The sequence below is a fragment of the Patiria miniata genome, unplaced genomic scaffold (genome assembly GCF_015706575.1).
Source record: "Patiria miniata isolate m_02_andy unplaced genomic scaffold, ASM1570657v1 HiC_scaffold_8, whole genome shotgun sequence".
NCBI classification, from domain to species: Eukaryota; Metazoa; Echinodermata; class Asteroidea; order Valvatida; family Asterinidae; genus Patiria; species Patiria miniata.
Genome location: NW_024037075.1, coordinates 7,132,244 through 7,203,267, shown reverse-complemented (window position 1 = coordinate 7,203,267; position 71,024 = coordinate 7,132,244). Strand labels below are relative to the sequence as shown.

At 41.0% G+C, this 71,024-nt stretch overlaps 7 protein-coding genes across 8 annotated transcripts; 5 read left to right on the top strand and 2 right to left on the bottom strand.

The window, feature by feature from the left end:
- Positions 1-5,186: 5,186 nt before the first annotated feature.
- Positions 5,187-7,124, top strand: LOC119719624 (melatonin receptor type 1B-A-like). The gene has a single exon (XM_038189125.1). It carries the CDS (start codon positions 5,675-5,677, stop codon positions 6,758-6,760), a length of 1,086 nt encoding a protein of 361 aa, XP_038045053.1. The 5' UTR covers positions 5,187-5,674; the 3' UTR covers positions 6,761-7,124.
- Positions 7,125-9,502: 2,378 nt separating this feature from the next.
- On the top strand, positions 9,503-11,473 carry LOC119719405 (rhodopsin, GQ-coupled-like). The gene has a single exon (XM_038188849.1). The coding sequence runs from the start codon at positions 10,198-10,200 to the stop codon at positions 11,263-11,265; it is 1,068 nt and encodes a 355-aa protein (XP_038044777.1). The 5' UTR covers positions 9,503-10,197; the 3' UTR covers positions 11,266-11,473.
- Positions 11,474-16,240: 4,767 nt separating this feature from the next.
- On the bottom strand, positions 16,241-22,968 carry LOC119719404. The gene is made up of 5 exons (XM_038188848.1): positions 22,731-22,968; positions 20,915-21,020; positions 19,914-20,020; positions 18,648-18,820; positions 16,241-17,072 (listed from the first exon to the last, which is right to left on the bottom strand). Exons 1-5 carry the CDS (start codon positions 22,864-22,866, stop codon positions 16,797-16,799), a joined length of 798 nt encoding a protein of 265 aa, XP_038044776.1. The 5' UTR covers positions 22,867-22,968; the 3' UTR covers positions 16,241-16,796.
- Positions 22,969-25,901: 2,933 nt separating this feature from the next.
- Positions 25,902-29,056, top strand: LOC119719500 (enkurin-like). Its single transcript, XM_038188985.1, has 3 exons — positions 25,902-26,118; positions 26,892-27,267; positions 27,732-29,056. The coding sequence occupies exons 1-3, from the start codon at positions 26,042-26,044 to the stop codon at positions 28,050-28,052; spliced, it is 774 nt and encodes a 257-aa protein (XP_038044913.1). The 5' UTR covers positions 25,902-26,041; the 3' UTR covers positions 28,053-29,056.
- Positions 29,057-30,471: 1,415 nt separating this feature from the next.
- Positions 30,472-47,050, top strand: LOC119719406 (hypoxanthine-guanine phosphoribosyltransferase-like). 2 transcript variants are annotated; one of them, XR_005269923.1, is made up of 8 exons: positions 30,472-30,802; positions 34,235-34,341; positions 35,220-35,403; positions 37,337-37,420; positions 39,093-39,222; positions 40,114-40,190; positions 43,640-43,757; positions 46,986-47,050. XR_005269923.1 is itself a non-coding variant. In XM_038188850.1 (7 exons), exons 1-7 carry the CDS (start codon positions 30,785-30,787, stop codon positions 43,685-43,687), a joined length of 648 nt encoding a protein of 215 aa, XP_038044778.1. In that variant the 5' UTR covers positions 30,472-30,784; the 3' UTR covers positions 43,688-43,961. The 2 variants fall into 2 exon arrangements, 1 of the variants encoding a protein (XP_038044778.1); XM_038188850.1 differs by lacking the exon at positions 46,986-47,050 and having other exon boundaries at positions 43,640-43,961.
- A 1,020-nt stretch (positions 47,051-48,070) lies between these two features.
- On the bottom strand, positions 48,071-51,803 carry LOC119719407 (partner of bursicon-like). The gene is made up of 3 exons (XM_038188851.1): positions 51,239-51,803; positions 50,152-50,426; positions 48,071-48,874 (listed from the first exon to the last, which is right to left on the bottom strand). The coding sequence occupies exons 2-3, from the start codon at positions 50,383-50,385 to the stop codon at positions 48,722-48,724; spliced, it is 387 nt and encodes a 128-aa protein (XP_038044779.1). The 5' UTR covers positions 50,386-50,426; positions 51,239-51,803; the 3' UTR covers positions 48,071-48,721.
- Positions 51,804-55,640: 3,837 nt separating this feature from the next.
- Positions 55,641-59,908, top strand: LOC119719182 (partner of bursicon-like). The gene is made up of 2 exons (XM_038188541.1): positions 55,641-56,519; positions 59,606-59,908. The coding sequence occupies exons 1-2, from the start codon at positions 56,181-56,183 to the stop codon at positions 59,756-59,758; spliced, it is 492 nt and encodes a 163-aa protein (XP_038044469.1). The 5' UTR covers positions 55,641-56,180; the 3' UTR covers positions 59,759-59,908.
- Positions 59,909-71,024: the final 11,116 nt, after the last annotated feature.

Genomic DNA, 71,024 nt, shown 5'->3' with positions numbered 1-71,024 from the left:
ATGACCTTTGACATCTAATTTCGGAAGAGTTGTCATGAACCCCCACCCGAGGATCACTCCATGCAAGTAACAATAAAATCCATCAAATTCTGTAGACAAAGAAATATTTGAAGCATATTTGAACAATGACCTCTAATGACCCCTACATGATCTTAGACCTCGGTGATCCGATCTGTCTTCCAACCCAAGGGCCACTGCATCCAAGTTTCATCAAAATCCATGAAAGCATGTAGAAGTCATACATTCTTTTTCCTCAAAAACTTGTCCTAAGCCTTTAAGATGCATACGGGGCTACGGTCATACAGAATTTAGGACTAGTAAGACGTTTTAGTGTCCCCAAAAATTTCATTTAAGTGACACAATACAAAGCTTATAACGGTCGGGATCAGAAGACAATATTTGTTAGAAAACATGAGCTAAATTAATGAATTATTTTTAACAAGGTTTTGCCCCGCTTGCTTCGTGGGGGAGGGGGCGCCCCCGCCCGTCGCTCGCTTGGCGGCAGCGTTCGCTTTCGAACCCCTCAGGGTGCAGACCAGTAAATCGGTCCGAGAATGCCTACGCCGGCTAAATCACGATTTGCATGCACTCAAATTATTCGGTATTTTAGCATATTGTGGGCCATGAACTTGAGGGTTTGTACAAAATATGGGTGGAAGTCGTGCAAAGGACTGCGAGCTAATATTTCTGTGAAATGTGGATGATGATTAGGCTCCAAATTGGGTCTATTAATACACTGGAGCGTTGGCGTCCATTTTCAAAATGGCGATGGGCTTCAGGACTGCTTTTAGGGGTGATCATCTTTGGATTGAATTTTCTCCCAAAAGTCATTGGTTACCCCCTCAGAAAATTGAACAGAAAATGAAAGATGAAATAAATGAGATAAGCTTTAATTTGATGTACGTCTTCAACACCTCAGAGAGTTGTGAGTATTTATTCCTAAATTTCTGAAGTGGGAGCATTTATCATTGGGGCCTATGGAAACTTATTTAGTGGTCTGCAACCTGTAGTGTCAAGATTTGCTCGTACCCCCGCCCTGCAAACAGGACGCTGGGATACTCTGATGAGCTTCACCGAATCTTGCGAAGGAAATGACCTATGATCTATGTATAAAGCATCTGGCTGCAGCTGTTTAAGACTGCAGTTAGACAATGTGCGCAAATGCTATCCGAAAACTTCCCATAGAATTGCACACATTCCATACCGGATATGATTTCTGTTTCAGCGCGGACCATGTGGACAAAATTTTGAGCGTCGGATAATGCAATCCGACCGTTCGTGATTCGAAACGGAGCCTGAGCGAGTGACGGGAATTGTAAATTTACAACACAGATAAGTCTTACAGAATTTCCTACATTATTACGCTTTTCAACGAGAAAAAAACCATCTCTAAACTGGAATAAAAGAGTAATGCATCAGTCTTAACGGCCGTTTCAAACCTTGCAGAGTCATGATCTTGATGACGCACAGGTCACTGGTCACGCAAATTCCAACCAATCAGAGCGTGAATTCATCAGACTATCCCAGCGTCCTGTTTGCAGGGCGGGGGGTACGAGAGAAGTGTCAAGATGGCGTCCTCCATCGTTAGCGGTGCGTATGCATTTCACGGCAATGTTTTTTTCAGGGGGCGTGACCTGGGGGGGGGGGGCAGCGATTCAAAAGGGGGTCTCCAATGGCGGTTTTGCAACAAATGCTCCCAAATCTGAAGGGGGCCGATAGACCGTCATCCAATCACAGCTATTTCGAGCAAAGGGGGGGGGGGGGTGATTTGGGGTTGGATGGAGCTGGAAGTCAATTAACTCCCGTTGGGGGCGCCCTACAGCAACGCAGCCGCAAACAGAGTGCTTGTTTTAAGGCCAGATACGAAGTCAGAGATTTCTTTTCTCCCAATTTTTTGATCAAATATGGATTATCCATCCTTCCTAATGCCGTACAAGTGGTTTGGGGAATTTTTCAAAACCTCACTTCTTTTATAGGGTGCAAACCAGTAAATCGGTCCGAGATTGCCTTCGCCGGCCAAATCACGATTTGCATGCCCTCAAATTCTTCGGTATTTTAGCATATTGTGGGCCATGAACTTAAGGGTTTGTACAAAATATGGGTGGAAGCCGCGCAGAGGACTGCAAGCTAATATTTCTGCAATCGTGGATGATGATTAGGCCCTAAAATAGCTCTATTTTGCACTGGAGCGTAGGCGTCCATTTTCAAAATGGCGATGGGCTTCAGGACTGCTTTTAGGAGTGATCATCTTTGGAGGGAATTTTCCCCCAAATGTCATCGGTTACCCCTCAGAAAATTGAACAGAAAATGAAAGATGATGAAATAAGCTTTAATTTGATGTACGTCTTGAACACCTCAGAGAGTTGTGAGAATTTTTCCTGAATGTCTGAAGTGGGGGCATTTATCATTGGGGCCTATGGGAACTTATTTACGGGTCTGCAACCCTCAGTGCTCAATAAAGAGCAATTTTTTTTGGTTCTTAATGGCACATCAATGTGCGCAGAGGGCGCTCTTACCAGTGGCTTTACTTCGGTAAATAAACCGCTAATAGTAAATGTAAATCAGCGAGGGGAAAATCATCCGTGAAAGTCGTGTATATAAAGCATTTTCGCAGTTGCAAATTAGGAACCTACAATAGTGATAAAAGATTGTTTATGTTAACATATTTCACAGGAAATAATTATGATGGATGTCATAAATGATTGTGCTTCCGCAGCGTTTTCAAACTACAAAATCATCACATGAGAAAATCTGTGAATTTCCCTCATTTTTTTTCAAAGTAAAATATTTTTGTTGTTGTGGACTGAGCATTTCTTTAATGTTCAATCTCTAAAAGGCGACAAGCAAAACCGTGATTTATTCCAGTGGAAAGAAAGGAACTATTGTTTCTGACGGTTTATTGTTGACATCATTAAAACTAAAATTGTTATTAGTGGCTTTACTTCGCAGAACAAAACGCTGATATGGTCACTACAAGTCAAATTACAACTTCGTATTGGAACACCATAGAAGGACGCCTCGGAAAAACTGCTACCACACAAAAAAGAGACATGTTGCAAGAACAGCGCCCTCTGCTGACAGACGGCGATACACAACACATTTGCTTTTGCTGTATTATTTTCAGAAATGGATGGATTTAGAGGTTAGTATTTTATGGCAAATATTGTTAAACTGACTTGTTTGACGTTTGGGGTTCGTAGATGCTGGAAAAACAGAGAAAAACATTCATGTTCCTGTAGCCTGGTTCCCTTACCCCACTTAAGATGAAATGGGGTGCAATTTATTGGTGCACTACAGTATAAAAATTCCCATAGACACCAGTGAAAACTCGCCGTTTTCAAAAAAATACTAAGAACACTCACAGGTGTTCAGGCTGCACAGAAATATGATAATCAACATGTCATCTTTAATTTTCTTTTTCAATTTTTGGTGGGTTGACCATTGACTTTTCCATCGAAAAATTCTCACCCAAAGAAGACCACCCCTAAAACGAGTGATGTTTCCCAAAAGTATAACCATCTTGAAAAGGGATCCCTCCACAACATGACTATTCAAAAATAGCGCCACTTTCAGGCCCAATTGCATCCAAAATGCTCTGAATTGGAAGCCCCACTGCTATATCTCTTCAATTTCCTAATTCCATGGCTCTCAGAACTCTATAATAATATAGAATAATTTGAGTGTATAACTTTTATTCATGAGCTCGGTGGACGGATTTTCGGCCTATTTACCGGGGTGTACCCTTATGGACGTCGGGGAATTGTAAGCTCAGAGAATCAGTCTAGCAGGTTGGTGCCCGTTCACAGGTGTGTAATCGATTGCAAAGAAAATGCGGACAAACTACATAATGACAAATTAGGAGCAGTATTTGAAACAAAGCCAGTTTTTTTCCAACGCTGGTCGGCCGACCAGCGTTGGAAATCGATACAAATTTACCCCTTTTCTTGAAAATGTCAGCACACCAGGTGCCCTGATTTAACAGGATGCCTTAAACTGTCATTCACTAACAGTCCAGTATACTGAAGGTATTTCGTGATAATTAGATTTTTTTTTAAATTCTAACAAATTTTGCATATAAGTTCCTGTAGGGTGCTGCATTTTACAAGTATAACATATACAGTGTTCTGTACAAGAAGAATATTCCTGCTACATGTTGCCATGCGAGGATCATTGACAAATTGTTTACTTATTTGAGAGGCATTCTGATGGCCGAAATGCGACGAAACTGGATACAAGCTGTAGTGGAGAGGAATGGGGGGACGAACTTCGTCAACGGAATGATCGATTGAAGTGCAACAAATAGTACTGTACGGAGAATTTTGATCATGGCTCCCTGTTGTGCGTTATGATGTGCGTAGCTAGGGTTAGCTAACCAGTGATGCAAAGTACGCCGTGGGCTCCGGTTCCAAATAGTCAAATCAGGCGCAGATCCAGGGGGAGGGGGGGGGGATAACCCCCCCCCATCAAAATTTTTTTTCATAGACTTGAATTCCTTAAAAAATAATCCGACCCCCCCCCCCTACTGTGACACCCAACAAAATTATACTCGTAATATTAATGGCCGCCTGTGCACACAATACGGACAGAGCCAGCTTGGTTAGGGGGTATTCAGCGCCCCCATTGAAAATATATGGTTCGAGCCCCCCCCCCCCCTTCCAAAACCCCACCTTTTCGGAGGCCAAGTGTCCGGAGTAAAAATCCTGTCTACATTTCAAAAAATTCTGATGACCCCCCCCCCTGCGAAAATTCCTGGATCCGCCCCTGCAGCTAGGGTAGTAAAGTCTGTTAACCACAGGGTGAGTCAATAAAAGCGGAACCCAAACCCCACAAATTATATTTCATATATTAAAAAATATGTAGCACCAAACATAATAATGGCTGGAAAGCCAATTTCATAAGCTACTTTTAGATGAACAAATTACTGAAATTGCTAAGTCCGTTTAAAGAATATCACTCCACCATTTAAACGCAATGACCATAAAAGTCTAAAACCTCTTTCGTCCAAAAATGCGATTTCAAGAATCGTCGTCGCAATTGTCTTCAAACATCACCAACGATTAAAACCTCCGTTTAAAGGTACAAATATTCGACAAAGTCCTTTTGAAGGCCCGTCTTTAGAAAAAAAAGTGAATTTTATAAATCATATTGTTTGCCTAACCAGGGTAATAAAGATATTGTGCACTACAGTTGTTGACAGTTGTGAAACAAGTATTCTGTGTCATTTTCTTTGTTGTTCCAAACAATGACACATACCAGTATAAAGTGTATCAGACAATGACAGCGGATGTGATATTGCTGGAAATTGCTACATGAATTACACTGTCTGATGCCAATGACCCAAACTACCAGGGCCAGGGCAGGAAAGGCTGGTGCACAGCCGTCATTCAAAAGGTGCGCCAGGAAACGATCATGATGCCAAACAAGGTACTGCAAGAGGGTAACAAGGACCGAAACTAAACAAGGTGGGGACTTGTTTACGAGTCGACTTGGATATAAAGAGGCGGCCGACACAACGACCGATACCACATTCAGCCTTGGTCAACGGTTACAAACTTTGAGAACTTTAACAACAAAGGCGTCTTCAAAAGTCACAGTTTGAATTCGGAATCCATGTACTTTTTCAGATAGAAAAATATTGAAGCAACCAAACATTGAGACAAAACCACTGCACTGTATGATCATTATGGATCCACTACAAAACGACACGGCAACAAATGAGACACTCGTCGATGGTGCTGAGGTCGAGTTTCGGTTTTCAGACTACAACCAGCGTGTCGTCCTTGCCTCCATCTACTTCATTATCTCTATCTTGGGTTGTGTTGGCAACGCGATGGTTATCGTCGCTGTCTGCCTCGCACGCCGCCTCCGGACCATCACTAACGTCTTCGTGGTAAGCCTGAGCATCGCCGACCTGCTCACCTGCCTGGCTCTGCCGTTCAACGCCGTCAACCTCCTTGACGCCGATCTGGGCTCCTCCATGCTCCCCGAGTGGATCTGCAAGGCCGTGGCTCTGGTGCTGTACGTCTGCGGGGGCTGCAGCTTGTACACCCTGGCAGCGATTGCCATCAACCGGTACATCCTCATTACCCGACCGGTCCGGACTTACCGGAGTCTGTACTCGAGGTGCAAAACTGCCGGCATGGTCACCGCCACGTGGTTGGTGCCGTTCCTGGTCGCATTCTTCCCGCCTCTGTTTGGACTTGGCGAGCTGGGGTACGCTGAGAAGTATGGAAGCTGTACCCATAAGACAAGCAACCCTCTGTCTCACGTCTACAGCATTGTCCAGGCTGTCATCTTCTACCCCGGACCAATGACGATCATCATCGTCTGCTACGTGAAGATTTTCAAATATGTCAAGCAGCATTGTAAGCGACTGATGTGTTCCCAAACAGAAGGCTCAGTCTCATCGCTTCGTAAAAGCAACGCAGACACAGAATCCAACCCCAAAGATTCCTATAAGCTGAAGCGTCCTTCCACAAGCCGCAAGCAGATCGACATCACCAAGAATCTCTTTTGTGTTGTACTAGCCTTCGTCATTTGCGTGTCGCCGTTCGGCATTGCCTTGATGATACCTCCGAGCGATCCCTTTATTCCCTGGGCTGCCGCCATCTTAGTTCTCAATAGCTGCATCAATCCGATCATCTACGCTACCAAGCACCCTCACTTCAGGGAAGTGTTTCGTCTTATGCTTCGCTGTCAGTGCTCCAAGATACGCCCAAAGAACAGTCTCGTCCGGCAGAACGTTATAAGACGCAGATAGCCGGTGTTGAATCTTGAAGAAGACTTCAAATGTGACTGATCAGAGAGAGACTCTGACCCTTATGCAATATCTCATCAATGTACCTCCGAAAATATTTTGGATTGTTTACTAACTCAAATAAGCTTTCAAATATGAACTTGAAAAGGCCTCATAAAGCTGTATATAATTATGCCTTTCAAGACAAGCGTTCTTCGTCTAAATATAATACATGTAGTGCTCGTACCTCTGAACAAATCTTATTTTCTTAGCCTAAAATATAATTATCAAATATAAACGCTACACTTTCCAAAGCTGAAGCCGACTCTTCTACAATCTACGACAGCAGCACAGATTTGATAAATGAGGGCGGTAACCTCTCCTGAATAATAAATTCAACTACATGTAAACTATGTACATGAACACAAATGCAAACGGCACAGAGCAGGGTAGTTTCGTTGTACATTATTTCGATCAACAGTTCTCAAATAAAACAAGTAAAAAAGCAAGCCTTTATAAAGTTGGTCCAAGAGTGCACTCAATTCTTTTCAGTTTGTACATAGCTGTACATATTTATTTATGGTAATGAAACCAAGGATTCCTCAAAAGCGCCCAAGGCACTGAAGCTCGCGAGCCTGAAGAAACATGTAAAGAGGAGACAATGAGGAGAAATGACAGTTTTAATGATGGAAGGAAACCCCAGAAGAATATTCCGGGGGAACCCAGGGAATCAGGCGGGGACTGAAAACCCAATCCACATGTAGCCCCAGGTAGGATTCGAACCCGGGTCACAGCGGTGGAAGACGAGGAAAGTACCGCTACGGCAACCTGACTCCCCTAACCCTAACCCTATAACCCTAACTTGACTTATTACCTACACATGTACCATGACAGTACCTGAACCAAGGGCGCGGACGGCCAGACTAGAGAATATGATTTGTAGATGCAACACGACACACATGAACAGGCAAGTCTCGTCAAGCTGGTCAGAGACTAGAGCATGTCACAAGTGTCAGTAGGTAGTCTCACTTTAAGTTACTGAGTCAGTGAGTGAAGCAGTTAGATTAGGTACAAAAAGGCTGGCCCTCTCTGGAACTAGCAACAACATGTGTCTACGTCTGAAAGGTACTAGGCCCATTAGAAATAGTATGCTTACGTATGGTACGCGTACGGATACGTATGCGCGCTCGAAAACAAATTGCTTGTTAAATCCCTCATTTGCGTAGTTATTTCATCTGGCACACCATGGCCAATGTGTATTCAAATCAACATGTTCATATAACATGGATTATGTCGGTTGGGTGAAATAACCACACAAAAATATGGTAAAATAAACAACTCGTTTTCCAAGCCGAACACGTATCCCGCCCGCACCCGCACCATTTCCGACTCAGTATACCAATAGAAATGGTGCGTCTACAGGAGACGTACGCGGCTAGGAAAAAGTCACCTATTTATTAGATCACCATTTTGCGTTGTTAATTCCTCGGGCACACTCCCGGCAATGTGCATGTTGTTGCATCAAATTATCGACATGTATTACATAAGTCTGGTGAAATAATGACCCAAAACGGTTATTCAACATCAGGTCATTTTCCCCCCGAGCCTTACACGTATCCCGTATGCGTACAATTTAATGGTCCCTATAGTAATGAGTATAGACGTTGACGCACGGCAATCATTACGTCATATTATTGTTGCGCGCATCACAACCTTACTCGTGGAACATTCTTATGATACAATACTCATGTTTATGATTAGGTTCATCATCAAAATCGCTTATGGTCTTTTGTGGGTACAAAGTAATCTGATCTTTTTAAACAACAGGATTTGAATATATCACATTGGAAGTTCAGCATGTTCTAGCATTAATTATAAACGCGCTTCTAACAGCGATAAGTGTGATCAATCTGACTGATCGCCTGGTGAATGATAAATACTAAGTAAAGTCGATACAGCGTCCAAAGTTCAGTATTCAAGACGTCTAATTAGAATGAAGCTGCGCGGATATGGTGTTGTATTTATAGGCACTGATTTGTTTCCGACCAAATTGATTTACTGGCAAATTGCAAAAAAAAGTAATGAAACGATACTAGACTATAGTCTCATTTTGTTTTGTTTTTAAGACAAGCCACTTAAAACAAATAATAATATCTAAATCTTGGTTCGTCAAGGGCGTTGTCTGATCATGGGTCTTACTACATCTCGACAAGAGTTATCACCAATATATTTTCCGGAACCTTCCAAAGTAATCAATCCCTAATTCCCTATAAGGGACCAATTAATCACATGAAGCAAACAACCTGGAGCATGCACGACAGCACTCGTGTCAGATCTCCCGTTTCTATTGCACAGTCCACAATGTTGGCTAGTTCCTCCTTGAAGCTGTTTCCGGATATAAGACAGTGCAAATCCAATTCAGAATACACGGACTCGGGTTATAGTTTAACTTTATCGCTAGTCCTGTTACATTGACGATCGTGTTTTGCGTATCGTGGTAACCTTTCATGGTATACACACACTCAAGTAATGTAGCGGAAATTACACTTTGTTATTGTAAAATATGCATAAATGAAATCCCACGGTATTACAGGGGATGTTATGTTAAGTCATTGATGAGAGTTGTGTTTCACATGCACAGTAAGCATTCTTTTCGTTTCCCTTTCGTCCACTAAAGCAAGAAAACGGAAACATGTGACCCTGGTGGACGCGACTGACTGATTGCACGCCTACTGAAGTACTCTGAGAACAGAAAGTAATTCTCAGTGTACATAGGACGGATGCCAACATCAACTGGTTTAGATTATGGCGTACGATGCGATCACGAGCAAGCATTTGGCCTAGGCTACGCGTTATCGTATAAACCTGAAGTATAGATAGAAGCACGACTGAACTGCAAGTTCCACACACTCCAAGTTGAATGCGGCATGTATCTGCAGATGTTTTAATGCTACGCGAGTAGATGGTCACAAAGGAGGGGACCATTGACGTCACGTGACTTGAAGCTCCGAACACAGCCGTGACACAGGCATCGTGCAAACCGTGAAACACAACATGTTGTGCTGTAACTTTATAAGTCGTGATACTTTCGTATGAAGATTTCTGAGTCCAAGAGGAAGGTGATATTGCTAACACTGACCGGCACACAACCTTGATAAATGACGATGGCATCATTACATACATACGTTGGCTTTGGCTTACATTTTGCATATTCAATAACAAAAAACGAGCCACCGACACCTTTTTTAAGGAATTACCTTTTGATCTTTTAATTTGAAGAGAGGAAGTATTTTTCATCCTTGAGTGGCCGCTATCAGTTCCGGACACCGTTTGTAGTCCTTCACAACGTAGTTGAGTGACCGGTCGGTTTCCATGTTTGACTTATAGAAGTAGTGGTATCTTGTGCACCACTGGACGAAATTTAGTTGTTTCCTTTTCATATATATACCTCTCGTAACAAAATGGATACCTGTGCTGATCTTTTTAAGAATGCTTCATTTGGCGAGGATTCTGAGTTCGTGTTTTGTGATTTCACGCAGCGGGTGATAGTGGCGGCCATCTTGGCCGCATGGTCGCTGATTGCCATTATCGATAACAGCTTGGTCATCATTGCAGTGATGCTGACAAAGAGGTTGAGAACAGCTACTAACGTTTTCATTGTGAATCTAAGTGTGGCAGACTTACTTACCGGGTTCTCCTTCGCCTGGCAGGTCCTGGCGGTGGTCAGTCAGGACGGCTGGCCCTTACCGAACTGGTTGTGCTCCGTGGTATCGGTGCTTGGCACCACTGGCATCGGTTGTAGTATCCACACGCTGGGCTTCATCGCTCTGAACCGTTTACTCCTCGTCACCAAACCTTTGTCATTCTATCAGACCGTGTACACCTGCAAGAAAATGGCGGCTATGATTACCCTGACCTGGTTGGTGCCTCTCCTGACGGCAACACTACCGGGCATTTTTGGACTCGTGCAGCTTGGCTACGACTACAAGTACAAGTTTTGCACCTTCAATGACCGCCTGAAGATGGCCGTTTGGTACGATTACATCATTGTCTTGGTGAACTATCCCGTGCCCCTGCTGGTCGTGATCGTCAGCTACGTCAAAATATACAAACATATTAAGCATCATTCTACCAAACGCGCTCAGTTTATAAACGCGGCGTGGAAATTACCGACAGGAACCAGACAACAGAACCAGCTTCAGATAGACATCACCAAGAATACGTTCTACGTCGTATGCGCGTTCGTTGTGTGCCTGACGCCGTATGCCATCTGCGTCTTGGTGGATGCTCTGAACCCGGCAGTGCCGTATACAGCAACCATCCTCATACTCAACAGTTGGATCAATCCTATCATCTATGCCACGAAGCATCCCCACTTCAAGGAGATATTCAAGTCCATATGCTTTTGCCGTTGCTCGGAGATACCGGAACCCACTATCAATTTCTTGCGCGTAATCAGAGCAAAATCGTCGGCTGATTTTAGCCATGATGGTTACGAGATGGGAAAGGTGTCAACGGCACCCGTCTAACAAGAAGCCACCAGTGGCCTTGACAAGATTAACGCATGAAAATTGACATCCCTAGCATACATGAGGACATTATTGGTTGGAGCGTTGACTCTAGCCTAGTCTTATTAGGAGCGTTAGTTAAGTAAGCTAAACACGAAGAGTAATGTCACCACGCAGTTTCGTTTACCCACTTTAAAGCTCAGTCCATCATTTGCAGCTATCCAAAAAGTAACTGACGTAATTATTGTTGACAAACATAGTTGGTTGAAAGAGAGTAAGGGGACTAAACTCCATGTGACATTATTCTTTCTGGCAAGCTGTCATTTTGAAGTAATCAACGAAAGAAGGCCTTTCCAACGATACGTCTAAAGACGCATCATTGGAAATTCCGTTTTATAGTTCGTTTTTTTATTCAGCGAAGCGCACGCAAGCGTTGACACGACGCACACGCGCGCGCGGTTGGCGCGACATCGCGTAGCTGCAATCGGCTCAGTGAGAACGTGTCTCGGACGCTGAATTCAGGCCCAGTTCAAAACATGATTCAGCAACTTTTGATTTGAATTCGAGATCCTAGAATGTTGTTTTTCTCGAAATATACAGCATTCACTGAGCTAAAACTTCATCAGGTTAGTTGTTCAGCACCCTTCTTTAGATTTTGAGCACGTTTGTTGCTTCAAACGAACAAAATGCACAAATTACAAATGTACTGTACATGTACTTTTAATCCATTGGCTGGTCAGAACACGGGCCTGCCATTTTCCAAAAAAAATAAAATAAAAAATAAGACACAAACACACAATTTCTGTTGCGAAATTGTGAAAGCCGTGTGCTTGACAAGCAAATCATCTGTGCACCACGTAATTAACAGTAATTAATAAGCTCTTTTGGTGTGAGTATTAACTAAAGTGACATAACCCCATCGGCTCATAAAAGAAAGAGGAATTGTGTGCAGGAATTGTGTGCTTTCACTTCCCGTGCAATGGGATCATAAGAATATGAAACAATGTTTATTATGTCAACAAAATACTTGCGTTTTGATATATTAACAAAAGCAGTGAGAAATAAGTTCGTCGCCTTTCATTAGAAAGAAAACAAACATTGTGTGCTGAACCTCACTCCCAATTACGACGAGAGATGTGAACAGTTTACAACGATATGTCACTGATATAATCTGACATCCTCCAAACTGCTGAATGGGCCTTATTCACGAGTCGGCCATATTGAATTGAAAGTGAGGTGAACTCTTAATTTTTGGAACTTGCTAAGAGAAATGAAACCAATTAATTTCTAATTAATTCCAGTCTGCTTCAATGAATAATTTAAAATTGGTATAAACATTCCTTAATGTTTAAAGTCAGATTAAAAAAAAATGGCAGTAAAATAAGGCTGCATTGTGCCTGCATAAAATAGTCTGGCGCCATCCCATTCAACAATTAACAATTAACAAAATACATTCAGGGAACACGACAACAATGGCCAACTCGTGAATAAGGCCCATGGGTGCACGCCTGTATATAGGCTAAAACACCGTCCGCCGAGCTCATGAATAAAAGTTATACTTCATCAAATATTCGATATTAGAGAGTTTTGCGGGCCACAAAATTGAGGAATTGAAGAGATACGGTAATGAACCTCTGGCCCGGACTTGGGGCTTCCAATTCTGAGCATTTCGGATACTATTGGGCTCGAAAGTGGCGCTACTTTGCCATGTTGTGGAGGGATCGTTTTTCAAGATGGCTACTTTTTCGCTTTGGGGAAAATAGGCGTCGTCTTCTTTGGGTGAGAATATCTCGAAAAGTCAATGGTCAACCCACCAAAAATGAAAAGAAAATGAAAGATGACATGTTGATCATCATTTTTCTGTGCAGCTTGAATATCTGTGAGAGTTCTGAGTATTTTTAAAAGAATTTTGAAGTATGCGCATTTAGCACTAGTGTCTTTGGGGATTTTATTGCAGGGTCCATGGGCGTATGTATTAATACCTTCCGCGGCATAGATCGATATCGGTTATGAGTTTAGAAAGGCTTTAAATTAGAAAAGAATATATCTTTCCAAAATAATGTTATTTAAAAAAAAAAAAAAATATGTAAATAATAGGTCAATGATTAAAGTTAGCATTTTACAAATGTAAAACGGAAAAAAATCGTCATTTTTTTTATGGTGTAAACACCATAAAAAATTGACGATTTTTTTCCGTGCACTGGAATATTTCTATTTCTCTTCATAATGCTATTGCTCGAGTTGGGTGGTATGCATGTAATAACTATGAAAGAGAAACTTTAGAGTATAAATTGACCACTTCAATTCAAAACTATGCGAGCATTATGCTATGTAGTATCACAGCGATATATGACATTCTATGCGTTGTAATAGTGGCCACTGTAAAATCTGAAGTGTAAAAAAAAAAAACCTCGAGTGTTTTTTTTTTTCATTGGGTGAATTCCCTATTTTCCCCATCATTAACACCAACGAACATTCTCAACGAACGGTCACCTTTATCAAAGCAAGGTCTAGTGGTCTCTATACATGTAGTTTCTGAAAACGGTGACAATACTCTGTTCTCTGATAAGTTTTGATTTGTGTGTGGTGACAAATCGTGAAAAATAAACAAATGTATTTTCAATATGCACACCTTTAGCACTTTTTATTTTAGCACTGACCGAGCCACATGTGATGGGCAATTATTTGGGTTCGGGAAATAAAAACAGTCCGCATAATACTATTCGTTTTGCAAGAATTGATATCTGGAGTTAATGACGCAGTTTAAAAAGAAAGTAAATTGCACATCAAGGAACTCCTGAAATTTTAACACAATATTTCAATAGTATTTTGCACTTTTGTTTTTTATTCTGTGAAGTCGCGTGCCGCATATACAGGAATATAACTAAAAAATGTTTCATCATTTAAGTACATTATCTTCTCTATATCAAAAAAAGAAAGAAAACAACGAAACTCAATTAAGTTTCAGTTCCAAAGTGATCTCCAGGAAGATTAAAACTGAAAACAAAACAGACTCCCTTTAAATGTGATGGGTAAAAACATTGGCTGAAACCGTGCGAACACACATTGAAAAAAAAATGAAACCTTGTAATGCATTGGAAATGCATGGGAAATGTATGGAAAAAGCATGGAAAATGTATGGAAAAAGCATGGAAAATGTATGGAAAAAGCAGAGAAAAAAAAAATGCATGCGAAATGCATGGCAAATGCATGCGAAATGCATGCGAAATGCATGCGAAATGCATGGAAAATTCATATATGAAAAATGCATAGACAATACATGGAACGACAAATGTAATTATGCAAGCTTTAATGTGAGATGCACTGTCATCATGATTCATTAGTGTAAACAGTTAATACATGGATAAATATTGTCACGTTTTGTTTCCTTGTTTACTTTAAATTTGATCGAAAGAATCGATAAGGCTCATTAATTGAGCACATCATTTAATTAAAAAAAAATAAAGTCGAAAAGGGTTAACTTTTTATTTTGCACTATGTTTTGCACTACAATACATTGAGAAGCAGCGTTATGGAGTCCGTTGTACTTTCCACATAAATTCGCTTTCCATATCATTTGCATCATTGAAATTATGCGTGTATAAAATTCATCATAATCATATTCATCAAGAATACCTTCTATAAAAACTGGTTTGAAGTTAAATTAAACAAACTGCAACAAAGGTACTCAAATGAAATAAGTAATTAAGGTAAGCAATGTCAAGGGAAACAATCAATCCAATAAAAAAGAGAAATTAAACTTGAAACTGTTACGAAACAATGGTGTTAGTCAGCTATTTAATAAAAGGAAAGTATGTTGATTTCAAATGATGCTTGAGAAAGTACAGAAAAATCTTACACTTTCTTGCAAGTAAAACTTTAAACAAAAGTTTACGAATTGTATTGTTTTAACAGGATGGTTACATAACAGATATCAAGACGTTAATATTCTATCAAGTATCAAATCAGAGAATAGTAAAATTGAAAATACTAAACAAATTGAAATGAAAACGTTTGATAAAACAGGCTTGTTAGCATGTAAGGTCGCAAGACGTGTAAGGGCCATCATTCCATAAATTTGGGGTCCAAAAATGTGACATTTTTTGAGTCCCTGCTACGCTTGACCTGTGTAATTTTCCATGCAAGAATCATTAAAATTGACTTCAAACTATTTTTCATTTGGTGTTTGCTTTAAATGATCACTCTTAAAGATAGAAGGCAATGTGGCCTGAAGTTACAAAAACTTATATCGAAGTAACAGGGACACACAAAAAATTGGATCCCAAATTTATGGAATGACCTGTAAACCAAAACATATGAGCAGTCATTTCTTTAAGCACCCGTTGGCCAGAATTTTGAATTTAACGTTTAACTTCAAGATAAAGAACTTCCAAACTATTAACTCCCCCCCCCCCCTGAAAACCCCAAACAAACAAACTGAATGACAAAATGCTTGCAATTGGTTAGTGCAGTGTTGGATTTTAGCAGATGCACAATGGCTCCAAAAATGCCATGGAAGGTTAGGTTGATATTCTTATTGACTCCATGCATGAACTGTAGATGGCGCTTTGTGACCATTTTTGAGATCCCCAGTGGGAGGAACATGTACACACACACGCACGCACACCCATACTTGTTTCACATACCTTGTGTGGACTTTCCTTTCTTTTCGTGTAGTTAAGGAACACCAGTGGAAAAACTCATTTTTCTCAAACTGTGAAAACTCTTACAACCCAATTTTTTTTCAATGATTCCCTTTAGTGTTTCTCTTCATTCTGCTACAGATAAACCTAACCCAAAAATGCCTCTAAACCTGTTTTCCAGAAATGGGGAAACACTGTGTGGACGTGGGCAAGTCCACACAACGTCGGTGCTACCTACATTATGTGGACGTGTTTTGTTCGGAAGTCCACACTGCGTATGTAAGACAAGCTCAGTCGTGTTTTACTATACGCCTGAGGACAACCTATTGTGTTTCCCTTTGTCCCTGTACTTTAACACTTTCCCATAGACTAAGCATGTAAACGTACGATACGAGGACTGAAAGGATCATCTGTTCTCCCTTTGTGTGTCTGTCCTCGAGCGTAATACAAGACACGAACACACGCACAGCCTTAGGCCGCATCTGAATTACTTGGCTGCAGCCACTTCCCATAGACCCTTGTGTTATTTCAAGCCGTAGCCAAGTAATTCAGACGCGGCTTTACACACACATACTTGTTTCCCTTCTTTTGTTCTCCTTTGTTTGTAATGAAATATCAAACTCCATTTCGTTTTCCTCATGGGGTACATAGATTTCTACAGACTGACTTGTGGAGTCTATTGTCCCTATTGTTACTCTGTGTGCTTCCTGCCCCACCAGTTACCATGTGTGTGTGTGTCATACCGAATGGCACAAAGTACGCACTCTCAATCTGCACAAAGGGGACGTCTTTGAGAGCGTCAGAGGTCCCTCCTTCTAAAATCCCTCCCAGTGCTCTTCCCAGCTCTCCATTTTTATTCATTGAGGGGGTGCTTGTGCACGGAGTCAATAGGCTCAAGTACCTCTACAATTACCACAGTTTGGGCCAGAGTACTGGTGTCTTATTGACATAGTCCCGGTACAAGTTGTTGTTACCCCATTTCTTCATTCCATACTTCTCAAGTATTGGGATGCCACTGACCCGGGTCAACAGAAAGTAGACAAACATTGGGGAGATGACGCTCAGGTACTGCTTACCAGTCATGACGGAGGAGGCTGATATGTAAAGCCCCGCCCAAAGGATAATCTCCCCGAGGTAGTTGGGGTGTCGGCTTATGCTCCACAGACCGGTGTTGATGAACTTGCCCTGTTTTTGATAAAAAATATTGAAAAACAATGTAAGGGTGGACAAGGCTCAGGGGCATTGCTAGAGGGGGTATATTGCTAGAGGAGGTGTCCCCTCCCCCCATATTATTCATTTTTGTCTGCAAAAATCATCCTTTAAGCAAATATGTACATTTGCTGGCATATACTTCAAATTGAGAAGTGCTGCCTATTTTCCAATAGTATCACAGTCTTGTGCACTTTGAACGACACCCTCGTTAGTCAGATGGTGTCCATGCAGGTCCCCCCAATCAAAACTCTTAAGATTTTGCAGCGAGATACACTCAAAACTGTTGCGTCTGCATACGCGGGATAACAAAAATGGCACCAACCTGATGTGGCAATTGCACTCATGTGTTTAAATACATTGTTCTGAGTTTTGACTGTTGGGGCCATAACACTTTCGTTCATGTACAGCTTGCATTAAAGGGAAAATACAACATTTGCAAACATCAAAAAATAAAACAACCAAATCATTTTGAAATACCTTGCTGGACTGTTGGTGAATGACAGTGTAAAGCATCCTGTAAAATCATGGCACCTGGTATACTGTCATTTTCAAGAAAAGTGGTATTTTTGTATCAATTTCCAACGCTGATCGGCCGATCAGCGTTGGAAACAACTGGCTTTTTTTCCAAATACTGGCCCCAATTGACCACCGCACTTGTTTGCAATCGATTACAAACCTATGAACGGGTACGAGCCAGCTAGACTGGTTCCCTGACCTTCCAATTCCCCAATGTATGTAAACTGCTCTGTTTCTTCTTATATGGAGTCAGGGAACCAGACTACAGGAAAATGATCGTTTTTCTTGGTTTTTACAGCATTTTCGAACCCAAAACCTCAAAAAAGTCAGTGTAACTATATTTGCTATATATTTCCAACCCCCCATTCCATCCATTTCTGAATATCACAGCAAAAGCAAATGATGTATATTCCCTTTAATGAACACGTTCTACATAACCCCAAGAACCAACACACAACAGGAGAACAAGAGATCCTTTCAGTCCTCGAGTGTTGGGTCTTTTGTTGGAAACGGTCCTCTGTAGTAGGTTTGTGTGCTTAGTCTATGGCAGAGGGTTATATTACAGGGAAAAAGGAAAACACAAAGCATTGTCCTCTAGAGTATAGTAAAACAAGAGTGTATGTGCATGTTCATGGGTCATTTGTTAAAATTGGGGGTACAATTTAATTTTGTGTCCATGTTACATATTGATTTAAGATTTTGTAAATTCAGGACAGATTCTTTAATACCTTCTATTTCTATGATACTTGTATTGTAAATTACACAGGTTAAGTATAACAGAGACACAAAATTGTCACACTTCTGGATCAAAAAAAATATGGAATGACCCACATTTAAGTCATATTACAAGCATGCAACGTGGAAGTAACAAAAGAAGAGGACATTTCAAGCTTTTACAAGTCTTTATACAGTTTTAATGGCATAATAAGTGTGAAGCGAAAAAACGAGGAAATGAGCTGATCCGAGAAAAAATTGCATGCTTGATATTATGATCAAATGCACAACGGACAACACACAAATATGCACACGTACCACATTGTCAGGGTTAGCCCTGAATGCTGCTTTCTGGTAGTCTGCTACAATCTCTAGGAGGAACCCCACAACAAACAGTCCCCACCCCACGTAGTCCCTCTTGGTCAGGGGTCTGTCATTCTTCTCGGCATTGAGGATCTGGGTGGGGAGTAGTGTCACCCACACCCATACAGCTTTACCAAAAGAGAAACTGAGGTTTAAATAAGCACTCAAATTCATCACACACCGTTATCCCTTGAATTGTATTTTTTGGTAAACTTTTTTATCCAGGCCTGCCTAGTGTCCTTGTTCGTAACTGTCTCACTGACTGACTCACCGTCACTTGTGAATTTGACTTGCTTAATTTAGCCTCACCTTGGCCTGAAAACATTGACTCCGATGACATCTAGACCCCTTAAAGCCCATTTACACATACGCGACTTTGTCAAGCGACAATGTTGGGAATCTTTCAAAGTATGCACAATTCAATGAACATGTTCAGATTTACACGACTGAGTTGTGCGCCTGATGTCTCGTTCATTTGTGTGTATTAATAAAAGCGTAAATTGGCCTTTAGATCATCTTGGCCTGGGACCAGCTTTGCTTTGCTTGCACCGTTCAATATTTAAACCTTAAGTTCAAAGGCTACAATTTGCCCAATAACAAGAACCATGCACTTGCTCCATCAGCATATTGAAAATATGACCACAACATAATAACTTGTACATAATCGATATGTTTAACAACAGAGATTTTTCAGTAACTTCAAGGGAAGTATTTAAAATCACACAGTTTTGAAGTCTTTGTACTTCTACACATAGAAATGAAATATTCATTATCATTATTTCTTCTTTTTAGACAGGAGTACTTGGTGGGGGCTTGAGGACAGAAGTTAAAAGGAGGGCCAGCTTGTATGAAAGGGGGGGAACCGAGTGCTTCATTTGCCTTTCTCTTTGAAATGAATTGTTCAATCATAGGAGTCTATGGACTCCGTGCACATGTTCCCACTCAACAGCTGAAAACAGGAAGTTGTGGCAGACCACTGGTGGGGGGGGGGGGGGGGGGGGGGGGGGGGGACGACGACTTTTGAACGCATAGCTGACGGTGCCTGGTGCTACAGCATGACAACACTACAAGTTTGTGCACTAATTAGACACAGTAGTTTGCACTAATAAGAAATCAGTGTGTGCGGGCAATGAGTCCCTCTCATTCAAGCATTTGTGTGTTGTAACAAAGCGTGCCATTTACTGTTCCTGCATGGGGATGATTACTTGTTCATATTCTCACCTTGCACTGTCCAGTAAATGAAGAAGAGACCCAAGTTATTCTTGGCGTGTCTGAAGCGACGGTCCTCTCCTTCACTCAATACCCGACTGAACAGATACATGCCGAGTCTACAAGACAGAAAAGAATTAGCACGAAACATAAAACTTAAGTCTAAGGTCAAGGATTTGGAGATGGTATCGTACATGTAACTTCAGGTGGATAATGAAGCAACAGCTTACTTTATTTTTATGTTGCTTTTTTCATTATCAGCTTCTGTAACTTCTAAATGCTTTGAACAGTTTATCCTCTTCGTATTTTGCGGTCAGGCAAATTCTGTTGGATTTCTTTGGTCAGATTGAGAATCAAACAGACTTTTGTTTAGCCTGTTGGATTATATTGGGTTTAGTAAAGGAATGAGGGGTGGAAATGGGGGAGGAAAGGGGCACAGAGGGGGTGGGGTGGGGGGAGTAGAATAACATTGGACTAATGGAGACACTGTTCAAAGCAGACAATCTTGGACATTATTTATTGGAATAGAGGTGGCACTTTCATTGCGGAATATTTGCTTATGCTCTTGCTGACTGGACAAATTTGCCAGATGTTTACAGCGGCCGCTCCACTCCCCTAGTGTGGCCCTTGATCCCTAATGGACTTCAACCCATTCATTTGCATTAAGTGTGCTTAGGCCAAAGAAAACAGTTCTGCTTCCAGTCTCCCTACCTACCCTATTGTGACAGGCCCTACCCTAATTTTTACATGGGAAAAATGAGAAAGAAATTCCAAAAACCATCAATTTCTACCTTTTACCCTTGATTACACGCAAACCCCTCCATATGATCGTACACACAAAAAATTGGCAAAAAACAAAAATTCCCTACCTACATACCCTATTTTCGAATGCCATGTAATCGGAAGCAGAAGTATTGCTGTTTTTTTGGCCTGATAGAAAAACAGAAGGGTATTAGAGATATATGCATCGGAGTCAAACTGCAATACCTCCTTGGTGTGAATAAAGAACATACCTGAGACCCCAGACTCCAACCATTCCGCTCTGAACCATCTGACGGAAGTGGAATGTTTCTCCCCATTTCAAGGACAGGTAGGTCAGGAGAAGAAATGTGCCGCTCCCTGGAAAAATGATTGACAAGTGTTTTATCCTTGTGTTTAAGCAAAATGTAAGGAAAAGAAAGTACTCACGACAATGTCTTGAAGATAATTTTGTGGTTGTACACTAGTCTACTGGAAGTGTTTTGGCTAAGTACCAAATTCCACTTTTTTCAAGAAAAATTTGATATAACTGTCATGACCATCACTGAGGTTATTTATAACATCCAAAATGTGGCCTCATGGTACTGTGTTCTACCCAATGTTTAGTGAATCACAGGCTAGTTTGGGAAATCCCACCTGAGCTTTAATGGCAATGTTCATTGCTCATTGAAAATTCACCTAATTGGAACATTTCTGATGAGCATTAGCTGGTGTTTCCCAAGATAACTCATTCATTGGTTTAGCCCCATAACGGTACCCAGAGAGCCTCTAAATATACTGAGCCCCACTGCACTATATGGGGAAATGCCAGACTGGGAACTTGAGTGCAGAAAAACATGCAAAAGTAATTTAGGCCAACTTTACTCACTCTTTAGCTGACAAAGTCTCAAAAAGTTTATAGGCAAAGACAATTCCTCAGTATTTCACCAACCAAGTTTGAAGTCTCAATTCAATTTTTAAAGGAGACTTTTCTTTGATATTTTGCACCTGAGAGTGAATCCATGTGATTTAGAGAGATAACCAGTTCACCACACACATGCAAAATTATTGCGGGGCCCAACAAAATCAAAAGTTCTTGTTTCGAGGTAAATGCAAAATTGCAATCTTTTACGGAACCGTGGTTAAAGATTAGACCCATTAATTAGGGCGATAGAACTCTTTTTTCAATTTTTGTCTTTGGTCGGTCGTACTAGTCACGACCAACCAATGACAAAAATAAAAAAAGCAGTTCTAGCACCCAAGTTAATTTGTCTACTTAAGATGTTTTGTATGCTCCAACTTTTGTGCGAACAAAAGTTTCCATCTTCGTTTTGATTAGATGATTAGATTCCACGAATTTCGGTATGTTTACTAATTAGACCAGAAGCAACAAATACATAACCTAATTGCAACAATAACATTTTGCCTCTAAAGGGGGGCTGTGACATTAGGAAGATATAAAAATGTCTCCCTAATGACCGATGTCTCCCACCGTTTGAAGAAATTACGATAACATGTCTCCTTAATGGTACATTTAGTGGAATAATATTAGCCCTAGTCTATGGCCGGCCCGCACTGGAGTAAACTCTACTCCAGAGTCCAGTGCGGGCCATAGTCTATGGCTAGCTAGCCCCACTTGTGTGGCCTCCGTATTGCTGCGCTGTACGTTAGGCCATGGAGATTTAGTATAATAACCATGGAGCTATATGAAACATGTTTTATAGCTCCATGTACAGGCCGCACGTCTGGTTTTCCAAATCACTGAGGAGTTTAGTCCAAACACTGGCATGGAGCACCCTTGTTTTGGCTTTTTTTTTTAACATACCACTGTCAAATGACTGTATATGGTTGTATTGTAATGATTTCTCATCTTTTGCCCTCGGAGTCCGGGTAGATTAGGTAATCTTTCTTCAGATTTTTCGAGAAATTTAGACATCTTTCTGAATTCTGGAATCCACATGCGCAAGTTTCGGACTGAACTCCTCAAAAGGTTGGGAAACCAGACGTGTGGCCTGACGATACAACGCAGCAATACCGAGGCCACACAAGTGGGGCTAATGATGATGGCTAGCGAGTAGCGTAGCTAGCTACCTGCTAAATCATAAAACTTTTCTGTTTTGAGTGCAGCTGCAATAATGAAGAGTCCCCACTGAATGCCGAAGTCAACAACAGCACTTCTTGCAAGGATATGCATCGTGGGTCTCAAGCTGGAAAACATCGTTCCCATTTCCTCTGGAAGAGGTAGATTCTCTAACGGTTCAGCACAGCCTCTAGCTACATGACCTACACAAATGACTTTGCTGTTGACGCGGCCAGCTAGCTGATAAAGCGTGTTTATTACATAACGCCAGGGAGACCGTAAGGTCAGAGCCAAATTCTGCTAAATGCGCATCAAAAATCTGTCAGATTTATCAAAAATCTGCCAAATTCTTCAGAATTACTCGAAATACACTATAAACACTTAAAAATCCCACGCAGATTGGTAGAATTGCCTTAATTAAGATTCAAATTACATAATAAACAATCTAGTTACATATACACATCTATTCTTTTTGATTGGTATTTGTTACACAATTTATCTTTCATCTTGACTGTCCTTGACGTATCTTACATTGTATGTACATGTACATGTTTGTATTTTGAATGTTTTGGCCGAATAAATAATAATAATAATAATAATAATAAAGCTGTTGTGAAATATTATTTGTAAATTTCGGGCAAAACGTGGATCCGGCCACGACGAAGTCTGTTTCCCAGTGAACCTCAGCACCTAGACCAGCCAAATTGTACATCCCATTATGCAAGGGTTTGTTTGAAAGGATTGAAGCTTTTTTTAAACAATTGTACACTTTTTGTTGAACTTTAATTGCTGTTTTTCTGTCAAATAACCATTTTTGCAGAATTCTGCCATAAATCTGCCCAAAAAAATCCATTCTGTCAAATTTTCTGTCTGACTCGGTTTTTTTTACAAAAATTCTGTCAAAGTTAGCCGAAAATCGGCTAAAACGGTCACCCTGCAAAACACGCGCACGGCCACTTTTATAACTCGATCCTTTATAGTCTGGTTCCCTTACCTGATAGTACTAATCAGAATCTTTTCGTCTGGGAATCAGACAAAAGAGGTTTACGAAATCTTACGTGTACTTCGTTTTCGGCTTTGTCCACGTGTGTAGTCTAACTAAGATTAATACGCCTAATCCTACAACGTACAGATCGTAGGAAAATACATCAACCATTGGTCTTGTGCGACAACATTCAGTGTCTGTTCTGCAGACAATTGATAAATATTGTACTAAAGTATTTCGTATCAAGAGACTACAGTTATGGAGCGGGTGCCTGAAGGCAAAATGGAAACGAAAGAAAGATTTCGTAAACCTGTGATACTCGTAGAAATCTAGTCTTGGCTCGAGACGCTATAGTATAGTCTTGGTGCAAGGCGTTCACATTTGCATACAAATGCACACACATTTCTGCTCGGCAAGTTAGCCAAGAAAACAAACAATTAAGTGCAACCGCACACTGAATAAGCTCTCGCTGGCCATCTTGCATGAAAGTCTTGCATGAAATGAAAGTCACCATAAATGCAAAATAAAAGAGACCTTCATAATGCAACTGTATCCTCACTCCAAGCCCTGGAGACTCATAAAACTAACACAGGGCCAGAGAGGCGGGGGTGATGTATAGTGTCAGATGTGAAGAAGCCCCTAACTTTCTAATAATGACCACGTGACTATAACATTACCACACATTATCTTGCTATTCAAAAAAAAAAAAGCATAAACAATGTCACGAATTCTTATACAAACAAGTTTTGTCAAGTATTTAATGTATTAATTTAGCTTGCTTTTTGTGGACAGTTGGTACTTAGGGTCTACAGTTTTATGGGTGAGTTAGGGGGTTCGTTTTTTGGTCAATTGTTGGGGTTTTTTTGCGGTAGGGGGGGGGGACCGACCGACCGAACGACCGACACCCGATGTGACTTGTAGAAGGTCTGTTGAGAGCTTAAAAAGGGCCCGAAAAAAATTGGGTGTCCGTAATTTGGGTTAAAAACTACTAGGGTGGCTTAAGGCCAAAAAAACATAAGTCTCCGGTTTCTGGTATGCGCGCGCGTCGCCGTAGCCATGCGCGTCGGCAAAATGAAAAACTTTTTTTTTCAATGAAAGATGATGTCTCAAAACCACCAAACTCACTGGTTTGACTGGAATCCTGCTGCTGCACAATTTGAACGTGTTTTTAGATGGGGTTATGATCGAGAATAAGTTTTATGTGGCCTCTCCGGACTCCCATACATTTGCACTAAGTTTAGTCGGGCACCATTTGCGGCATCAGCCGACAGTTGAAGCAAAAAAGACAGGTAAAAAAAAAAAAAGCCGCGTCACGCACCACTTTTTGGGCAAGCTCCATACCAGAAACCGGAGACTTTTTTTTTTTGGCCTAACGTGTGAGACTTGAACAATTAAGTTCAAGGAAATCCACAAATATACCTGTAAGAAAACTTTTGTGACGTGATTATTATAAATAACCATAATCTCTTATTTTGGGGATTTCTTTGAAATTGTTCAAATCGCCCAATGTTTAGCCCAATTTACGGACACCTCCCTTTCCCCTTTTTTGTTTCCTGGGCTAAATATCAAGATGATATCATTATTCACATGATATTCCACATAGTTTCATTAGTGTAACTAAAGTGACTTCGTGAATTTTAAGCTCATCAGTACTGAGGTTTGGCAAGACTACATGCACTTGATGATGATATCTGGGAAAAAGGTAAATGCGCACAACTTTAGGGCCGGCGAAAAATGGTACATGTAGCCATTTTGGATCTTTAATTCATGTCCTCATAATTATCTGGTCACTAACATGCTTTAGAAAATGTTATGTTATTAAGGATAAGTAAGTGGAATCCCCAAAATATACTTTAAACAATATAGAATAAGCAATAAATTCAGGGTATGAGTTAATACAACTTTGGCATATTTTTTTCTGGACATATGTCTCAAAAATGGGATAAATAAATAAATAAATATATTAAATGGTGGCTATTTACGACTTATGCAAATTAGGCTCCCTTTCCAAAATAATTTCAGGTGTCATTTGTTTGTTCTGTGTATTTATAGAATTTGATTACAAATAGGAAATGTCCGAACATAATAATTGAAGTACCAGAAACAAATTTTATTTTAAAGAGAATTTCGCGCCTGCGCAATCGTCCTTAGCGACGACAGCTACGCAATGTTTTGATTCATTGGAAACGTGCGTATTTTACATACAGCACTCACATTCAACACACAGTATCACCGGGCGCACTACCACTAGTCACTCTGCGTAAACTCTTGTCTTGGGTTGTTAAAACATCATATTTTCACCGATTAATCTTGGAGAACTACTGCGCAGATATCAAGATGGCAACTCATGTTATGTCCGAGAGCATTTACAATCTCATCCCCCGCGAAGAGGTGAAACCTCCGAAAGAACAACGGTAAGAAAGTTTGTTTCGAAGTCCTGCATGATTTTCACCGGGACGTGTTTACGCCGCCAGGCCTGGGTCGCTATTCCCCCGCCTGCCCGCGGTATCCAGCCCCTCTTGGGTCCCGATACGGTGTGTGTGGCCTGGCAGTTGCTCCGAGCATGGAGAAATACAACACATTTCTCCATGCTCCGAGTCGGTTGTCGTCTGACGAGAATAATATTATGATAAAGTTATCATTATATTGTTATCTAATATGAGTAGATAGTCTGAAATTGAAAAGAATGCAGTTTTCAGACGCCACTTTGTTGTCAACAGTCACTGTCAGAAACGGGAATTTATTTATCAATCATGACGTCAAACATTTTATTTCATCATGATTATTTGCAAAACTAAATGAGTTAGTTAGGTCTTATACTTTTATAGCCATGATAGCTCCGTGGTTAGGTCTACCATTAATGAATAATGTTGCGATTAAAATACGATTATCGAGTAAACGATAATTTGAACAAGTATTATTATAGGCCTAGGCCTATTTTGCTTTCTTTTCTTTTTCTACTTCCTTTTGTTTCTTGCTGTAAGTGTTAAAATCTGTGTGTTAAAATTTGATGTATGTTTTGTCAGTTAGTTTGAATTTTGTGACAAAATCAAACAAGGTAAAGTTATGAAATAAATCTTTCAAAGTTCAAGCTGACCCAAGTTCAAATTTAGTTTTCTGAAATTTGTTTCGAGTATCAAATGGTGATTTTATTGCCAAGCTATTTCTTTGTATTCATCCAAAACAGATACCAGTCAAAGTTCCGCTCAACCGTGAAAGAGGAGAAACAGACCAACAAATCACCAAACAAGACAATGGGTCCAGCCAAGGTGGACCTCAATGCACCCAAGGATTACCTCTCTAAGCGTTCCAAGGAACCCGTCCTGCCAGAGAAAACCTCATTTAAATACCCAGATGAGGACAAGCGCAAACCGATGGTTCCCAAGAAGGAGGACAGGCCCCTGATGGGGCTCAAGTCCAACAAGAATTTCATTACCACCAATGCCGTGGAGAATATCATGTCTGTGCCAAAGAAGCCAGCAGCCAACTTTGTGGACACAGCTAAAGGATCAACACACCCTCTTGAACCATCAGGGCTGGTGCCAAAATATCTGAATAAGAAGGTGGGTTCCTTTAGTTCATTTTGTAATTGCATCAGTAGGCCTTCAAAGTCTTAGAATCTCACCTGTGGTTGGAATTGTATTGTAAATTTCAATAGCAAGTGTTATCGACTATCCCAAAGATGTCCCAGTTCCCAACTTTTCTTCAGAATTTTCTCCCAACATCTGAAACTCGCATTTTATCAAAATTGCAATTGTAGTTGATTGATGAAAATTGCTTTCAGGCATGTTTACATTTTTACAAGAAACAAACAAATTATTAAGATAAATGCAATGAAATTAAAAGGAAGCATTTAAATGACACTAACATTTATATTATGTACTCTTAAAACAGAGAAAAACTGACAAGTGACAATCATGCTTAATTTTTATTTCTGTACTCTTTGGAACCCCTACCATGCTATCACTTTGTGAGTCAATACGTGTATATATTTCTAACAGCATTGCACGTATCTTTGTATTGATAGGGCTATGGAGATGTACCAGACTACTTGCGCAAACGGAATGGGGAGGTTAAGAGGGCCCAAGAGGAATACGATGAGTACATCAAGGAGCACTACCGGCGGGGAGCCATGAAGCATCTGACGGAAGGTGAACGGCAGGCGGTCCTGAATGGGCTTAAGAAGAACTGGGAGGAGATCCACCATCAATACCAGGGGTTGTCTGTTGTAACAGATACCGCCCCCAAGAAGGCACGCAAGGAACGAATGGAGGCAGAAATGAAGCAGCTAGAGAGAGACATTGAGCTGTTGGAAAAACACAAGATCATCTACATAGCCAACAACTAGAACTCTGTTTTTATTGCTTTGACTGTTTATTCCCTGCCAAGATTTTTGAAATGGTAGAATTGGTACTTGGAATTCGCTGAGGAAATAGGATTCCCTTTCACATTCGGGAACAGCCAAAGAACTTGACAGATTTGTGGAAGTTTGCCTTTTGTCATGATGTGCCCAGTTTGGCTCAGGACAGCTGTCATGGTTGTATGTGAAAGTTCAGTTCCAAGGCCTTTGTTGAGAAGTGGAACTGCAACTTACACTGCACCATTTGTATAGCAGTTACCTATAGGCTGGGCCTGTACCCATTTTCTTTTTCCCGAGTGTGGAAGGGTGCTAGATTTTTAGTATTATGTCACGTGATTTTCGTTAACTTGTCACTGCAAAATAGCTGGTAATTTTTCTTTTACAGAATTACACTTGGTACATGCATTCACCGAGGGAGAATATCGTGATTTTAATAAAATGAACTACATTTGTACTTCCAATAGTCGTTATACATGCATCAGATCCACCATCAGTACCAGGTCATGTGGTCATATGCGGCATTCTGGAGAACGACAGGTTTTACTTTCACATTTTCCATTCACATCTGTCAAGAAAATGGTGCCTGTAACAATATAGCTTGACACATGCACTATAACACATGTACATGGGTTATCCATCCTAAACTTGAACATTTTGCCAGACCGACAGTGTGACTTGAGTATGTTTTTTTAACAAATATTGAGGATTATCTCATACAATTTCTTATTTTTAATTATAACAACTGATTTTCTTCCAAATAAAACTGATGATGAAAATGTACATGTACGTGTACACTGTACATGTAGTCCAAAAATATGTTCATAATGACTTCCTCGAGCATTTCATATCCATCCGTCCCATTGTGTTTGTTGTATCTGAATTCCATTTTAATAGGTGCACATTTTGTAAATACATTGTAAGAATTAAATTGAAGTTTGTAAATATGAATTTTCCATTGTTAATAAAGTGTCTCTGTATCAAGTACATTCAAAGTTGCGCAGTTTTTTGTATGGGGATGAGTAATGCATGTAATACATGTAGTGCTCAGCAAACACACTTACCAGGACTGGCCCTTTTTCAATTGCTAATGTCATTTTGAACATGTGCACATTAGCTTAATTAACATGACGTAACAAATGAAATGGACTGATGTGTTTGCTGCCACCAAACTCTCAAAAGTCTCTCATTGCACTATCCGAAGGGGAGACATTCTGTGAAAAATACTAGAAAATAGTATGGATGTACATGTACTCCAATCTTCCTGTGCGCAAGCTGGCATTGAAATATTTTGTGATCCTTCAGAGAATTTTCTATATTTGTGGCCTATTTCTATACGAGGTCCTTGCGGCCAAATGCTTGATCTGGAGATCAAGCGTTTGGGACTTGTGGTTTCCACTCTCTGGAGATTTCGTTCAACCCCCCCCCCTCCCCCCCCCCCCCCCCCCCCCCCCCCCCCCCCCCCCCCCCCCCACCGTCTGGATCTATTTAACATGTGGATTGGGGGGCGGGGCTGCATCTGCATCTGCCTAGTCATGCTAGTTACTGCACCAGGGACTGGCAACCGTTTTAAGAGTGGTTTGGGCCTTCCTCCATGGTTTTGGGAGGGGAATATCGTACAGAAGAAAAAAAATGAAACGAAAATGGTCTTAGATGTCTTTTTAGATTTGAGGCTTTGAATGGTGGAGATACTAAAGAAGGAAGGTTTGCGGAAACACCACATGTGCGAATATTTTCTCAACTAAGAGAATGGTTCTGAAAAGAACCAGAGGTATAAACTAGACGTTCCAGTCAGTATGCTCTGACCGTCATCAGGAGAGAGTCGTTATATGTTTAATTTCCAGTGAATACCGCCAAATAAATGTAGTGGCGCTTTCTCTGTCCGATTTTGTGTTCATGGTTTCCTGTGAGTGCGCACATCTAATGGAGTGAAATAATAATGCATATACATGTATTGTCAAAAAATAAAATCGGGGCACTTTGTGATAAAGACCATTGCTAGAAAGCTTAAGTTGGAGCAACTCAGTTTTAACTAATTGAACGGGTCTTTATTTGTGTTTATAGCTCCATGGTCCTTCAGTCTCGCAAGTCAAGTCACTAGCTAGCTATTCAAGTGAACTACATGTATTACAAAAGCATTCCTTTGTCATTGTTCATTCCGTTACTTGTGACTGGACTTTATGAAAGGACTTGTGACTGGACTACAACACCGTGCTTTGATAATGTGGCCCATGTTCCCCCTTTAAAAGAAAATATTTAGCTCCGCCTTGAGCTCCTTTTATGTGATACGTTTAAGGAGAGACGGTTGCGTTGATAATGCAGGCAGAATCCTAGACGTCTATTGCAAAAACTTCATGCAACAGGAGTAGGGGACCCGCAGCGACCTCCATTGATGGATGAGTTCTGTACCAGGGTGATATAGTTGCGGGAAAAATCTCCCGCGCTGCGTAGTCTTTGACGTGACATCTGCATGCTTTGAAAGTCCTTTGTCCATGCGCATAGCCAGCTGTTTTAGTACACGTTTGCACAATTTACATATACAACTTACAAGACACAACAAGTTGGACACGCGCTCTCTGCATGGTCAGATAAGATCACAATCACAAAGGTCAATTATTTTGACAGATTGAGATTGTCACGCTGCCCGCCGACGTTGTCGCAACCCGCGATCGCACGTGTGGCAAGTAATCTGCAGTCATTTTCTGACCTGAAAACCTGCGACCATGGGAGATTTTATAAAGGTAGGCTTAATAGAATGTTACTTCATACTATTACTTGCTGGTTTAGCGGCGCTAGGCCTAAACCGATTCAATGTTAATCATAGGAAGGGTATTTTAGCCAGCTAGTTCAGCCGGCTTTCTTTCACTAAAGACAAGTTTCAGTAAACGATATTTAATTTTGCCTGTAGGCTGTACTAAACATCGAAAGATCACGCACGGTAGCCGTTAATTTTGTTACGGTTTTGCAAAATCCCCAGTGAGAATAGATACCTGCTATGCTATAGGGAGGGGGGAGGGGGGGGGGGGGCTTATCACTGTTACGCCCCAACTATGGTATTGGTCCCAACTATAGTTGGGATCATTCCAACTATTGAAATTTGCTACGGGTGGGGCCCATCTATAGTTGGGCCACTACAATCATGACAATCTTTTTATTTTGCGGTCCGAACTATAGTACGACTATAAAACATTCCCAACAGCTCTGTTAGTCTGACTTTTACTTGGGACCAGAGGCCCATCTATAGTTGGGCCACTACAATTTTTCTATTTGCGGTCCGAACTAATTACGTTGCTGTACGACTATAGAACATTCCAATTTTCCAAACAGCTCTGTTAGTTACTTGGGACCATTGAAGTTAGCTATGGGTGGGGCCCATCTATAGTTGGGCCGGGGGTCAGACAAGTCGACCGTTGAGACAACTCGACTCGGGACAAGTCGACCGTTAAGACAACTCGACCGTTGAGACAACTCGACAGTATGTGCGATAATTGAAAGACAAGTCGACCGTTGAGACAAGTCGACTCGCATGTTTTTGGGCCTAGTTTTGGGGATTTGATACATGAGTTATGATACATGAGTTTTTTTGGTTGCATATAACAGAACCGATATAGCGCAGCGTGATTGTCCGTGCACATCGTTTGTTTTTGCCGGGCTTGTGCGCGCATCCCCGGTCAACGTGGCCGTTCCGTGCACGGTGACATCGTTTGTGCCGGGCCTGTGCGCCCACTTGCCGCGCCGGTCGACGTGCCGCGTGCTGGGCCGGGCCCGGTCCTCGTGGGCGGGGCGCGCCGGTCCGACGTGACGGCCACTGAATCAGAGCGCCCACAGATTTATGCAACTTTTTCCGCTCCACGTGTATACATTTCCATTAAGTGGAGCTGTCTCAACGGTCGAGTTGTCCGGAGTCGAGTTGTCTTAACGGTCGACTTGTCTCAACGGTCGACTTGTCTCAACGGTCGAGTTGTCTCAACGGTCGACTTGTCCCGAGTCGAGTTGTCTCAACATCCGTTGGGCCACTCCAATCTTTTTTATGTTGCGGTCCAAATTATAATTTACGTTACTGTGCGACTATAAAACATTCTCTACAGCTCTGATAAATGTTAAACTTTACTGGGGACCATTGAAATTAGCTGTGGGTGGGGGCCATAGTGGGTACACTTGCTGTGGTACAACCATAAAACATTCCCAACAGCTGGCTCTGTTGATGTTGGCCAATTCATCCAGCACCACACGGCGGGCGTTCTAGCTACAGTTGGGCTGACCCAACTGTCGCACTACAGTTGGGACGCATCCGGACGGTCCCAACTATAGTTGGGATCGATGCCATAGTACTCACAACTCCACTGTACCGAGATAGTCCAACTGAGCTGGCCTTCTTTAAGTTTTTTATAATGCCAGGGATGCCAGTTCGCCCGACGAATCAAAGATGACTTCCTGCAAACTAATGTTTCAAGTAAAGAAGTTAAAATAGAGTCTAAATGAATACATGTAGATATTTTATATAAAGGCCTACAGAGAAAAAACCTTTTAATCCTCATAGGCCTACAGGTTTTGTGTCATCTGTGGGATTGTGCAATTCTTACTTTTATAGCCCAGCTTGTCAGGCCATGGTCAAAGTAGTCCATTACAAATTATTAGCATAATTGAATCACTTGACCCTTGGTTGACCTCTGCGTCATTAAAAAGGTTGTGTGATTACCACAGGATCAACACCATCTTGAGGTTATTACCAGGCCAAGCTCTAGTACATTGGCCATGCTGACTATGCTTAACTAAAGTAAGGTCTTAATTACTGGGGAAAAAAATTGCAGGAATGTTACATGGAAATGCATTTACTAGTGCGCCTAACGTGTGTATGTCGGGGCATGGTCGGGGATTGTCACGAGGGGTGGGGATTTTGTCACTTCAAAAGTGACAATCCCCACGTCTTGGGTGGGGCAGCCCGAGGAGGGGGGGGGGGGGAAGAGTGGGGGAAACAATTGATAGGCGCGTTATCTTGATGTAGATTAGTACCTCTAGGGTGGGTTGAAATCCCTCAAATGTCAAACAAAAATGTTAAATTTACTAGAATTGCGTTCACCAGGATCATTGGAGTCTCGTACCATGGAGGTAGGAAACATGCTCGTACCAAGTCTCGCACTCGGCCATCTGTCATCGTTTGCCATCGACTGAGGGCGCTTTAATTCTCTTGACCAACTACAGCATGGGCCAAGTTCGGGCAAGGACCATTAGTCGACTAGTGGTTGATTTGTGACGTACCTTGCGCCTGCGCACTGATAGCAACGTGCGAACGTCTCTAGTCAAACGCTGGTCAAAATGTCATCGCAAAACATCTGGATCCGGGCTCTCTGCTAGCGTTATGAATGCGCGCGGCTATTGGTTACCAGCGAAGCAACCAACCCCAGTAGGCTGGTTCCAAATAGTCGACTAGCGTAGTCAACCACCGTTGACTAGACAGAGTTCGGGCAAACGTTAGTTAACCATTGGTCAACTATAGTCCTTGCGCGAACTTGGCCATTCGAGAGTGTCTCCGTTCCTCATGCGATGAAATGAAAGCTGCGCTGTGGAAGAGAATTAAAGCGCCCTCAGTCGACGGCAGACGATGACATAGGGCCGAGTGCGAGACTTCAATGATCCTGGTGAACGCAATTCTGGTAAATTTCACAATTTTGTTTGACATTTAAGGGATTTCAACCCACCCTAGAGGTACTAATCCATATCAAGATAATATTTGTGAAATATTGAGGTCAAACATTTCGTGACAGGACAATTTTTAAAATTGGTTGCCGTGGTTACCATGGATATCCCATAGAATATGGTTTTGGTACCATATTCAGCCTTTATGTTTAGCATGGTATCCTCTTTGTATCTCACTGACTGACTGGTTGACTCCCCGACTGACCATGTTTCCCACCTCCATGCACTGACTAACTGACTCTATTTGACTGACTGACTGAGTGACAGTCATTTGAGACTCTGGCAGTGATATTGATATTGTATAGGATTACCCCTACGCCAATGAATGGGCTAAATCCGGCCCACTGTGTAGACTTCCAGTCAAAAGCCATTCTGAATCAATGGAATAGAAATGTGTGTGCTTTGTGACCAGCTTTACTAGGCTTGCCTTGTCTTGTGCTAAAACTCTTTCGTCTATTGTCTTCCGTGTTGCTTAGATTGAAGATGAAGACAAGGGCTACAATCTGAACATGTTTTGTGTGCCTCGGCATTACGAGCAGGATTTGGAATCCATTCTTATTCCACATGGCATCATTCTAGATCGGTGAGTCCCACAACAAAGAACTTGAAGCAGAAATGAGGTTTGTAGGGAAGGGACCCATAGACTTTTTTAATAGGTCGCCCATATTGAATTGAAAGCGAGGTAAACTCTTCATTTTCGGATTTTGGGAGTAGAAATGAAAGCAATATGTCTCCAAGTTAATTACAAATTAATACCAGTCTGCTCTGATGAATGATTTAAAATTTGTGTTAAACATACTGGTACCCTAATGTTTAAGCAACATTTAAAAAAAAAAAGGAAAGTGAGGCTTGAAAGGCACTCCAATCATAAAATAGTCTGGCACCATCTCATTCAACAGTTTTCAATTTATAGAATATATTCAGGGAGCACGATCGAAAATTGTTTTCTTCGTGAATGAGGCCTATGGGCGTTGCACAGGATTCCATACTTAAAATCAAATGAGTAGGCCCCTAAATAAACTCAATGAATCTAGGCCTTCTTCTAGTGCTTGGCAGGGTTTACCTTACACTGTCTGTATTTGTGTGTGGTCGCTAAGGCAGCACTCTACAAGAGTCAAATATTGAATCCCGTACTGTGTGCAGTACAATAGTCACTTCTCCAGTAACCTTCAGATCCCGTTGGTCAAAGTCGGTCCAACAGGTCCCATGTTAATTGTAGGCTTTGCATGTGGGAGAACATATTTTGGGAGAAGTTGCAGATACATCATGTGAGGTGACTCTAGAAGAGAAGCTTGGTTGAACAATCTGATTCTTCTCATAACATTATTTGTCTATTTATTCGGAACCATTCTCTTTTAGTTTTAGTCACATCACATAATATATCTGTAAAATTCCATCAATCAATTTGTTTAAAATGCCAAAAGTTTTTACCCCTGAATTGACCTGGATTTGTATGATCAGGACAGAGAGACTGGCACGAGACATCGTGAAGGACATGGGTGAAGACTCGCTTGTCGTACTCTGCGTCTTGAAAGGAGGCTACAAGTTCTGCTCAGATCTTTTGGATTACATCAAGGCCTTGAACAGAAACTCTGAGAGATCAATACAGCTTATCGTTGACTTCATACGTCTGAAAAGCTATGAGGTTTGTGCTTAAGTGGTATTAACCCTAAGGCCCCAAAAAATATATTTCTGCTTCCGACTACATGCCTTCCAAAAACAGGGTAGGTTAGGTTGGAAATTTGGCCCAATTTGTTTATGCTGATTGAATGGGACATTCGGTTATATGCAAATTTTGGCCTGAACTATTTCCATTTGCACTACGAAGCTATAAAAAAAAATAGCCACAAAGATTGATACAAACTTTTTTAAAACTTAATTAACCCTAACTCCCAAGCCTAATTTACTAGGAACCATACCCATTCTGGCAAACTCCAGCACCCACATGGGAAATTGTACACACACACTGTTGGACTTAGTTTCTGGAGGTATGCCAACCCCAGTGTAAAAGACCATCAGTTTAGGGGTACTGTACCTATCCCAACAGATTTAAACAAAACCTGCTGTTGAACTTTGATGGGTTGTGTTCCGTTAGGGTTAATGTAAAAAATAATGGAGAGTTCGGGTCATGCACACCACTATGCACATCACTAGTTATGATGGGAAACTGGCCAACACCATCTGTATATCGCGCATGCGTGACTGAACTGTGCAGTAGGCAATGAAACACTTGCTGCGGCAGGAAGTTTTGGTGAAACACGCTGCACTGTATTGCTTCAAGTACGAGTGGTACAACCTCGAAATAAATTCTTGAAAATGGAAAATACATACACAGACAAAAGAGATCAAGTTCTGTGAATTAAGTCTCAGAAATCTTCATTCTCCATCCATGTTTACTTGGCATTTTTCGAAGTCAAATTTGACATTTAGGCCTACTGTATGTTATGTTGGCCATATGCATAGACTGGTTGCCACCTTTCCATCGTGTCTTCTTTGGCCCATTTAGTGTGCTGTGTGGCAGGAACCAGTACACCAATGCTGCATTGCATTGCAAGCATTATGCATGTGTTTTCATTACCGGACTTGCGAAGGGAATTTCAACAAATTCTTTTTGAAAATAGGGAATGTAACAGCAGGAATGTTACAAGCATGTTTGATGCAAAAAAGTTGTTGTTGGGCGTTTTGGAAGACAGAGTAGGCAATAGTATATATATTTTTTTAACTTCCCGATAAAAACTTTAGGGTTAGGCCGTAAAAAGGTTAAAAATAAAAGTTTTCAGAGATATGACGTTGTGACCTCTCAGTATTGCAATTTTGGAGATACACGAAGGTTCCTGGTAAAACAAAGATACTTCGGGAAGTACAAACTTATTTTGAAAATGTAATTTTAGCCCTCTTGAACAATTGGAAATTTTACATATTCCTAGAAGGCAAGATACACAGCTGGAACTGTTATTGTGCATTTTGTTGCCAAACTGTTTTTATGGGATTTTTTTTCTCTGCCATTTTTCAGTGGATGTCCATTGTGAAATACTATTGAAATGTGAAGCAGATTTTCTGATATTATTATTATTATTATTATTATTAATCATTTCTGGTAATGAAACCAAGGATTCCTCAAAAGCGCCCTAGGCACTGTAGCTCGCAAGCCTGAAGAAACCTGTGAAGAGAAGACAATGAGAAGAAGTTACAGTTTTAGAGGCGGGAGGAAAAGCCCAGAAGAATATTCTGGGGAAAACCCACGGAATCAGGCAGGGGCTGAAAACCCAATCCACATATTGGCCCAGGCCGGATTCGAACCCGGGTCACAGCGGTGGAAGGCGAGGAAAGTACCGCTACGCCAACCTGACTCCCCTAACGCCAACCTGACTCCCATATATGGCGATTGAAAAAGGATAACCTCAATTTAGAAGTGGACAAAACTGGAAAGAAAATAAAAACTACTTTTCAAAAGCCTTGCTAATGTTCAGGCAATCAAACTTGTTGCCCTGTAAGCCAGCGAGTTCCTCACAAGCAGGTTTGCGGCCCTCAAATATAATTATATTGTTAAACTTATAATTTATTTCATTATACCCCAGAATGACCAATCATCAGGTGATATTAAAGTCATTGGTGGAGACAGTCTCTCGAACCTTCAAGGCAAAGATGTCCTCATTGTTGAGGTGAGCTTATAGATAATATTCAGTTAAAGAGAATGCACGAGGAATTACAGATTCGTGCTATTAGAATGGACAAGGCGAAGCCGGGTTCGAATTTCATGCATGAATCTACAGTCCCGAGTCTATTCTCCAACTTAAACTAATTTTTGAACCGACAAAAGTTTACGCAAATAAGATTTGTGGTTTACCACAATCTCGACATTTGTGAATAAGTGTAGATTCTTACAATCTATTCAGCGTTTCCTGGCCCTGTTCTTGCATCAAGACATGATGCTATTGTTACCCTTCGGATGGGTGTGCATCTTTTGTTCCATTCATCATGATACAGTACATCTGTCCCAGAAATACATGAAGTCACACACAGTGACCATCATTGGTGTGCAGTGGTTACACACTCTCTTCGTTCCTTCACAAAGATGTCACAGCTATGGGATTATACTGGATTACGAAAATTATAGATGCTATTGATGTGATCTTACAGTTGAGGAGTTTTAACACCAACCACTAGAAATTTTGGCAAGCAATATTTGAGTCAATATAAGGTTTTGCCCCTCACTGACATATAAACACTGTATACTCAATGTGTTACCTCTCGAGTGAAAGTTTGAAAAAAAATCACTCGGGTGGGACTCGAACTCACAACCTCCTGCTTTCTAGTGCAGACGTCTTACCTTCATGTACATCAGATTGGAACCAGCCAACTGATCCCGCAATCTTGGTAGTCGAGTTAGGTGTAGATTCATAAAATAATTTACAGTAAAGTGTAGATTCGTAAAAATAACCTTCACTTTCAACAATGGTGTAACGTCACAGAAATAGTGTAAAGATAATTAATGCTGATTTGTTTTTTCAGTGTCGTTAATTAAAAAGAAATCTTATGAAATAGTAGTCATGATGTTTATTTATGATCAAATCTTTTGTGCAGGGATTCAGATTTCATTACTACTATATTAAGAAAACATAGAACAACGTCTAGGATAGCTGCAATATACATGTACAGTCTCTACTAGTGGTGTATGGGAAGTGGGTACCCCATTGAAGTAAATCACATGTATCTGGATACCTGTAAAAGAAACCCAACCCCAAAATTCAAATCCCGGAGGTATAAACTTGACGTTCCGGTCAGTATGCTCTGACCATTCTCCTGAAGATGGTCAGAGCATACTGACCGGAACGTCGAGTTTATACCTCAGGTTCTTTTCAGAACCATTCTCATAGTTGAGAAATTATTCGCACATGGTGTTTCCGCAAACCTTTCATTATTTATTATCTCCACCATGCAAAGCCTCAAATCTTACTTAAATCCCGGAGATTATCTAAAGGGCTTTATAGCTTTGTGGGTTAAAGTTAAGTTTTAACGAGCATCATCTGTTGTGCCTTAAAATGCACATAAACGTGAAATCTGTTTCAGTAGGCCGGTTTTCATTTAAATAATTTTTCACAAATGGCAATCAAACTTTTTCTTTTACATTGTCTGAGAAGTTTGTAAACTTGGGTATGGATAAGCTGGAACCGGTTACTGACAGCAGTCGATGCACACCCCTAGTCTCTACATATGAGTACTTCTCATGTGCATTTAGTGTTGCTGTATTAAAAACACCTCAAATATGGCTGCTAAATATGCACAAGATCGTTGTCTGTAACATTTGTAACTTGTGGGTTTTTTTGTACTTAGGACATTGTTGATACAGGGAATACCATGAAGAAACTACTACAGGTGATTGGAGATAACAAGCCAGCTAGGGTCAAGGTTGTCAGTCTGCTGGTGAAGAGGACGCCAAGGAGTGTTGGCTACAGGCCAGACTGTAAGTAGGAAAAGCAAACGATTTGAAGAGGTTAGCCTGAAGGGCTTTCACAGAGCTCTTAAACCCTAGGTCAACTGTACCCAGACCTTGCCGAGCATTTAAATCCCCTCATGAATTTAAACTTGGTTCACACAAACCAACTGTAGCAGGACCAAGAGGAAACTTTCAATTGTTGATCTGGCTATAAGCTGCCCTCAGGTCAACCTTGCGATGACACTGAACAGTCGACTGACTTTCATGATCAAGCTGTACCTCAGCTGCGACTGTTGGGAACATATCAGTCGCCCGCCCCCTTTTTTGCAACCTGAGTATAACTGCGACGATATTAATACAATCGGTATCAGTCGGCGCTAAAAACAAATCAACAGCCGTAAGGATAGAAAAATTTCAACTTCTGCCCAGCGACGGAAGGTGTTCCTCGACAGGTTTGAATCAATCACAGTAGACCTGTGTGAAGTTATGACAACACCCGCACCTCCATTTTGAAGACATCTCATGATCATGTCTATTCCGAGGAATCAGCGTCATGTTGTAGCTGACTTTAGCATGGTTGGTGATATTTTTTTTGTCCAGATGCTGCTTGTTCCACGAGGATCACATGATTTCTCAGTTTTGTGACTTTTGATTTGAGTAAATGGAATAGGGCTTTAAATGCAAGCTATCTATGGTGCATATGTATGAAGGGGTTTTTGTTTTGGAGAGTAGTACTGTGTTGAACGAAGTTCAAAAGGTTATTCAGCATAACAAAAATGTATGCTTTAATGTTAAAAGTCTTGTAGAACTTGTGCACAAATACACATGTGTAAATGTGCCCTTTTTTAACATTCAGTTGATATTCCTTGAAAAATGAATACATTAAAGTGATCTATTTTCTGTGTTTCATAATTCCAGACATTGGTTTTGAAGTTCCTGATAAGTTTGTTGTTGGCTATGCACTGGACTACAACGAATACTTCAGAGATTTAGGTGTAAGTAGCATCATAAGTTCTTTTTAACAAACACGAAAACAATGTGAAACTATACATTTGCATTTGTTGAGTTACAAAAGCTGGGTGATCAGGCAGACAGCTATTTCATGGGAAATTGTCCAGCTAAGTTGTTTCTTGTTTTTATTTTTATGTCAGAACAGAAAAAAAAAGAATAAGAAATTCAGCCTTTTCTAATGGATCCATTTGTTTTAATATAAAGAAAAATTATGCGTTCCTTTGGGTTTGATAAATTCAGTATACATTTTGTTTACACGTACACGTTAGATGACGTACAAGTAATCAGTTAAAAAGCCGCTAGGGGGTGCCCTTTTGGGTGAGGCGTCATCTTGCCGTTTTTGTGTTTTGCATCCCTTCATAAACATTTCTATAATTCGTTTGAGTGTCATAAAATGCCTCCATTTTCAAGTTACATTAAATTCTTATTGCACTTGCAGTCACACCGGAAGTAAAGGTCAAACGGCTTTGTGCTTGGGAAACCCAAATTATTACCCTTCGCAATGTCTAACTGATCAGAAAAAAATGAGAGCATTACTCCATTCATGTGAACAGTTACTGTTCAAACTACTTTTTCAAATTGTGACTGAAAGAGCTTGTAATGTGATATATCTGATAATGTCATGATGATGTCACAAAATTTGCCACATCTTAGGACCAGAGTTCAAGTTGGTACCAAGTTTTATCATCATCCCATTAACCATTTAGATGATATATTGGGTGTTTTATTTGGGGCTCATGTTAGTATTTTGAATTCATCTACATTGTAACTTTGACCTTTCCGTATGCCCGGAAGTAAAGATCAAGTGACTTCATGCACATACAAAAAACGATTATCAATTAATGATCGTTAAAATACAAACATATTTGATTGGTTTTTTTTATCAAGAGTTATAAGTGGAAGAAGTTGGTGGCTTTTTCAACTAGTATTGCTTGTAATTTGATGCCTGATGTTGTTATCATGACTTCAGAGTAATATAATATGCACACTTTAGCACATAAAATTCTATTCCATTAGTTCACAATGGCTATTCACTGGAAGTCTTTTCATGCATCTGGTCCACACAAACTGTTCAGCCCATTACAGGGTAATCCTATACAAACGCAACGTCTAGCTCTAACACCGCGTTCCCACTTGAATTGAAAAAAGGTGGATCAAGATCCGGCATTTTGGTGTGATTGTTATCTTACCGCAACGAAACCGCAAGTCGCGTTCCCACTTATGCTTGATCCACCTTTTCGTACGGAAATGTTGGGTCCGAAAGGTCACTGAGTTCGGAATTACGCGCGCTCTGTGGGAGTGCCATTGTTGCATGGTTGCATGCTAGGCCAGGATGGGTCAGTTTTCAAACAGCACTATCAGAATTCACCGACAAAAATTACCCAAATTCACCAACATAAATCACGGATCCGTAGAGGATCCGTGCGTGCATAAATTAACAGGTGAAATCCAACACAGCCGCTCATTGTGTGACATCACGGCAGAAACCAATGCATCGATAAGGGATTCCCTGGTTCTGAAGCTTCTCATTGGTTAGAAACGGTCACATGATGTACTACGACATCATTTTCCAATTTTCTATAATCAATACTTCAGATTTGTCACCTCCGTACGTACCGCGTTATCGGCACTATTCTCATCGCATACTCGTAAGCTTTTCCATGATTCTGTGCCAAAGTGAAGTCTTTTGGTGAGTGCGGACTCAGAGTCATTTATGGATGGAAAAATAAGTAAAATTTCAGGAATGAAAAAGGTTTAGTAATGGACGAACACGCAACAAAAATAAGGCCTATATAGTGTAGTTTTAGGATACCACGTGCGCTTTTGCATGCGCGGTGCTAGCCCGTAGTTCAGCGGTTGTTTATTGTGCATGTTGTATACGCTGGAAATGTTCACATGAGCTACACGCCTGAAAACGTGTTTCTTCGTTCATGAGACCGCAACATTTTCGCGCCACTCGTGCACCGGGCGGATGTTAACAGGTCAAATTGCCGGATCAGATCCACCTTTTGCGTTCCCATCTGATCGTGATCCGGCAATTGCCGGATCTGATCCACCAATTGGGGGATCTCTATCCTGGTCCAGAGGTGGATCAGAAAAGGTGGATCTGATCCTGATCCACCTTATAACGGTTAGCGTTCCCACTACACACAATTGCCGGATCTGATCCACCAATTGGGGGATCTGATCCGGCAATTTGGCAAAAGGTGGATCAGATCCCCCAATTGGTGGATCAAGTGGGAACGGGGTCTAAATGGCTGCCAGTCGGTCAGTCAGTCAGTCAGTCAGGTGCAAAGATGACACTAGGCTGGCCCTCTGGGACCAGCAAAACATTTCATCTTTTGTCATTCGGAGAACAAGAAGCATTGCTCATCTGATTTTTTTTTTTGAAATACTGCAGAATGAAATCAATAAATGCCAACATCTGCCTTTCCACTAATTTTAAAGAGCCCCCTCTTGTGTTTGCAGCGTCTTATTCCTAGGGCAATGCATCACAGTTTAAGCTCAAACTTTTCCTTCACCGTAAAAACAAAATGAAAGGAGAGAAACAAATGGGCAATTCTGCCCAAAAAGTGCAAATTTATGAAATCTTCAGAACTACAAGTATGACAACATAAAATGGGGTACCACATTAAATGGGACGACAAGACATGTCATTTGAGTGGTGTCTCAGTGAGATGGAATATGATTAGGGGTGTATTTTTTTGGTCAAAATGATTTTGGGCTTCTAAAATTATGGATCGTTTGTCAGTCATTTTGGCACCTTGTTTTTACATGCAAAATGCCAGTGTTATTTTTTGTCTTTTAAGGCAGAGAGAAAAACTCACATTTTATGTCGCACAAGTATTTTTGTAAGGTTAATTATGTTTTAACTTTGGCGGACAAACTGTAATGTGAGTAACTGTATTGCGAGTAACCACCAGCCTTTTTCTTTCTATCATCTTTCCCTAAGTTTTTATCGTCCACATTTATACTTTGGTATATGGTTTATATCTTGTACAAATACAAATTTGGTTATTGCAGTTTCACTCGCAGGAATCTACTGAATTAACAGAAAGACAATTGTTGGCATGTCCTTGTTTGTGTAATGCGAGTCACCACATTTCCAAAGAGACAAACAACGTTTTTTGTTATCATCAGGGAGAAGCCATGAATATTGGGCTTGTTTATGCACAAAATATAGATAGTCCAACTAGTGTGAAGACCGCTGCACTGAGAGTGTAAATAGGATTGGGGGGGGGGGGGGGTAACGCAAGTTACCTTGGAATTGCCCACTTGCAAAGGAAGATATACCTGTACCTAATTTCCTATTCCAAACTAAAATTTGGCACCAAAATTTGTGAAAGATATAGATCTAGATGCTACTGAACAACCTTGATGTGTGTTAATTATTATTACCTTTTTCCCCAATTTATTTGTTCTTGGTCTACAGCACATCTGCATCATCAACGATGAAGGAAAGAAGAAATATGCCGTTTAAAGTGGGCAACCTTTCTTCAGAGGATACTTATTGTCTGGTGTTACTGTGGCAGTCCCACAGGAGAAGAATGGTAAATGATGCAGATCATTTCAAATTTGATCATTCGTGAAATAGTAATTCTTTTCAGGTCTTAAAGACAAATGACAACAGTGATTACAATAATGTATGACGTGTAATTGATTCTCAATTTTGATTTCATGGAATGCGCCCTGTGTTGATACTCATTAACAGGGCTGAGGGTGTGATTGTAAATAAACTCTGTTAGGCAAAATGATCTGTTTCAATCTACAGGATTGATTGGAATTTATTTTTTCAATCACAGAAGTTAGTATTGGGCTGCATATTGCACAAAATGCATGTGACATTGTGTTAGGCACATGAATGATGTATCATCATTAAGCATCATTTGCTTCATCATAAATTGAATAATAAGCACTAATTTAAGTCTATCAACAATTGACGTCCAGCACTGAACCTGGGTTTTGTGATAGAGGTAAAGTACGTTCCGTTCGTTCTTTTAGAGATCTGTCAGTCTGTGCCTGGAGGAAAGGTGTAATAGATGTATTATTAGCTGAGTGTGCTGCATGTAAAGGTCTTGTTAACCCTCCTGCTATTTAAACAGTCACAGACAGTCAAACTTTCCATCCACTTCCCCTGCTATACTTTTAATACAGGCTAGTCACCAGCAGTCAGATCATATGTCAAGCAAGCACTGTGACTAGTCAAACTCAGTCAACAGACAGTGAACAGACAAAGTGGGCAAATTGTGGGCACAGCTGGCTTATCAATTACCCATAGTCAAAGCAAAGCTGTATCGAGTTACATAAACAGTCACAGCCAGTTGATCTTGCTTTATGTAGGCTGGGAATTCTTGACCATTGCAAACAGTCACTTGATTGATTTTGACTGAAAGGACAGCTTGGCACAGAATGTATGTTTGCATTGGAAGGGAGTTTGGCATAATGGTTAGGGTTGGTGACTCATGATCAGAGTGTCAGGGGTTCGAATCCAGCGCCCAGCCATATGTTGTGTGTCCTTGGACAATCCACTTCACTCCCACTTGCCTCTCTCCTCCCAGGAGGTTTTTATGCCCCGCGGCGAAGCCGAAGGGGCATACTGTTTCCGCCTTGTCCTTCCGTGGGTGGGTGGGTGGGTGGGTGTGTGTGTGGGTGGGTGAGTTTGTCTTACATACGCAGTGTGGACTTCCGAACAAAAGACGTCCACATAATGTAGGTAGCACCGACGTTGTGTGGACTTGCCCCACGTCCACACAGTGTTTCCCCATTTCTGGAAAACAGGTTTAGAGGCATTTTTGGGTTAGGTTTATCTGTAGCAGAATGAAGAGAAACACTAAAGGGAATCATAGAAAAAAAATTGGGTTGAAAGAGTTTTCACAGTTTGAGAAAAATGAGTTTTTTCACTGGTTTTTCTTAACTACACGAAAGCAATGGAAAGTCCACACTAGTCATGTGAAACAAGTATCGGTGGGTGGGTGGGTGGGTGTGTGTGTCCGGATAAATCGTGTCAGCGCGATAACTTGAGAAATACTTAACATATGAACTTCAAATTTGGTTTGTGGATTGTTCTTGGTAATCCTAAGAAGCCTTTTGCATTTGGGGCCAAAAGGCCAAAGGTCAAGTTCACAGTGGCTAAAACAATAGAAATCTTGTCAGCGCGATAACTTGAGAAATACTTAACATATGAACTTCAAATTTGGTTTGTGGATTGTTCTTGGTAATCCTAAGAAGCCTTTTGCATTTGGGGCCAAAAGGCCAAAGGTCAAGTTCACAGTGGCTAAAACAATAGAAATCTTGTCAGCGCGATAACTTGAGAAATACTTTACATGTGAACTTCAAATTTGGTTTGTGGATTGTTTTTGGCAATCCTAAGAAGCCTTTTGCATTTGGGGCCAAAAGGCCAAAGGTCAAGTTCACAGTGGCTAAAACAATAGAAATCTTGTCAGCGCGATAACTTGAGAAATACTTTACATGTGAACTTCAAATTTGGTTTGTGGATTGTTCTTGGCAATCCTAAGAAGCCTATTGCATTTGGGGCCAAAAGGTCAAGGGTCAAGTTCACAGTGGCTAAAACAATAGAAATCTTGTCAGTGTGATAACTTGAGAAATACTTAACATATGAACTTCAAATTTGGTTTGTGGATTGTTCTAGGTAATCCTAAGAAGCCTATTGAATTTGGGGCCAAACGGTCAAGGGTCAAGTTCACAGTGGCTAAAACAATAGAAATCTTGTATTTATTCTGAGATTATAGGGATTAGGGATTAATTCATATAAAACCTACAGAAGACACTAATGCTGTCAATGAATGTTCCATGTGACCAAGGTACATGTAAGTTGATGTTAAAAGAGTGGTGTTATGTCATGGGAACAGTCACGGTTGCGGGGCATTTGTGTTTGTAAACACACCTGACTTGTTTTCTTCTGATAAGCACTGAAAAAAACAGTGCCCACCAAAAGGGACCAGAAAGAAGGATTAGCTGTGCAGTAACCAAGATGGACTGGCATCCCATCCAGGGGGAATAAAGATATTCTCAGTCGTTTCATGCCACTGAAACCGAAGATAAATGCCAGCCTGATGGGCCATATTGGCTCATGACAGACTTACTTATACTACAGAGCACTGAAGTCTGACGTTAACTGTCCTTTGTTTTGGTTTACATGCTACATGCTAGGGTTACACCTCTATGTTCCGACTGCACATATTCCTATTCCTAACCCTAACCCTAACCGTAACCCTAACCCTAACCGAGAGTAACACAATCTAGGTTGTCGGAACATAGGGGTGTTGGAACATAGAGCAGTCACCCATGCTAGTTCACGCCCTGATGTCTTCACACACTTAAGCTATGGACATGAACCAGAATATGCGGCACACGTTGGTACTCTGTAGGTATTGTTATTTGCATGAATAAGTTTTTAAGCCTTCATTTTGTGTGTGTAATAGGACCACATCACAGGGTGCAACACGAAGTGACTGATCGTCAATGGACTTTGTGCACACGTTACATCACTTCGTGGTGTTGTAACTATCCACGATGCATGTATATCGCTTCATAGTGTGACCGACAAAGTTTCTGCGTACTTTGTTGGCAACCAGAAGTTAATAGTCCACAGATGGGTTAAGCAAATGAATTGAGTGAGTTTTTTGGGGGGGGGGGGGAATTGTGTTTTTTTCACAAATGTATTTTTTGGTGACCATTTTCCAAAATATTTGGATTTTATCGGTATTATTATTTGTTTTTATCTGAAATATTCAGCATTTCTGTTCCATCACCTACAGGTGTATAGACTGAATTTAGAGCAGAGCACCCCTTCAGTGGAACCATTTCAGACTTATAGTTAAAGGGAATGTTCATCATTGGCTTTTGCTGTAATTTTCAGAAATGAACTATTCAGGGGGTTAGTATAATAGATCAAATATAGTTGCACTGACATGTTTGACGTTTTGTGTTCAAAAATGCTGGAAAAACCAAGAAAAACAAAAAAATTCAAGTAGTCTGGTTCCCTGACTCCACTAAAGATGAAGTGGATCAAAAATACCGGAAAATTGTAAGGTAAGGGAACCAGTCTAGCTGGCCTGCACCCGTTCATGAACATGGAACCAATAGCTAGCTAAACAAAATTTAGACTAAAAAAAATGGTAAATTTGGAGCAGTAATTGAAAAATAGTTAGGTTTTTCCAACGGTGGTCGGCCGGCCAGCGTTGGAAATGTATACAATTATACCATTTTCTTGAAAAGGGCTTCACACCAGGTGCCATAATTTTACAGGATGCTTTAGCATGTCATTTACCAACATCCTAGTAAGGTATTTCGTAACAACTTGGTAGTTTTATTTTTTGATGTTTGCAAATGTTGTATTTTCCCTTTAAGTATTTATGTTATGAAGAACTATATACGGTGACATTGCCGTTATTTCCCACCAAGTTGTGTTGCAGGTAACTAATGTTGACCTGTATGAAAATGCCGCCTGATCTTTGATGTGCTTGAGATAGGCATGGATTGAGTTACCATGGGGATAAAGATATCACCTGTCCGTGATAATACCTTCAAAGGTGCTATTGACAAGGCATTAGAATGAAGTCGTCCATAGAACTGGTACCTGCCGTACCCTGAAAACATCTATAGGTTATTGAATTAACTGAGTTGATATGTTGTACAAGTGTGTTGAATAATAAATAGAAACAAAAGCCACATTTTTTTGTTTCACTGCTTTTAACATTGGGCTTTATTCACGAGTTGGCCATGTTAAATTGAAAGCGAGGTAACATCTTTATTTTTGGAACCTGCGAAGAGAAATGAAAGCAATGACTTATCGTTCATTACAAATTAATACCAGTCTGCTCTATTAATTTAAAATGTATGTAAACGTACCCAAATGTTTTAAGCCACATTTAAAAACAAAATTAAAAGTGAGGCTAGAATGCATAAATAGTCTGGCACCATCCCATTCAACAGTTGACAGTTTATAAAATACATTTCTTCCTTGGCTTCCTCGTGAGTAAGGTCCATGGACAGCAACTTAAAGCGAAGTAGATGTAGATGCAAACGTATTAGTACATGTTTGAAATGCCCAATAATGGACGAGATGGCATTTGAAATTTGTACCTATAACTCTCTAAAGAAAATAAGGAAAGTCTTTTGAAAATGTTTAAGTGGAACGTACACTGTAAGAAAGTATTACAGTAGGCCTACTTATGAAGAAGGCATACAATATTAATAACATCATCTGGGCATCACATTTTGTTGGTTGAATTTTAGCAACTGAACTTGAAAATTGAATTTATAATGCCAAATGTCTTTAATTATTTGCAAAGTCACGATTAAAAAAATTAAATTCGATGCCCTGAGTTGTTGCCCATTACTAAATAAAGAAATTCTTGATTACTTGAAAAAAAATACATAATATGTTTTCGCAATGCAATAAAGAAAAAATAAATGCGTTGTCCTCTAAGGACCACCATATTTCACGTCCATCCCACGTTATCAGTGTGTGCATCAATCAGTCGTTACCGGTTCACAGGGTGCACGGTCCACACTCGCAACCCGACGGCTGTTGAAATTCGTCCATGAAATCTTCTTCAATCAACTCGCCGTCCTCGGGATCGAAGCACGGTGAAAGGACGACCGACTGTGACATCATCTGTGTCTCGCGACAACAGGTGCATTTCTGCATACGAAATGAGGAGGGGGAATAAAAAGGAACAAATTAAGCCAGGTGTTTTCCCGCACAAGAAATACCCATCATCAATATCTGCGTTTCGATTTCTGATTGGAATCTACATGTACAACCCACGCAGACTGCTCACATCTGATGAGTTTGTTTACGTACACGTGCACAACCTCGTTTTTCTTATAGACGGGCCGAGATATCCCGGATTTTTTTTTACATTGGCTAATATAGCTCCCAAACCCATTTTCTTGAAACTCAATGGTTCTTGAGTCTGGAGTGTTGAATGGTAAACTCATCGCAACCGATGAAAACTGGTGTGCAAATGAGATCTTTTCACCGGCTGACGAAACCCCTTCCACACCTATAGCTGTTTGTGTTTCTGTGCCCTTCTTCCAACAGACCAAAACATCTCCAAATAAACGTTTTAAAGATCATGGCTGGATAAATCTGACCTGTGGTCTAATAAGTATGTTGAAGCAAGCCGTCATTAGTCCATGATGGTTCTTTTTTAAGTTTGTCATCAATACCGTATACGCCAGCTTGACAAGCAAGACCGACCAAGTTGCAATCGAGTCCATCGTAAATGTCGATCAAAAGTCCAATTGCAAACAGGGAGTGGACAAAATGACTTGCCTTGTCATTGTCATTCTTGAGTCTGGAGTGCTTGTGATTGTTTTGTGATGACCTGTAATTATCTTCTGATTACTCGTAATTGATGTTTTATTGAATTGTCTAATGGCTTGAGATAGGGCGATTGTGCTTTACCTTTGATTGATTTGCGGTGACATTTGATCTTTGTGATGACTTGTTATTGACTTGTCACTTTACATTGAATGAACAAAATAAAAAATTGTGATTGGCTTATGACTTTGGATAGATTTACGATGAAATGACATAGTGATGACTTACGTCTTGTCACTTGTTTCATGGAATAAACAGATGACAAAGGGACGCATCACAGTTTACCTGAATAGCTTGTCCCATTCCTTGAGACTGGATGACCTGTGTAATTGAATTGTGATTTTCTTGAAACGACTTATGAATCACTCGTTACTGAACTTGAAACTGCGTATCTTGTGTTCGACTTGTGGTTGACTCGTACTTGTGATTGACATGCGAGGATTTGTTTCCAACCTTGAGGAGCTTGCGGCTGTTGATGCGGCTGCCAACAGGTAGGCCTACCTTTAATACGGTTACCTGCGAGGCCACAACAATTACGTTTGTATATAGTTTCCCTCAACCCGATTCTTACTTTGAAGAACTCCCCTTAATACCTTGGTAAATCCTGTTGGCTCATGGATGGAGGATGCAGTAAAGGACGGACACCCTCCGATGCACGAGGAGGCCGTTGGCGTGCCGAAGCAGACGGCTGCCTTGCCGCTGGCCAGCACTACGTCCTTCTGTACCTCGATTCTTTGGAATGACATTCTGCAGGTGCCAGCAGAATGGATGGTGGTCATCAGGCAGTGCAGCAGGAGCAGACATAGGAGGGATCTGGCGCAGTCCATGTCCGGAATGAGCTCAATTAATGCTGTTGCGATGACGGAGTCTAGAGTGTGTTGCAGACATACATAAAATATTTTGGAGGGTAAACTAATGCTGCCAAAGAAGGTTGCATCAACTCTTAAAGATCACACTTTTAGTTCAAAGCATCCCTAAAAAAATGGCCCTTAAGAAGAAATTTGAACGGCCAGAGCAATACCGTATTTTATCAAAAGACATTAACCCAAAACACAAGCTCTTGCAAATATATGAATGTTTAACTTCACGAACTTTAAGGACGTAAAGTTAAAGTTGTCACAGACCAAACAAAAAGTGTGTCGCACCGTATGAAACTTTGGCTTAGGCCAAACAAGTCTCCGGTTTCTGGTTTGTGAGCGCGTCGCCGTAGCCATGCGCGTCGGCAAAATGAAAAAGTTTTTTTTTTCAGTGAAAGATGATGTCTCAAAACCGCCAAACTCACTGGTTTGACTGGAATCCTGCTGCTGCACAATTTTAATGTGTTTTTAGATTGGGTTATGGTCGAGAATAAACTTTATGTGGCCTCTCTGGACTCCCATATATTTGCACTAAGTTTAGTCGGGCACCATTTGCAGTCGTCAGCCGACATTTGAAGCAAAAAAAAATCAGGTTAAAAAAAAAAAGCCGCGTTGCCGCACCACTTTTTGGGCAAGCTCCATACCAGAAACCGGAGTCTTTTTTTTTTGGCCTTAACCCTAACCATCCTGAATCCTCAAATTGTAATATGTTTTTTTTATGTGACATCCTGACCGGGGGGGGGGGGGGCTAAGGTGCCCTAGACAAAGGTATATGAGAATAATTTCATTCGTTGTGGAGATGAAGATTCAATTTTGTACTTACGGTTGATAAACGTTGAAGTTGTTTGGTTGAAACCGAGAAGTCTTTACAGATACTCCGACGAAATTGCTCTACTCGTCTGTTGCCCTTTTCAGATTGTTCGTGTTTTTGTTCAACTGCAATATGTGCGTCCGCATCTCACACCTTATCGAGCTGTGCAAGATAAGTCAGGAATTTTTTTAGTGCGTAGTGACTGCCGTTAAAACGGAAGACGAAACCTGCGGAGATACGCCAAAAATGCGTTTATCGGAGTCCCTTTTACGGCAGAACTGATAGCAGAGAGGTCACTCAACCTGTTTGTTGGAACTATAGTTCCTACACTCCGGATATTCTGGTTTGAACCAGTTGGTAAATCTTTGAGAATTGGGGGTCTAACCGGGGTTTCCGTATACCATGCCCAAGGGTTTAACGTGTCATCTTCATCCACAACTCTTATGAAAATTCTCTCTCCGAAAGCTAGATGCCGAGCAGGCCTACCTGTGTCATGATATCTGTTTCCGGAATGACGGTTACGCTGAATGCGAAGTAAAAAGAGGATGCGTATCTATTATGCAAAGATCTCACTTGGTGAAGGAAGTTGGAAACTTCGAATGAAGGCTTGCACCACAATTGCTTAGCAACGAAGTCAGCCCGCTGGCCACTGAAAGAAAAGCAAAGCATAGAAGTGTGGGTGCGCCGTGATTTCAAAGCTAGCTAGGATATGAATGAAAGAAGGATATAAGGTTATCCCCAGAGAATGAAGGTGAGCACCTAGGATATAGTCCAACGATGACTATCTTTTATTTAGCCATGTCGTGGTCGTCTCGATTCCGAAACATAACATTGTAGAATTTTTTGTTTTTTTCCCGCCTTTTCCAACGGGGGCGTAATAAAAATCTCTTTTCCTGCCAGGTAATATATCAATGCTCACCAACAAGTGGACATCTTATCCCAAGTTAATTAGAGTTGTGTGTCTTAAAATCAAAGTGCTCGCAGTGAAATATTTCGAGTGAACTATAATGTTGCGTCCTGGGAGGCAGTCAGCAATTTCATGCAAGGCAGTTTTGCAGCACAAAGCCACTTTTCAGTATACATGTAGAGCTACTTTCACTCGATGGTCATCACCACTTTCCTTATATATTTAATATCGTAACAAAGTGATCGGAGCGTCGAGTTACACCAGACTGTTGTACTACTCGTGCGTATGAGAGTATAAAGGTCCATTAGAAATGGTGCGGGCATGGCATCGAAAAACTACCCGGTAAACATCACCATTTTGTGTGCTAATTTCACCAAATCCACATCTTCACATTATTTGAAATGCATATTGCCCATGGTTTGCCAGATAAAATGACCGCGCAAAATGGTGATTTAAATAAACAAATTAAACAAGCAACAAGCAACTTTTTTCCCGAGCCGCGTACGTACGTATCCCTAATACGCGTATCATACTTTTCTATAATGGTCCCTATTAGTGTACTACCCGCAAGAAAACAATGACCTGGGGCCAATTTCACGGCGCTTCTCAGCACAAACTTTGCTTAGCACATAAAAAAAAGGATGGCTTAGGCAAAAAAAAAACAGTCTCCGGTTTCTGGTATGGAGCTTGCCCAAAAAGTGGTGCGGCGACGCGGCTTTTTTTGTTTTTCTTAACTTATTTTTTTGCTTCAAATGTCGGCTGATGACTGCAAATGGTGCCCGACTAAACTTAGTGCAAATATATGGGAGTCCAGAGAGGCCACATAAAGCTTACTCTCGACCATAACCCAATCTAAAAACACGTTAAAATTGTGCAGCAGCAGGATTCCAGTCAAACCAGTGAGTTTGGCGGTTTTGAGACATCATCTTACATTGAAAAAAAAAAACTTTTTCATTTTGCCGACGCGCATGGCTACGGCGACGCGCGCGCATACCAGAAACCGGATACTTTTTTGGTTGGCCTTATAAAAGCAGGTTACCAGCCAAAACTGCACGTGATGTATATTGCTTGTGATTAGTATTGAGCTGTTGTATGCCTTAGCATGAAAATCACCTGGAGTTTTGGCTGGTAACCTGCTTTTATAAGCCATACTTGTTTGTGCTAAGTAAATTTTTGTGCTTAGCAGCGCCGTGAAATTGGGCCCTGTTCTCATACCGGTACTCGTATCTTGGCAAAGTACTCATACGCGTTCTCAAGGAATGTTCTCCCGCTGGATTTCTAGATGTCTTTAAGGAGTACTTGCAGGAAAAGAACCCGTTTTCTACTGTCTTGGAGGATTCTGCATTGGTCTATATAATGCCTATAGAGTTAGACAACAAAAGCTATTGAGAATATGACTTTTGTGTACCCATAGAAATATGCGCACTATCATGGAAGGTTCTCGTACTCATGCTCACAATACTCAAGGAAATAATATTGCCCTGTACTCGTAGTCGTTCTCATGGCAAGGTATATTCGTATACTCTTACTCATACTCGACTACAATACATTTTAGTCTTACAACCACCTCTGTCATAGAGATGGCCACGTGGCATCTGCAAAACATTTCACAATTTGTGCGTGCACCCAGCACGTCGCTATTGACACTTCTCATCTCGGTAAAGACCTGTCGACGTCAGAGCTTCGTCGCTATTTTTCCTGCCACCTCCGTACCGCTGTATTTCAAACTTCGGATGGCATGCGGATCTCTATAAAGCCTTTTCGCTGGATCGTTCTTCAGGGTAGCGTGTTATTACACTTCCGATAGTACCACCCGATGATGAAATTAGGTTACGCCCCCTCACATATCAATCCCTCTTCCAAAATTGAATTTTTTTTCGCAGGCACGGTCTGACCGGAAAAATAAGGCTGTTGTATTGATTGAGCAAGTGCGTGCAGATTGTAATTTTATTGTCTTTTGAGTGGGGGGGGGGGGGGGGTTAGTATAGGTCATCTTCGTGTGTAAATACACTATGATGTTTATTCATATGAAACTGCTTTGAGCAAAGAGTATTCGCCTATTTGCAAACTCGCACAGGAAAAACGTAGCCTGTATACTGAAAAGCGAGACATGGCGAGTATGCAGTATTGCAGATTTTATAGGGCCTACGGCGTGAAAGACGATCTTTAATCAGTGTTTTCTTTTACTTATCTTGGCTGGCCACTTTAGTGGCCAGTTCAAACAAGGTGGTTTGATAAAGAGAAGCGTTACAAGTCAAATATTAAGCAATAACGCAAATTGGCGACCAAAAAAAGTAATACATGAAATACTTTTAAGAGATACTGGGCAAAGGCAAAACAAGACAAGGCAAGCCTGATCAAGCTGGTCCCAAAGCCCACAAACTTATGTTCGATCCACCTAGAATAACTATTCACTGCAGTCTTTTTGCACCAGTTTACAAAATGGGCCGGATTTAGACCATTCATTTGTGTTACGGGGTAATCCCATACGATAGCACTGCCCGGCTACAAGTGACAGTCAGTAGTTCAGTGAGTCAGTCAGGTACACAAAGAGGACTCTAAATTCAAGATGCTTTCGTGCCCTGCATAATTAGTTTCAACTCGAGCACCGAGAGCGTTAGTATAAACTGATTGCAGTGCACCCTCCGGAGACAATTTTGTATATTAAGTAAATAGCCTTCGTCTTCCGCGCTAGATGATTGAGTGTACACTGTGACTGGTCGTCAAACTGGTGTTGACGTGCAGGAGTTTGCACACAGCCGACCAGCCTGTTCCCCGCATATGTGGTTTCGTTAAAAGCAAAATAACACTAACTTCGTGAGTGGTTTTAATCCATTTCTATAAACGCTACGGGGACGGGTTTCACAGAGAAAACAGGCCTACATAGAGTTTATACGACGTCAGCCCTTACAATTCCATGACCTACACACTTTAAAGGGAGAATTAAAGTTGCCGATGATTCCGTAGGGAAGGAGTTTCTCCCGTCCCAATGGGCAGCACCTATCAATGACTTTTGTACAAAAAAATAGCGACATTATCCTTAACCCGAAAGAGGTATTTTCGCATCTTAGAAAAAGCCTTCCACGGTTGACAATGTAAGTGGTGCATCCCACAAGAGAGACGTGCATGCTGCTCTGGAGCAGCACGGTGTTCAATATAGTCTTAATTCTATAGATTAATTCTATAGAGCATTCCTTTCTCTCGTAAGATACGCCCCAGTTAAAAGTGAAAGGGCAAGGATGGACATAGTATCTTGTAAGAAGTGATGACAAATGGGGATGGAAAATAAACAATATACGAAATTGTCTTCTTTTAAACCTGTGATCACAATATTTTATAAAATTATTGAGGGATGCCGACCGGTTCCTCCCACGCCTGTCGAAAATCCTCTTGCAAATTTAAAAACAGTTACACGGGATAATCCTACGGAGATTTTGAGTCAACTTTCGCAGCTTAGAGTATAGAGAATCACCCAGTAGACGATCAGAAGCCATTACAACACAAGACTGGCAGGTGTTTTCTCTATATTACAAGCAGTATCTATTGTTCAATTACATTTTATCAATCCAACGAACACGGCAATTGGTGTTCGCTCCCTACAAGGTCAGGGAGTCATTCGACGGCCCACTCGCCTCCGCATCCCACGCTCTCGATGCCACACCACCCCGTCTTCATTTTTTGTCTCCTCTTCATTGTGTGTTTTTCGTCTCGTCGTCCGAGGTCTATTCCCCCGATCAATGTAATATAGACATCACCCGCACGTATAAGAGAATGCAATTTGTTATTTTAAACCGCATCCGTGGTTTGTGATTTAAGGCGTTTCTCGTCAACGACCGGCGCCAGACAAACTAAAAAAAAAAGAGAGATGCACATTGTCATCATGGATGATCAATTTGCCAGCAATTGTAAACGGAATTGGTCGTGAGGGGTTATAAGAAGCGTAATCGGTGGCCAGGTTTTGATACATTCGGAAGGATAATTATTGATCGGGAGTATTTTCACCGCTGGAAGACCCTTGGTCGGTCACAGTAGAAGTTGGAGTCAAAAATGCAGCAATGCAATCGGGATAACCGAGGACCTCTACATCACAACACGGGACTAAGTCTGCCCTTCGCAAATGGTGGACCGTTGGTGTTTCTGTTTTTCCTACTGACAATGCTACACCACAACCCCGAGCCCTCAGGCAGGGGTTTGATGGCTACCGCCGCTCTGCCTCAGTTCTGCGGACTACAGACTATCCGGATTGAGGTGGAGCAGAGTTTTCAAGAGGGGGACACTGGCGTCAATCGCCTTCATTGCCGCGGTAATGTCACGCTGACCAGTTGCGAGGGACAGTGCCTCTCGTCCGTAGCGCCTAGCGTAGTAACGACAGCTGGTTTCGTAAAGGTAAGAAAATGATGGTAACCCCCCCCCCTCGTCTTTTGTTAGCTATGAATAATAAATGAACCCCAAATGACAATTCAGGAATACATCGCACTTTTTTTTTTAATGAAAGCGGTTTCGTTACGAGGCATTATTGGAGTCTCTGGTATGGGTCTATGGTTGGTATTTCAAATTACACACGTCATGTGTAAGCACCATATCACCATATTAGTGTATTTTGCGTGCGTCAGTTAAAAATAAGTTATTATCATAACATAATGTCACTTAAAGAGGCACTACACGAGTTCTGGGCAGTGACTGCCTGCGACAAGCTACCTCTGTTAGTTCTGTTACATCGCTTAATAGTGGCAATCGGAGACTCCTTTATAGTCCGAAGAACACGCGTTTTTCTATACCGTTACCTGATAATGTTTGCGATTGTAAATAAAAATAGAACAATCTGGAGAAACATGAACGAAAAATTGATAGTGTAGCCTTTTTGACTACTGCTCTCCCGATTGTCCATCGAGGACAATTTGCCAATCGTGGACCTACTACCATTGTTCTCTAAGAGAGTACCCTACAACGGGATGTCGAAAATCGATATTGGCAGTGATATTACATGTCTCCGTCCATTGAAAGTCTCACGTTGACCTATCCCACAGCTGACACCAACTGCATGATTGCCATTTTAGTATTGCCGATGGCAAGTGCTTTATTGGAATCACGTGCCGAAAATAAATGGTAGATCGCAAAAACGTCTCTAATTTGTCGAATAATTGAGTAAGATAAGATAATTAATAGCAAATATAAAACTGTTGTTATTTCTCTTAACTTCATTATCTCGACAAGGAGGAATTAATACGATTTTTATTTAGCCTATATTTGAAGGCTTAATCAATTTGAAAACGTCAAATATCAGTTATTACAGCAGCCAACATTAAGACATGAAACATGGATACCTTTAGTTTGAATTATTGATTTGATAAAACAACCGATTGCCAGTAACTTTTGTAGAAATGCTTTCTCATTACAATCAATCAAACAAACAAACAAATAAAACCATAATTGAATGTGAATTCATATTTTGTAATTTGACTTTTTTTTATAAAGCTAGTTTAGAAATGGTCTTTGAGGAAACTACAAAATAATTTACATTCACAGAAAAAGGGTCTACGGCTTGCATGTATAGCGCCACCATTGGTCTTCCAATTGGTATAGTAAGCTTCATGTGTTGTTTATGTTCACGGGGAAATATGATAATATTCATTTGTCCTTCATTTTAAGCAGTTGTGAACACAATTTCTTTGCCGTTGATAGTTATTTTCAAATCGATTGAAACAGCTTTCTATGAGACAAGGCAAACTGAATTGGCGCGACCGCTGATAACCTCATCCGGCTAAACACGCGTAATGTCAAATTTAGCATCGGTGTCTCGAAAAGGGACGTCCTTACACAAAGCGTCGACCTTTTCTAAAATAGACCATTCGAAAACTGTTTTCGCACCCGAGGTAAACACTTTGTTTGATAATGATTCGTTTCCTCGCACACCGAAAGGTCAGTCATTGACAAGGTTTGGTGCGGATGGTGCGCCAGTCGTAAATATCCGCAGTGACATTTCATATGAATTCCTCTACCGAATAGCAGAGTTCTCTGGCCCGTCGCTACAATGCGAAAAGGGAAGTATAGTCATCGTTTGACAGATATACTGGAGTAATTTAATCGCTGCATCATTTTGCCAAAATGTTAATTGATCAGTGTAGAATTACATTTTGAATTGTACCGGGAAAACCGTTTCAGCTTTTGGGCCTCGGAAAGGGTATATAGACTGATGTGTCCGAGTTATATCAGTACTAACTGTTGAATAAGATACCCTATACTCGGGGGTTACTTTAATTACGTCTGATTGACGCCTGTCTTTAAACTTGCTATTCAGGTTTTTTTTTCTGAATTCAATTAGAACATTTCCACTTTTGGCATACGATATAAATGACCTTTTTATGAACACGAAATTAGATGCCACATTTTCCGTTTTCCTTATAGATAAACTTACGGTTTCTGAAAATTTGCCAGTTAGCCATACACTCTAAAGAATCACATTGTTTAGAGGGTTTCAGGTTCAATGTTTCACCGAAACAAAAAGCTTCCGTCAAAAATGCTTGGCATAGGGCCAGGGTACCCGCGGAGATTTAGAATGCTGCAAACTCATGCACTTCTTGTAGATAACACAACTGAAGTCGATGGTTCCATTACAATTTGCCGCAATATGATCAGACCTCATTTATTGCCTGATAAAGTTGACATAGAGAAAGAATCAACCAATGTCACCTGTTCTTTCTAACGTCAAATTAAAAAAACAATCCTCTCTAAATCGCTATAGTGCGTTTAAGTCACATCACGTTGATCTGGGAGAAGGAATGGCACGTTGTGGCCGTATATATCACGTTTTGGCTGTAATGGCTCCAATCGTTCGGGTTGAGGACGTAATCCAGGGGATTTCAGATGTCAGAATCGAGTGGTTCTCCTCGGTCAATTTTCAGGCCCAGGGTTTAGTTGCGCCCCAGTTTTGTCAGTATCACTAATAAATGATCTCTTGATTTGTGGAGTTGTTGCGTTGTCGACTTATTCTTGTGCTACGCGTTTTGGGCTTTTTTCTGTACTGGCTCTGCATCGAATCAGCCACTCAATTGGTTCTCTCCCAAGTTATCGTTTGTTTGCACATAATGTGGTGCGTATAAAATAAAATTAAAAGCGCTTCATTATTGTTACCCCAGCCTGTTCATGAGGTCATGAGATCAGCACGATCTTCCCGAGATTGGCACGATATGTTTTCACACAGGGTCACTGGTGCCTGGTGTACATATGATCGCCTTCAGTCAGGCAGTCCTGTGTAAAGTGTCTTGCTCAAGAACACAAGCAATGTTTACAGTACAACCATTGCTTCGCATTATGACACAAAACCAACTTTAGCGGTGCCACTCACTAAGATTCACGTGGCTGTGGTTGAAAAAAATCGTCAAATCTTTCAAATATATGTATGAAAGCAAATGACTGTGAAATATCATCTCCTCACTGAGGTGATTCTCCCTTTCCATTTATGTAATTCACAGAAATGCACCTGCTGCCAAGAAACCCAGATGCAGTCAACGAAAATCCAACTTGCACACTGCGTCACCGATGAGGGCGCTTGTTTATCGGACTACGTGCGCGAGGTGGTGGTTCAGGAGCCGTCGAGGTGCGCTTGTCAACCCTGCAGCCCGTGAGGACCGCACACACCTGTTGTTTGGAGTCCAGTGTTCTACTTTCTACTCCTCTTTAATGTATGAAAACTGTTTGATGTCATTTCAGGAAGGCGCTGTTCAGTGTAGGGGTTTTCTGTTCAAATAGTGAACCCAACATTTGTTCACTGGCTTACTGCCATGTACTGACACAACAACGAATCACCAAAGAAAAGAAAATTTACGACAGCAACATTTCCAAAACTCGAGCAACATTTTGTGCTAAAATAGCTGTAACATTGAGGTTTCTGCTCGGAATGATATCACAGTTGTGCTCTTGAATATGGAAATTTGCATTAGCAAAAAAAAAACAGAAGGCACCAAAATACCCTTGAAAATAAGGTTAAATGGGACACAAAGGTGCAATTTCAAGGACTGCATTAAAATAATTACATTGCATGGGCCCTGTGAAATATGTATAAGGAACAAGTACTACGATGTAAATAGTAAGATGTTAATCAGACTATACGATGTAAATAAAAGATGTTAATCAGATAACAGTATGCAAAGCATTTACAAGGCACACAGAATCTGAAAATAGAAATCATTCGAAGGTCCCGGTCGATGAAAAGTCAGATATGGTAAGAATGATAGTCAAAACGGTAGGTATGCCACTAAATTTTTCTCCTAACAACAACAATTTCGACAAAACTACGTCGCGAAAACTCCTTTTACAGCAAAGTAAAAGCTTCAAAAAGTCCTTGCTCACATGTTGTGGCGATAACGTTTAATAGGCAGTTGCGATAGTAAGAGCCCTTGTACATGGCAAATCTGCAAACTACACGAAGAAGGCTTAGCTGAACTTTTGGTCAATATCTCATAAGGGCCTGTGGAATTCTTCAACTTGGCACTTTTTGTCACCCATTGTAGATGCGCCAATTGGCACGATACCCCATATTTAAGTATTGGATGTTGGTATTAATGATTTACACAGTGCGCTTGGAGCGTTTATGCTATAAATGTTGCTTGCCCGCGTAGAAAAGTAAGTTAATCCGCTCTTGATCCACTGATATCATTCTTTCCTGAATGGACTGGCTGGCTGACAAGACTCACTCATATCATCGAAGTAGCCGTACGCAGGCGCGGTTCTAGAACCAATATTTTTTTTTTGGGGGGGGGGGGGGCTAGCACGGTGGATCCAGAATTTTTTTCAGGGAGGCGTGCTGAAATGTAGACCGGTTATTTTTTCCAGACACTTAGGCCTCCGAAAATCAATAGGTAGGGGGGGGGGGGGGGGGGGGGGGGGGCTCATGCCATATTTTCAATGGGGAGCGCCAATAAAATCCTAACATCGTTCACACTATATTAACTAATGCACCCTTGTCACGACTATTTCTTTAGGGGGAGACCGTTCGCATGTACATCACAATCCTTCTTTTGGCTAATGCAATTTTTTTTTTTACGGAATTTATTTGGGGGGGGGGGCTAGACAAAAAAAATGGGGGGGGGGCTCATGCCATATTTTCAATGGGGAGCGCCAATAAAATCCTAACATCGTTCACACTATATTAACTAATGCACCCTTGTCACGACTATTTCTTTAGGGGGAGACCGTTCGCATGTACATCACAATCCTTCTTTTGGCTAATGCAATTTTTTTTTTTACGGAATTTATTTGGGGGGGGGGGCCTAGACAAAAAAAAATGGGGGGGGGGGGCTACAGCCCCCCCCCCCCAGCCCCCCGTAGAACCGCGCCTGGGGCCCGTACGCCATCTTTGGTCACCAATTTTGCGCCTGCAGTCAACCTTTTTTTAACAACCTTTTTCGGCGAAAATAACCATTGTGTTTTTTTGGTGACTTGCTTTGCAGATTAAAATAATCATATTCCATGGACTACAACAGATTAATAGACGAATTATTGTTTAAAGTTTAAAATATCTCACCTTAAGAACGATGTGGGCCCTATAGGCCTACATGTACGTCCCAGCATGACTTTTTGGGAAACAAGATGGCGGATGAGTTGCTTCAAGGAGTGTTGGCTAAACAGTGTGAAACGGATGTAGTTAGGGTATGGACAAAGGTGGGGACCTCTGCCCGTTTGGTAATTTTTGCATTCTTGCAAAGGATCGGTAAATTTTGCCTTAACTAAGACTTTAGTCATCGCGTGGAAACTAATTGAGGGGCAAGGGCTGAGCATATCGATTTTTCCCTAAGAAACATTTCTAAAATGCTCACATGTACATAATTATTACCAGCGTGTCCATGATATTTCCCGAGAGTCATTCTAATTACAACACAATGTAATTTTTCAAAAGTTGAATGTAGTTAGTTGGCTTATCCGTACAGGATAATTTTTAATTCTACGTGAAATATAACGGTGTAAATTGTAAAAAAAAAAAATAAGTAAAACGGTTAGCAGTGTTTTGAAGTAAAGTAAAGTGAAGTTTTTGATAATTATTGTTTATTAATCTATCACCAAACTGACCTATCTTGCGCGATCTGTTAATTAGGCTGGGGCAAGAATGGCGAAATTGTCTGAAAGAAATTTTAGGAGGACGAATTTCTCCAAATAAAAGCATGATTTCAACTTGACTGGCTGAATTCAGTCACCATGTAACAATTACTATATCTCTGACATTTCTCTTTTGTATAGATTGTCTTCTTTGGAAGGCATGTCAATATAATGACAAAAATAATGAAGCTACAACTTATTCTAAATTCCGCCTTTCACAGCTTCGTACGTCTTGGGATATTGAGGATGTCGAAAACAGGAAAGAGAAAAGAGACAAGAGATTCCTCTATCTTATCGTGCCAGCGTAGAATATCAGATTATGCTATGCATAGTCGCGCTTCCTTTGAAATATTAGAACCCACAGGTGTTCAAGGTCCATTGCAGGTGGGAAACAGGTGCAAACGAAGGACACTATTGCGTGCCTCAGGTGTGAAGTCCAGATTGGTTGTGAGCATAGTTACTATTTTTTGGTAACAGTTTGTGGAACGCGCATGAACGTATAAACTGCAGTAACACCTTTTAAAAGGATCTATTTTTAGGGTGTTAACGAATGTAGATGACAATCATTCCAATGACGAATTATTACTGCTCACATCTTTGTTAAGTCATATTTTTTTCGAGGTGATAATCGATTATAATTTATAGGTAATTAAAGACAGGCAAAAATGTTTTGTTCAATTCACAGGACTATTCCATCTATAGGTATGTAAAAGATGTAAATGTAATATATTTAGACATCAGTATTTTCCTTTATTAAAAATTCTAATTCTATAAAATTGATCGTATTTTGCTTTAGAAAATGTAAAGGGTGTTCATGACGTGACATGCTTACGATTTCCAATGGCAAATCAAATGTAAAATAATTTGTAAAGCAAAAGTGGTGCTTTTTGAAACTTTTTCGACCACCTTATCATGGTGAGACTGTCTGACAGTGGTATTGTTATTTGGTTCTAGCGCCCTCTGTCATCAGGTCAGAGAGATCATTTTTATGACGCCGTTATCCTACATCACTAATAACATACCGATTGCCAAATTACTATACTCACGGAGAGGGTTGGAATAAAAATGCCATCACGTGGTTGTTGAATATAAATCATTGACTTCTTGAAGTTTTTTATTGCTGTGAAGGACAACCAAACAGTCCGAAACAAAGGTGCTGTGCCTTTTCATACTATGGCCCCACTGAGTAGACTCTACATGTTGGCATGAAGAGTCTACTCAGTAAAATTATCAAATTTCTCGTGATTTTCTTTTTTGTTATATTTCAAAATGCGCACTTCGTATCGGCAATCTCGAAAAAGTTTAGAAATGACGAAATCATCGCAGGGTTATATTGAGTTCGTATGACATTCGAAACCCCATGTGTATTTGTGCGTGACAAATTGTCCCTTTTCACGTCTAAAACTCGGTTTTGGGCTCAGGTGATTTCAGTAATCATCGCTTATTTTCTCAGAAATTTCAAAAGAACTGAGTTTGTGGAGAATATAATATTGATACATTGTGTATTCTAACGCTTTCTAGCAGCATTTCAGTCCTTGTCTTTGGCAGAAATGAGGAGAACAAACAGTATGATTAAAAAATGACTTTGGTCAAGCTTTCTCATTTAGTTGTGTACAATCTCGTGAATACGGTAACGATTTAGAATTGGAATTAATACGCAGGATACTCAACATCGTTTCAATATGGGGGATAATTGTTCCTTTATTAATGTTTTTCTTTGAGAAAAATTCCGAAGGTTTAAAACATCAGACCCTCTAATTAAAATTTAGATTGTGGGTGGTCAGGCCGGTTATTTCCCCGGTCCAATCCGGTTGTATGAGAGAGAAGGTCGATATGCGGTGAGAACGTCAATAACACGTCTCAAGGATGAAAAACCGGAGCTTTTAAGACGGTTCACAACACCGCTATTTCCAAGAATGAAATCGTTAAACGGGACACTAAAATGTCTGCACCTTAGTGCATGTGGCTCGCAAAATTTCATCATAACTGCACACTGCACAGTGTGTGGTTGCTTGCGCCGAAATGCTTCAATTATTATTAAAACAATTATTGCGCCAATTATAGAGAATGGGCGGTTAAATCTAAAACATATTTGCATTAAGGAGCACAGGAAATTAGCTTTGAATTTCGCTCATAACTCTGACATTTACACAATCGCTTTATGCGCTTTTTTGAGATTGAAATGACCCTTGAGGTCGGTACTAAGGCGAGTCCGGGATTGCGGGAAGGGGAAATTCTCAGGCATAAGGCATGATTTGCCGAAGAACATGACAGCTTGAAAAATAAAATTGAAAACAAATATTTGTGCTGTTGGGGGGGGGGGGGGGTAAACGACTTTTTTAAAAACCAGGATTGGGTTTCACGGAAGGAATTGTGCGTTTGAAAAAAAAAAGATTTGCAATTTGTGGTTCTCCAAAAAAGGCTCGAGAAAATGGATTTTGGATAACCAGCAATGTAATCGTTAGCTTCGGGTGATTTGGGTGCATTTTGTAGGAAGGGACTGAGTTAACCTTAAAGACAACTTGCACCATTCCCGTAGAATATGGTAACAATGTGAGGAGGCGGATTGCGCGTATTTTCTCGAACACCGAGTTATTTCATTCATATTATTATACTCATTCATTGGCTTGCATTACGAGTTGCCCAGAAACCGCAGCATGGCTGCATTGCGTAAAATAATTTTGGATCATTCTCCGGTTGTCTTTGATAATCGTCAAGTGAATAAAAAGGGCGTTGACTCATGACAGGCGAGACAAATTACACCGAGAATCATAGTCTTTCTCATCTGTAATAAAGGGGAAAGGTTTCAGACTTAACCTTACGCAGTAGACTTTCTCCAGTCTCTCAACTGTCCCAATTCATGGCTAGTGAGAATGATCGAGACGTGACGAACAGCTGTCGATATTGCCAAAAGATCGATATTCGCGATTTGCTTTTGGGGAATCAGGTTGGCGTAGTGGTACTTTCCTCGCCATCAAGCACTGCCTGTGACCCGGGTTCGAATCCCGCCTGTGCCAATATGCGGATTGGGTTTTCAGTCCCTAATCCCGTGGGTCTTCCCCCTGAATATTCTTGGGTTTTCCCACCTCTAAAAGTGTAATTTCTTCTCATTGTCTTCTCTCTACGGGTTTTTCAGGTTTGCGAGCTACAGTGCCTGATTTATCATAAAAAATAACATGAATAACGTCCTAACTGAAATAGGGGATAGAATGGCCTTGATGGGACCCCTGAATCCTATTATTAGTGTAGTCAGCGTCAAGTTAAAGTCAGTCTTTAAACGACGAGTCGATTGAGTAATTCCACGTTTTAAAATGCAGCTGTTTATCTCATTGCTTTGTTTTGCGAGCTACATGATTTCCAACATGCCCATATGAGGCTGGTCCGGTATAAAACAGCCATCACCTTCCTAATTATCACAGAGGAAATCTTCACGGACAACCTTTGTTATCTGAGTAAACAATCTCCCTTCATTCATATCAAACATTTGAGACGATGTATTGATTTTCCTTTCTAGGGTGGAAGTACTTGAATATTGCAGCGGAGCGCATGGCGTGCGTCGCGCGGCGGAAAACCCATCGCTCAGCTGCCCACCTCTCTGGTTACAGACAGCGGTGCTGTGGCAAAATAAACCAATTAACAAAAATGGCTTGTTTCATAAATTGTCTCAATTTAATACTCAGTGAGTACTCGGTGTAGTCGAGTAGTACAGCGCGACAGTATTCGGTGAAATCCGCTTGGAAGCCAACATTTCGTAAAACTGCACTTCCTGGTGTCGCCTCACTAATCTGTGGCTATTACCTCGACTACCTGCTTCATGCTAATTTGCCAATGCATGATCTTGTCGCAAATGATCCGCCATTGTTGCTGGAGTGGACAATAAATCCGCAACTGCAGAACTTGAAATGTTGGAGATCCAGGATGGCGGATCATTTGCAACAAGATCATGCATTGGCAAATTAGCATGAAGCAGGTAGTCGAGGTAATAGCCACAGATTAGTGAGGCGACACCAGGAAGTGCAGTTTTACGAAATGTTGACTTCCAAGCAGATTTCACCGAATACTGTCGCGATACGTTGCCAGACATCTTTAACTAGCCTACTCGACTACACTGAGTACTCACTGCGTAATACAACCAATACATGTACATCAAAGAGCCTGCATACACGTGAGAATACACAGCTGTGCGAGGTTCGATTCCTTTCACTGTAAACTATGCACAGAACAGAACAATCACGACAAAAGAAATGAATTGCATAGGAAAAGATGTTGCTGTTGCATTAAAGCAGCTCTCGGTTTTCCGAAAATAGAATTGGGTGATTAAAATTACCTCTACATACCTTGGTATAAGATTGTGACGAGTGTAACGAGTGTCACGACCGTGACAGGTGTCACGATCGTGACGGGTGTGACGAGCATGACGGGTGTGACGAGTGTGACGATCGTGACGGGTGTACGGGTGTGACGAGCGTGACGGGTGTGACGAGTGTGACGAGCGTGACTGGTGTACGGGTGTGACGATCGTGATGGGTGTGACGAGCGTGACAAGTGTGAGTGTGACGAGTGTTGACGGTACACAAGACAAGGCAAGCCTAGTAAAGCTGGTCTTTTCAATTGATTCAGAACAGCTATTCACTGGAAGTCTTCAGTGATCTGTGTACACAATAGGCTGGATTTAGCTCAATCATCGGCGTAACGAGGTAATCCTATACGACAGCACTGCCCGTCTTACGGGGGACAGTAAGTCAGTGCGGGGACAAACAAGACCATCGGTTGGCCCTCTCTAGGTCCAGCAAAAATTGGGTTACTAAATCAATACCATGTGTAGTATTTGTATTGACCATTTGCCTTATATATACGATGTCATTGTAGTTTGGTACAAGACTTGCCATTATACCGGTACGGTTTGCACAGAATCTTACTATAATTCCAGGAATCTCTGTCTGTCTGTCTGTCCGTCGATTATCTCCAGAACCGGGCACCGTATGAAGTTGAAAATCGGCGGGTATATTTTTCGGGACAACAGAATGTGCAGTGCAAAGTTTGAAGTTGTTTGGACCAGCGGTTCTCGAAAAAGCTGCAAAAAGCAGTATTTTCTGAGGCAAACGTGGCAGTATATAGCTTAGAACATAACACCCGCACGCACTGCCGTTCTTTTCAATTGTTTACGTCATGTATAAGCTATAAAGCGCGCGTGCTCAATAATGACGCAAACAATGCAAAAAGGACGGGCACGCGCACGTGCATTGCAGGGCGAAACACTGTCCAGTACAGGTGAATACTAATGGATCAATGGGTGAATAGCACTACATACCATGTTTTCGTATGTACACGGGCACATTATTTTTGCAGTCCACTGAGCGACCATTGTAGGTGGTCGAACTTCAAACTTGGCAAAAATTTGGACGTAAGTGTGCGTTCAACCTGTGAAAACAACACCATTGAATCGCGTGCGTTGTTTGCACGAGCAGTTCTGCAAAACTCTGCAAGTATGCAACCTATACCACCAGCGGCAAAGCAATTTGCGTTTCCCGAACATGCACATTTTAGACGGGCACTGCACTAGTTATAACAAAGTCAGATATTACACAACAAACGTAGGCCAATACTAAAGCTGGCAAAAGTAAAAGGTGACGCGGCTCAGCTTCGGGAATCCTCGCGCGGCCGCCAACGGGGCACTCGACACTGGGTTGCCCGTCCTCTTGCTGAGATTTTTGGCAGAATGGTTTCTAACCGTAACCACCCCAATAAACATTCATGTTGGAATTTTATCTTGGTATTTTTAAAACAAATTTATGAAAAATCACTTGGAGATGGGTAAAAACAATTTCATTTACGACCTTTCACATCCGGCATTTTTGTTCCCAGGTCTCCTTGTTCGTTCACGTTTGTTTTCACATCGCGTACTTGCATGAGAACGAAATGTATACATGTATAACGAAGCGAAGATTTACCTACCTACAGCCGATGGGTTCTAGATTTAGTCGGGCTGGAAAGAGTGCAGTCCTGATCAGCGCTCAATTTAAAAAAAAAAAACGTTCGTAAATTTCAACGAGTCAAAAAAATTGTAAAGCCTACTAAAAGACATCTTGGTGTTCAATTAAACTTGAAATTTTCACCAAATGACCACCACAAAATTATTTCATGACTTTGTATCCAATGTATACAAGTACACCAAGTTGCACTAGTCCGTATGGATTTTAGATTATCGGAAGTGAGAAGTCAATTTTTGGCACGATATTTCTCTTTCACGTCAGGCAATTTATCAGGTTCCATAAATTGACAAACAATTGTACAAAGGCCTTTTTCGGGGATGATTTTCTTACGAAATCAATGTACCAATAATAATTGAAAATTTTAAAAAAATTTGCACGTAAAATTTCCTATTAATGGGTTCCGGAAGCGCGCCACCAGGGGTGAACTTTCAGGCTATGTAAGGTTCATACATTTACGCGCAATAGTGGTAATGCGTAGCCGCTAAAATGTCCGTTCGACTGCTCCACTTAATGGACCATACTACTAATAATTACCGTTATCTATAACATTTATCTGTGGCGCTAAAATCACGTCCGGCGCGGCCAAGGAGAAAAGATAGCGCGATATCCAACGTGCTTGCTCACCATGATGTTGCTGCAATTGTAATTTGCCCTGCACTCATTTAAAGGAGATTTTGCAGAGATTTTTATAAAACCCTTCTCAATATAGGGTAAAAATGTTAGTACAATACACAATGGCTTACTAATTATGGGACTAAGTTGAATGACAAAATACAAACTACTCATGCAATTTTGCAATGAAACCACCAGCAGAAGTAACTTATTGAATCAATCATTAAATCAGTGTCTTTAAGACAGTATTAAAATAAAAACAAGTCGTCAAAAGCAGACTGAATTATTTTAAAAAGTAACTCACCAAGTACCGGGGTATTTGAAGTCAATTATTGGGTATAGATAAATTGATAGTCCAATAATAAGGTACTTAAATGCTACGGTGCTCAATCAATCAATGTCCGGTTGACGTATTTAACAAACATAAGATACAGAATAAGCAATTTATTCCGAAATAGATTAGAAATTGGAATCCTCTTTTCGTAGAAAATCGGGTGTTAGAAGTTGGTCGGAATCTTGATGAATCCTGCTGCATCTCCGATACGACTTAACGCTAGCTCTGCTAAGTTAATGAAGACTTCGGCCGGCGGCAGGGCTCATCCGGTTCCACCAGACGAGGAAAAATGTCCGACCTCCATTAATAAAATATCGGCATGTTTCAACACGTACAGTCCCATCGCCGCACTTAGCCTAGCGCATGCTTGTTTGATGGTGTTTCAACTGGTATGGAGGGGTTTGTATGAACACCGCGCGAGGTTTAGCAAGAACCGATGTGGGTACATGCTATATGTCTACATGAACATTAAGGACTTGGACGACTGATGTAGATTTATCGCCGTAGCCCAGGGAGAATTATCGAGCCCGCCGAATTTGAAACTCGTAACGTCGGGCCTGCACGTCATACACCACGCGTTACCTGAGCTTGCTTGATTACATTTTGCTTGCTTTATCTATCCACATCTACGGTCAAATTTCTCAACCGCTGAACGCACAGTTATCAAATCGTAGAGAGAAGCAGACTTCAACTGGCGTCGGTCAGTGAATCTTTTTTTTCTCTGTCAAGAATTTACCCTCCTTTTTCATAGAGTTGACGGTCTATGGTTAAGGATCATAGAGTTGATTTCAGAATTCATTTGGTGAAAATATATTGACTCTGGAAAGCTCTGTCGGACGACAACACGCCAGAAATGACACCATCTTCAAACAGCTACAGAGAACACCAAGAGGTGAGTCAAATGGTATGAGGAAATGTATGGAATGGGCGATCGAAATGACGCTTTGGTTTCCATTGGGTTGTTTGTTGGGCTGTTGGGGTGTTTGTTTGTTGTTGGGGTGTTGGGTTTGTTGGGGTGTTTGTTTGTTTGTTTATTTGTTTTGCTTCATTGCACGCAAATTGTTTGGCAGCTGATTGCCTGGTGTTCCGTCAAAGAGGGCGCTTTAGTTTCTCGTGGGGGTTGTAAGACTGTCCGAACAAGGCATTTTGGCTAAGGTTGTGGATCCTCATGTGGTTTGCAAGTGCCGAACAACCTGAGCCGTAAGCGGGGAACAACAATTCCAGGGCGGCTCTATGTAATGTGCAGTTGCGCAACTTTCAACGATCGCAACGACGGCTATGTTACCATGGTGATTAAGAAAATGGAAATGATTACAATGATGACGATGATAGTGGGGGACGTGTAATGTAATGGTGGCAGTGTTGTAGTACTCGTACTCATGCAGGTACGCTCGTGTTTGTATATGATCGTACTCGTACTCATGGGAAAAGAGGCCTTGTTTTCGTACTCGTCCTTTTCGAACTTATGGCAAAGTACTCGTACTCGTACTCATGGCAATGTACTCGACTACATCATTAGAACGATGTTATGGTGGTTGTTATACACGATGAACGCAGTATGGTAGAAGATATTGTCAAACATAATGGTTAGATAACGGTAGGTATGACGACAATGGCTATGATGATAATCGTTAAAATCTGTTGGTTTTTTTCCAGAGTGACGTAAAAGTGATTACAAAATATTGCCATCAATTTCACTATCGCACAGCAGCCTTCAACTCATGCAACACGCAACAATAGCAAGACAAAGCCACAGCACTGACCGCCAATTACACCGTGCCTGCGATTGTGTAGTATTCTCTCTAATCATCATTCTGGAGGCAGACGGACCCAAGTAACCTCCATTGAATGAAACGTCAA

Bases quoted from the DNA above. Each gene is read 5' to 3' on its own strand.
- LOC119719405 (XM_038188849.1), top strand. From the start codon at position 10,198: ATGGATACCTGTGCTGATCTTTTTAAGAATGCTTCATTTGGCGAGGAT.
- LOC119719406 (XM_038188850.1), top strand. The intron at 34,342-35,219 runs GTGAGTCCCACA...TTGTATGATCAG, and splicing joins CATGGCATCATTCTAGATCG to GACAGAGAGACTGGCACGAG. The intron at 37,421-39,092 runs GTGAGCTTATAG...TTTTGTACTTAG, and splicing joins AAGATGTCCTCATTGTTGAG to GACATTGTTGATACAGGGAA.
- LOC119719182 (XM_038188541.1), top strand. From the start codon at position 56,181: ATGCAGCAATGCAATCGGGATAACCGAGGACCTCTACATCACAACACG. The intron at 56,520-59,605 runs GTAAGAAAATGA...TGTAATTCACAG, and splicing joins CGACAGCTGGTTTCGTAAAG to AAATGCACCTGCTGCCAAGA.
- LOC119719624 (XM_038189125.1), top strand. From the start codon at position 5,675: ATGATCATTATGGATCCACTACAAAACGACACGGCAACAAATGAGACA.
- LOC119719500 (XM_038188985.1), top strand. From the start codon at position 26,042: ATGGCAACTCATGTTATGTCCGAGAGCATTTACAATCTCATCCCCCGC. The intron at 26,119-26,891 runs GTAAGAAAGTTT...CATCCAAAACAG, and splicing joins AAACCTCCGAAAGAACAACG to ATACCAGTCAAAGTTCCGCT. The intron at 27,268-27,731 runs GTGGGTTCCTTT...TTGTATTGATAG, and splicing joins CAAAATATCTGAATAAGAAG to GGCTATGGAGATGTACCAGA.
- LOC119719404 (XM_038188848.1), bottom strand. From the start codon at position 22,866: ATGGGAACGATGTTTTCCAGCTTGAGACCCACGATGCATATCCTTGCA. The intron at 21,021-22,730 runs GTAGCTAGCTAC...TCATTTTTCCAG, and splicing joins AAAGTTTTATGATTTAGCAG to GGAGCGGCACATTTCTTCTC. The intron at 20,021-20,914 runs GTATGTTCTTTA...TCTGTCTTGTAG, and splicing joins GTTGGAGTCTGGGGTCTCAG to ACTCGGCATGTATCTGTTCA.
- LOC119719407 (XM_038188851.1), bottom strand. From the start codon at position 50,385: ATGGACTGCGCCAGATCCCTCCTATGTCTGCTCCTGCTGCACTGCCTG. The intron at 48,875-50,151 runs GTATTAAGGGGA...TTTCGTATGCAG, and splicing joins AGCCAACAGGATTTACCAAG to AAATGCACCTGTTGTCGCGA.